The sequence below is a fragment of the Nothobranchius furzeri genome, chromosome 1 (genome assembly GCF_043380555.1).
Source record: "Nothobranchius furzeri strain GRZ-AD chromosome 1, NfurGRZ-RIMD1, whole genome shotgun sequence".
NCBI lineage: Eukaryota > Metazoa > Chordata > Actinopteri > Cyprinodontiformes > Nothobranchiidae > Nothobranchius > Nothobranchius furzeri.
Window position 1 is genome coordinate 99,193,877 of NC_091741.1, and position 62,048 is coordinate 99,255,924.

At 44.3% G+C, this 62,048-nt stretch overlaps 4 protein-coding genes across 4 annotated transcripts; 1 reads left to right on the forward strand and 3 right to left on the reverse strand.

Moving 5' to 3' along the window:
* Window positions 1-239: 239 nt before the first annotated feature.
* LOC139070745 (cis-aconitate decarboxylase-like) lies at window positions 240-1,139 on the reverse strand. The gene has a single exon (XM_070553536.1). The coding sequence runs from the start codon at window positions 1,137-1,139 to the stop codon at window positions 240-242; it is 900 nt and encodes a 299-aa protein (XP_070409637.1).
* A 9,094-nt stretch (window positions 1,140-10,233) lies between these two features.
* On the reverse strand, window positions 10,234-13,910 carry LOC139070370 (uncharacterized). Its single transcript, XM_070552524.1, has 2 exons — window positions 10,581-13,910; window positions 10,234-10,483 (listed from the first exon to the last, which is right to left on the reverse strand). The coding sequence occupies exons 1-2, from the start codon at window positions 12,759-12,761 to the stop codon at window positions 10,454-10,456; spliced, it is 2,211 nt and encodes a 736-aa protein (XP_070408625.1). The 5' UTR covers window positions 12,762-13,910; the 3' UTR covers window positions 10,234-10,453.
* A 13,405-nt stretch (window positions 13,911-27,315) lies between these two features.
* On the reverse strand, window positions 27,316-28,215 carry LOC139070746 (cis-aconitate decarboxylase-like). Its single transcript, XM_070553539.1, has one exon. It carries the CDS (start codon window positions 28,213-28,215, stop codon window positions 27,316-27,318), a length of 900 nt encoding a protein of 299 aa, XP_070409640.1.
* A 1,744-nt stretch (window positions 28,216-29,959) lies between these two features.
* Window positions 29,960-33,585, forward strand: LOC139070748 (uncharacterized). The gene is made up of 5 exons (XM_070553543.1): window positions 29,960-29,989; window positions 30,216-30,289; window positions 30,834-30,997; window positions 31,083-32,582; window positions 32,665-33,585. The coding sequence occupies exons 1-5, from the start codon at window positions 29,960-29,962 to the stop codon at window positions 32,766-32,768; spliced, it is 1,872 nt and encodes a 623-aa protein (XP_070409644.1). The 3' UTR covers window positions 32,769-33,585.
* Window positions 33,586-62,048: the final 28,463 nt, after the last annotated feature.

A 62,048-nucleotide genomic window follows, 5' to 3' on the forward strand; every position in this document is an offset into this window, starting at 1 on the left:
ACACACACGAGTCATGTTTTTATCTGAATTTTGTTACGATAAAAACAGAATTCAATACCAAAAGACAATCTTGAACAATAGAGGAAACATAAGCTTGAGGTAAACTCCAGAGGAAAAACATGACAATGTGTTTATTTCCAGTCTACACTAAGCAGATCATTTCAGAACATTAATATAAAAATAATATTATTCTTATTTCTATGCTGAAGGATTGTTGGGTTATTGTTCAGTGTTATTGATCACTGCAGCTGTGAGAGAAGAGCTCCACAATCATCCAGTCTGTCCAGCTCCTCCACCACCTCCACAAGCCGCTCCACCTTCTCTGATGGCAGCACCACCTCTGCGTTGCTTCTGAACTTCTTGCTCAGGCTCTCGTTTGTCAGCGGGTTGCGCCAGTGGCCGTAGAAGGTGTCACAGTGGCCCTTCAGGATGTCTCCTCCATCTAGAGTCACCTGGACTTCTCCGTACATGCGGTTGAAATTGGCGGGGTTGTCCTCAGGATGCTCAATGCGAACACGGCTCAGCAGGAAGTGCAGCTCTGGGTGGCTCATGGCGGGCGGGCTGAAGGACTGCACGGTCACCGCACCGTCCTGCAGAGCGCTGAAGGCTTTAAACTGGAAGGAGTGGTGTGCCTCGTGCTCTGACTCGGGAAAAGGCCTGTTGATGTATTTAGACTGGGGGACTCTGAGCAGGATGTCCTGGACCTGATGTGGGGACACCTGTCCTAGACCATGTCCCACAAGGAGCTCATGGACCGCAGCTGCAGCATCAGCTACCCAGTGCATCCCCAGATGGGCAGGAAAACGCTTAAAAGCCATGTCCTGCTCCTCTAACAGGAACACATGTCCACCATCATCAGGTGACTCTAAAGGCTGAGGAACATAATCTTCATAAAAGGCGCTGAAGCCCGCCACTCCTGCAACAGCATCCAAGACCAGAGGACTGGCCTCTAGGCCTCTGGAGGCCAGCAGAGCAGCTTCAAGCCCCAAACGAGAGGCGTTGCCGATGTGAAGGGGCTTGGACTGAGTGGCAGCATTAGCCATCGGAGCTCCAGCTAGAGAAGCTGCTATAGCCAAGGCATGACTGCACTGAGACGGATCCAGAGACAGGAGACGAGAACAGGCTGCTGCACTTCCCATAGGACCCACCACAGTGGGAGGATGGAACCTGTTCACACACACACACACACACACACACACACACACACACACACACACACACACACACACGCACAGACACGCACACACACACACACACACACGCACACACACGCACACACACGCACACACACACACACACACACACACACACACACACACACACACACACACACACACACACACACACAGTTCAGTTAGGACATTTATTCTGTTGTAACTGAAACAATCACTGATCTGCATCACCACTTAAGAATGTTTCTATTGGTTGAATCTTTAGAACAAGATGAATTGATTTAACTCGTTTCAGGTCACCTGAGTTTTTAAAACACCCACCAGATGAAGGGTTTGGTTTGTGCTAATTCTGTTAACATTACACCAAGAGCCCCTGCTGTTCCTACAGTAAGCATCATTACACTGCCATCACTAAAACGGCCTCTTACACCTCAGTGCTGAGATCAGCACAGTCAAACAAGGACGTCTTTAAACGAACGTGTTCATGAAGATCGTGCTAAAACCAGACTTTCTGGTTCAAGCTTGACTTGTGCTGTGAGGCACTGACCTCTTGGGATTGCTGCGTGCTTCATTAGAGAACCTCATCAGACGGCCCTGGATCTCAATGCCGACATTGAAGGCCAGTAAGAAGTCCAGACCGCTTGGTTTGCTGTTAGCCGGCATCATGTCACTGAGAGCAAACAAAGCTGGGAGAACAGCTCCTGAGGGATGAGTGGCTGGATGCCACGTGTCGTCAAAGTCCATGGAATGAGTCTGGAAGCAACCAGAGTTTGTGTCTCATCATACTGAAGCTGAAAGGAGTCAGAATAATAACTTTTTCTGTGAGGGTCATAACTAGATCAGAACCCAGCTTTGAACACCTTGCCTGTGCCGTGTCTGAATGATCCACTTCTTTATGTTTTTTTCTGAAGTGAACACTGACATGTTTTCTGTTCCTGGTGTGTTTTCAAAAGAAAAATGACTTTCATTCCTAAATCAGGCCATCGAGGGGGAAGAAAGTAGCTTCTTTGGAAATGTTTGATGGGAAACTTTAAGGCCAGCTCAGCTGATTTAATTTCTATATCCTAACCCTGTTGTCTTTGGGAGCCACGCTGCACCAACAGCTGAGAAAAGCTGTTTATACAAAATGTTTCCACTGATGTTTATGTGGTTATTTATATATGGTTGTTTTCCACTTATGTTTCTCACCGCTACTCCATTAACGAAAGCTGCCAGTGTTGGGGAGAGTCTGATCCCTCTGCGTCCGTACACAGAGCTGATGTGATCCGGAGCATACATGTGCTAAGAACAAACACAGAAACAACCCTACATTCACTCATCTGTTCTGGACACATTTGGGTTGGACCTGACTCAGACTTTCACTTTGCCTCACCTGGCAGAACTGAAGAGCCAGCTCAAACACATCTGTCCTGCTCCCTATCAGTCCGACCCCGATGCTGTCCAGCACCATCCTTTTGCTGCGATGGAGCACAACCGGAGACAAATGCTGAGGCTTTATTTCACTGATGAACTTCCCAAAACTGGCTGTGACCGTATCTTCTGGGGCTGGGTGCTTCTGGACTGCAGGAATGAAAAGATAAAAGTTGTTTAATAAAGGTTATTAATTAAGGTTATTATTATTATTTTTAATCAAAGTCAGCATATCTGTTTACCCTCCACTGCAGTGTTATGCAGTCTTCTGGCAGCCCGCACTGGTCTGATGGTTTTCTTTGAGACAAAACATAAATCAGAACAAAGCATTTCAGTTATTTTTCACATCTCAGGATGACTACAGGCTGATGAGTTCCTGCATTAACTTGTTCACGTCTTTAATCTAATGTTTGTGTTTGAAAGAGCCAGTGTAGAGGTGTAACAGGTGTTTCCCAGCATGAGTGTTCTCCTCAACAATTAGCAAGAGTTATTTTATAGTTCCCTGCCTTGGCCGCACTACAAACCTCTACTTTTAGATATTTTTATGACTTCTTATTTGAAAAGGACTTAAAACCATCACTTTTAGAGTCTGAAAACTGACTAAAAGCATAAATATGTCGGTAATCTTACCTGTAGCGTGGAGAACATGACTTCAAGTTTCTGTCACAATGATCTTGTTTCTTGTTTCTCTTGGATGCAGCAGCTGAGCAGTGAAGGATGCTGATGCTTTTGTGGCTGAAAATCCACCTGCCTTATATAGTCCAGGACTTACAATGACCGGAAACACCAAAGGAGCAGGAAGGGCAGGTTCCTTTTGCAATCCTGCATCACATCAGAATGAGGCTTTTCCACCCGGGTCATTATCTGTGGTGTAACGTTCACCATCATCAATAGCCTTGAGGGGGAGGAAGGAGAAAGAAGGAGGAAACGCCACTTTTGTGTAAAGTGAAAGGCAGTGATGTCACCTGTAAGTATGCTGCTGTGTGACAGAGTGGGGAATTCTCAGTAACTCCTCCTTTACACAAACAGATCATATTTAAGGCAAACCTTCGTCCCTCCTTCAGCACAACTCAGCTTTCCATCAGTCTGAACAACTTCAACAGGTAAAACTTTGTTCTTTCTTTTATTGCCGACAGGAGTAAATATTTTGTTTCTGCATGTCACCCATCAAAGATCCTTAAACATGTAGCTAGATTATTATATACTCTGCTTTGTAGATTGAATCAGACCTAAATCTGCATAAAGGATGCTCCCTGACAAGAGTTTATTTATAAATATTAAAACTATTATTGCAATATCCTGTAGTTTTTCAACAATATGAAAATAACAGTAATGTTAGGGGTATTATTCTATTGATAAAATTGTTTTCATTTAGAATAAATTCTTCCTCTTCAGAGAGCCTGTTAGAGGAGCGTCGTAATAAATGACTTTTACATTAGTTACATGACAAGAGTGGCTCAGCCTACTTATGACAGGCAAGGCCCGTCTTATATTATATTATATTATATTATATTATATTATATTATATTATATTATATTATATTATGCTCAATCTTTCATTGGTTCCTTTTAAAATTAATATATTAATGTTGTTGTTGACGATTACCATTTTAGACTTTTATCATAAGTTTGGATTGTCTACAGAAACACCATGGCAGCAGACGGGTTTCCTGCCAGTTTCTACGGAGAACCAGGAGTATTAGGAATGTTATCACTCCAGGCAGCCTATGGATTCACAGCTGGAAGCGTTGCTTTACTGGTCGATAATGCCTTCCTCATGCTGATTGGTAAGGTCTAGTATCTGCTTTCAGCGCTGGAATTCACAGTTTTTATTCATTCATAATTTTGTACTTTTGTTTCTTCTGTTAGCTGCTTATAGGAACGTGGTTCTGTTGTTTCTAACAACAATCATGGAGGTTGTTCTTGTCTGCTTCCTTCTCTCCACCCTGCACAGACATCCATACCAACTTGAAAGTGAGTTAAAACCGCCTGTTATAAACTTTATGTATTTACGATGCTGACTCTCATCAGAACAAATAAAGTCTAACATCCAGAAATGATGTATTGCAGTTGCCATGCTTGCATTGGTATCCATCATTTGCTTTTATGGCACCTTGGCTTCATTGATGAACTGCATCTTCTCACAAAGAGTGATCCCAATGGGTCCTCCCATAATAAAGGTAATGACCGAAGTTTAGATTGACCTACCTTTAAGAATCAGTGTGAATAATTAATAAAAATGTGTGTGTGTGTTTTGTTTTAGGAAAAAGTGAAACAGGAAGCTTGTGACGAGCCGTCCTGTCCGGTGGCTAGCTCGCGTCTCACCAGCGGTCTGTTGAAGATAGCTCGACTTCTCGAGGACGGGGGTGTGTGTGGTATTCCCACAGATACTGTGTACGCTCTGGCTGCTTCCTGCAAGAATCCTCAGGCGATAGAAAAAATCTACAACATTAAAGTAAGAAGATAGAGGAGGCTTGTTTAACAGCATTATACATTTTCATGAAGTCACCATCTTGTTGAATTGGACCTTTTGCAGGACAGACCTGCAGAGAAGCCTATATGCATTTGCATCTCCAGTGTGGAACAGCTGGTTGCAGCCAGGCCTCCTTTCAGCCCTCTGCTGTGGGAGTTCATGAGGAATGTGTATCCTGGAGGCATCAGCTGCATTGTCAGCAAAGGAGACTGGCTTTACAGACTAGGTCAGCAGTGTAGAGTGTTTGAATGTTGAGTGGCAGAATTCTGTATCAGTTTTCAGTTTTTACGTGAACTTTAACCTCATTTCTGTAGGAGTTGGACCTGCTTATGACCGTGTTGGTACCAGAGACAGCATCATGATCCGTGTCCCAGACCACACCGTGACCTGCCACCTATGTGACATCACTGGACCCCTGGCCATAACATCAGCCAATCCCAGTGGAGAATCAGACAGCACCCACCACAGCATGGTCATTAAGTAAGAGTCTCCTCAAAGAAGTTTCATGCAAACTAACAAACAACACATCTCTAAAACTTTTAGCACCATACACTAATTACTGTTTCAAACTGCTTCTTTTGCTGCAGTCGCCTGGGACACAAGATCCAAGGAGTACTTTGTGATGGTGACTCGAATGAAGTAGTTGCTTCAACTGTGGTCAACTGCCTGAGGATTGATGAAGGTAAGGGGCCATGATTTCTTCCTACTGGGGCTGTTTAAGGTCAAGTTTCTAACTGAAGCTCTTCTAACCTTCGTTCAGGAGTCATCACCATTGTGAGAGAAGGCTGTGTCCCTGCTATCAAAGTCCAACAGATTTTTGACAGACTGAAGAACTCCATGATTTGAGTGTCTCTTAGCGAAGACTGTCTACCTGGCTGATCACGTTCAAGTCAACTTGTCTAACCCAAGCTGTGCTTTGCTTTTCATACTGACAAACAGCAAAAGAGGGAAAAAGAAAACTAAAGATGTGTGTTTATATGGATGTAACTTTTGTGTCTTAGTGGATGCATAGATAGATAACTAATTCAAAAGTCATCTTAAACTGCATGAACTCCACAATGTTTTGGACTATTTATATATTTATTGTTATATTTATTTTCAAAATATATCAACACAAACAATTTGAATCTGTAAATAAATAGTTATGCTTTTTAATTTATAATGTTTGAACTCATTGTAAAACAGAAAGAATGTCTTTGTGTGGTTTCTGCATTGAAACTCTCTCGTGCATTAATTTATTTGTGCAATAAAAACAACTAAAGTTTATTAAGGCTTGCATCTTTAAATAATTACTAAATGTTTTCTAGATGAATGCATTCTCTCCCTCAGTACATCTTTATTCAGATCTTCAGATAAAACAATATCAACAATGGTGTTTAAAAGCTTGACATAAATAGATATATTTTTGAACAATTACTAATTAAGCACTTGACAGCATCTAGTTATTTGTCAGAGGTCATTAGCAGCTCAAGAACTCTGAAACAATTCAACCATCTAATTTTATTATGAGCTCTTTAAATATGGGGATCCCTTGTTTAATCAATACATTTGCAGTGGTCTCTAGTAGTAATGAAGCCTTGTAAGTCGTACTCTGGGGAAACAGAGCTCAGGAACAGTTTCAGGAAGTAGAAATGAGCCACATCAGAGTTGAGGATTGGCCTGAAGTAGCTAATGCTAACGGTTAGCTTAGACTGTTGGACAGATTGTCTGCTGTTTCCTGGACCCTAAACCAACAACAGCCTTCCCTGTCGTGAGTCAAGATAGACGAGTCCATGAATTCTCTCTCTCTCTCTCTCTCTCTCATATATATATATATATATATATATATATATATATATATATATATATATATATATATTGTTACACCCCTCTATGGGCTCAGCTAGGAAGGTGAGGGGAATAAACATAAGATGGACCAGTCTAACAAAAAGTGACCCTCGTTGGGGAGAAAAAGGCTTGTCCAAGCAAGACCAAACTCAAAGTTTCTTTTCAAGGATTTTATTACAAAAAGAAAGTACCAAAAGAAGGGCCAAAAACCCTTACCAAACTGAGTTTAAACGAATAACTAAAAATGTCCAGAGGACCAACCACTCTTAAAATTAATCTCCTTTATTTAAAAAGGGAATGAAACAGCAAAAGGGGAAAATCCCACCCTTAAATTAACCAAGGTTTGTCTAACAGACAAAACCAAATGCTGAATTAACTTAGGTTACCCAAACAACAAAAATAGCTCAGGAAACTGAGACTTCAAAAGGGGAATAATCCCCACCTGGTAATTTAAACCACAAGATGGTCTAGCAGACACACCAAAACCAAAATTACCGCTTAAATGCAACTATCCCAAAACACAAAAGGTTCTAAAGCTGCTTCTTTACAAAAAGCCAACAACAACCTGTTAACTGCCAACGGGGAGAGAACAAACGTTGCCTCTGCAACTCCAAACATTTCTCTCCCCTGATGAGCTCCAGCTGGCCGCTTTTGAAGGGCCGGCTGATGAGATAAAAAGTCCCAGCTGCTTGTGCCTGCCGCTCCGGCGCTCTCCATGGTGCTGGAGTAAGGACAACATCCCAGAGCGTAGCTGTCCGTGGTGCTGCGCTGCTGCACAGGGAACGGCGCGGAGCACACCTCTGGGCTTCAAAACGGCTGCGGCCGTAACATCCCCACCCTTAAAAGAAAAAAGGAGGGGGTGAGATAAAGAATCTAAAACCATACCTAAGACACCACCATCTTTTTTCTTAAAACGCAAGATGCATTTAAAACTCAACAGTATCCTCCATTTACACACAACCAGGGCATCCCGCTAACTACCTATGGGGGAGCTTCTCTAACTCAACCCTTGCTCTTCATGCGGGTTAAGGCGGGCAGATTAAGCACATGTGTGGGTGTACACATACAAACCAGCGACGACGAGGGGTGGCCCATTGGCAAGCCCGTCCCCCATCACCCTGGGGTGCTCCCGAGATGTCTGCAGGACACAGACAACACTAGCCTCTTGCCGCAACCCTAGAGAAAACAACAAACGGCAACACCCTAAAGAGGGTGAAGCCCTTGTGCCTACAAGGGGCCCTGGAAGGAGGAGTTAAAACAAATTGTATGCATCTATGATATGTAGTGGTTATTGGACGCTACAGGTTACCAAAACTTCTGGACAACCCATCAGCAATTATGTTGTTAGTCCCCTTCTTGTGTCGAACCTCGATGGCATATTCCTGTAGGATGAGCGCCCACCGCATGAGCCGCTGGTTCTGGTTATACAGCCTACTGAGGAAAGTCAAAGGGTTATGGTCTGTATACACTATTGTAGGAGAACAACTGGAACCCACGTAAACGTGGAAATGCTGCAATGAAAGGAGTAGAGCCAACGTTTCCTTTTCAATGGTGGAATAGTGCAGTTGGTGTCGGTTGAACTTCTTAGAAAAATAACAGACCGGATGAGCAATACCAGCTGAATCTTCCTGGATCAGCACACTTCCAGCGGCTATAGCGCTGGCATCAACTTCCAGCTTGAACGGCCTGGTCAGATCGGGTGCAGCCAGGACAGGAGCAGAGCACAGCAGCAGCTTGGCAGCCTCAAAAGAGGCTTGGCACTCCGAAGTCCATTCAAACTTCCTTTTGGGACTTAGCTGATCTGTGAGAAGAACAACGGCAGAAAAGTTTCGACAAAACCCCCTATAGTATCCAACCATGCCCAGGAACCGTCTCAGTTCTCGGCGAGTAGAGGGAGGAGGAAACGACATCATAGCCTTCACCTTTTCATGCAGGACCTTTACTTTCCCCTGCCCAACTTCTTTACCTAAGTAAGTGACGGTAGCCTTAACAAAGTCACATTTGGCCAAGTTCAGGGTCAGGTTGGCCTGCACCAGACGATCAAATAACTGAGTGAGAGTGTTGAGGTGTTCTTCCCAGGTGTCTGTATAAACAACAATATCGTCGAGGTAAGCACTACAATGTGAGAGGCCAGAAGTAACAGTGTTAATTAACCTTTGGAAGGTGGCAGGTGCATTTTTCATGCCAAAGGGTAACACAGTGTACTGTAAAAAGGCATCTGGGGTAACAAAAGCTGACATAAGAGAAGCTTCTTCTGTTAAAGGTACCTGCCAATATCCCTTTAACAGGTCCAACTTAGTCACAAACTTGGAAGGTCCCACACTGTCAACGCAATCATCTATATGGGGTAGAGGATATGAGTCTGAGATGGTAACCGCATTTAACTTCCTGTAATCGGTTATAAACCGAGCGGTTCCATCTGGTTTCCTCTCCACCAGACAGGGTGAACTCCAGGGGCTCCTGCTGGGAATAGCAAAGCCATTTTTCAATAAGTACTCCGTTTCTTCTTTCATAATCAGTCTTTTCTCGGGACTAGCACGGTACGGATGCTGTCTAATGGGCTTGGCTTCACTCACCTCAACATGATGTGCTAACACAGTGGTCTGAGTGGGCACATCAACAAACAGACTCTTCCTAGAGTGAATTAACTTCACCAAGTCTCCAGCCATTTCAGGTGACAAATGTGTTATCTGTCCTTCCAGTTCCTTAAGTGCCTCGGAGTTATTTAACCGAGGACTACAACTAGAGGGGAAGTCTTCTCCGACTTCACCAGCTTCCTGTGGTACCATAGGTTTGTTAGCAGCATCTGGTACTAAAACACAAGTTGTTACAGGTTTAGACAGAGGGGAACCATCCTCATAGCGCTTCAACATGTTAACATGACAAACCCTGCTTTTCTGTCTCCTGGCAGGTGTGTGTAGCACATAATTTGTGTCCCCGAGCTTACTCAGGATCTCAAATGGTCCCTCAAATTTGGTGCTGAGAGCCGAATTGGACAAAGGAGTTAGAACCAGTACCTTGTCTCCAACTGCAAAGTTACGTCTGGTTGCCGTCTTATCCTACTGAACCTTCATCTTCAGTTTAGCTTTGTCCAAGTGAGTTTTAGCAATAGAGTTTGCTTCCTTTAATCTTTTCTGGAAGAGTTGGACATACTCCCGCACTTTTCTGTCAGGCGGATCAGAAAAAAGAAATCTCTCTTTTAGAGCTTTCAGGGGACCACGAGGAGTGTGTCCAAACACAAGCTGGGCAGGACTAAAACCAAGAGAATCCTGCACAGCCTCACGAGCAGCAAACAACACAAAAGGCAATCCTTCTTCCCACGTTTTGCTTTTACTTAAGCAATACTTTGTCAGCATTGCCTTTAAAGTTTGGTGCCATCTTTCCAAAGCGCCTTGACTCTGAGGATGATACGCGGATGACATGACATGTGTGATTCCTAAGGTTTTTGTTACCTGTTTGAACAGTTTAGATTTGAAGTTTGTCCCTTGGTCGGTCTGTATTACCTTTGGTAACCCAAAGATGGAGAAGAAATGGGTTAGAGCTCTGATTATAGACCTGGTGGTGATGGAGTTCAGCGGTATGGCCTCCGGAAACCTTGTAGCTGAACACATAAGGGTTAACAAAAATCGCTTTCCTGTTCTAGAAGGAGGTAAAGGTCCCACACAGTCTAAGATGACATGGTCAAAAGGCGTACTCACTACAGGAATGGGCTGTAACGGGGCAGGAGGAATGGGCTGGTTCGGCTTTCCTGTCATCTGACAGACATGACAACGCCGACAGAAGAGAGACACCTCTTTCTTCATCCCTGGCCAAAAGAAATGCTGCAACAACAGTTTATAAGTTTTGTTGACACCCAAATGGCCAGACCAGTCACTCTCGTGTGCCAAGGAGACCACATGTTCTCTGTAAGAGGATGGAACAATTATTTGTTTCACCAACCCCCATTCCATGCCCTCAGCCGCGGGCTGAGGCCAACAACGCACCAGCACATCATTATCTAATAAATAATGTGTTGTAGTTTTGTCTGTTTTATCTGAAGTGGTCACCTGTTCAAAATAAGGTTTCAGAGTAATATCACTCTTCTGTGCAGCAGAAAGGGTTTCTGCCGTAAGTGGAAAAGGTTCTCCTTGCTGAGGATCAGCATCAGCCTTTTCTCTCTGCTCTTCTGCGTCTGATGACGGAACAAATCCAAGTTCATCATGGGCTGTCTGTTCGGAGTCATCACTGAGGAGTCTCATCAGCACCGAGTCACTTAACTGGATGTCCGCATTATTCTGCGTTTGCGAACGGGTGACAGCACAAGCTGGGTAAAAATGTGAATCAGCAGCACAATTTACATGTTCGGCTTGAGGTTGAGGAACTACTTCTAGAAGAGGTAGCACTTTACCTCCAGCAACATCATTCCCCAACAACACATCAACCCCGTTTACCGGTAAATGGTCACAAATGGCAACATCAAAGCAGCCGCTAACGAGCTGGCATTCCAGGTGAACGCGGTGCACCTGGGCAGGCAGGGATTTCATTTCAATTCCCTGTAACAAAACAGCGTACCCGCGTGAACTACTGGCTGAAAATGGGAGTGCGCTGCTCAGTATTAACGTTTGAGACGCACCTGTGTCTCTCAAAATGCGAACGTTTTGCTTGTCTGCATCACCAGGAGTCAACGAGATCTCCCCCGAAAGAATAAAGGGTGCAAAAAAAGCATCAGGCTCCCCGGCGGCGCACAAGGGGTTAACCACAGGCGACTTTTTAAGGAATGCAACTTCCTTAGGAGCTGCAGTGGGCTTCCCGTTCTTTTTCTGCAACATAAAACAATCCTTAAGAACGTGTCCCGTTCTGTGACAATAGTAACAGGTACGGGTTTCAGGATTTCCGTTTTGAGAGCTTCTTTTTATGGATTTCTTCATCAAAACGGGCTGAACGTCTTTTCTCTCATCTCTCCTCACAATCTCTCTGTGAGTGAGTGTGAATTCGTCCGCTAAAAGGGACGCAGCTGATAAAGTGCTGACTTTTTGTTCGTTTAAGTAGGTTACCAGTCTCTCAGGCAGCTTACGTTTAAAATCCTCCAAAAGGATAAGCTCTCGGAGGTCACTCAAAGTTTTAATTTTTGTGGACGCACACCATTTATCAAACAGCATGCTTATTTCACGTGCAAATTCCACATGTGTTTGTCCAGCACTTTTCTTAGCTTGTCTGAATTTTTGACGATAAGCTTCAGGGATTAACTCATACGCTTGTAGTATAACAGTTTTCACTCGGTCATAGTCCAGACTATCTGTGACAGGGAGCGCAGACAGAACTTCTAAAGCTCTGCCGCTCAGCTTGCACTGGAGCAGCAGAGACCACACCCCGCGCGGCCACTGCAACGTCTCCGCAATTCTTTCAAAAGCTACAAAATAGCTGTCAACCTCGGTCTCTCTAAATGTAGGCATTAAGGAAATGCACTTACTAATGTCAAAGGCCGGGGTTGTGGCGGGTTGCGGAGCTTTGGTGGGCGTGATATGAAGTCCAGGGTTGGAAAGCTGGGCTTCCAGTTCCAATTTCCTTATTCTCACAGCTGTGTCAGCTTCAATCTCCATCCTCCGAACCTCCAGTTCCATCTGGAGTCTTTTAGCCTGGGCTCTCTCCTCTCTTTCCATGTCCAGACGTGCCAGCCGCACCTGCAGTCGTGCGTCTCGAGATCCTTCCGTCGGCGAACCTGGGGAGGTCGGAACAGACTTTCGTACGGTTAGAGGAGTTTTTCCTGTCTCCATCGTCTCACCCTCATGATCCTCCGCAGCAGCAGGGACTTCAGGATCGTCACATTCATCAGGATCTGCAGGAGATCCTTCTGGTTCCGTCTTTGCACCAGACTCATTCTCAGTCTTTAAAATCCCCATGTCCTCCAAATGCTCCACAATGAGCAATTTCAAGTCTTTTTTTCAGCACAGGGTTTGGGATGTCAAGAGCAAGGTTGACAGCTATCTGCAGAAGGTCAGCCTTGCGGCAACGCTCCAGCACCTCACGGGATGGAGCCTCCATAAATGTCTCCACACAAAACTGAGCCATGTTTAAGCACAAAACAAAATGACACAACACAAAACAGCGTGGGTTTTGTGTCTTCACAAAACCAACAAAGAGCAAATGTTAAAACTAGTCCAAACGTTTGGCACGGGCTTAACTGATCTAAAACAGGCTATAACCGTGTAATAAAACAGCTATAAATCAGTGAAATCCCAGACGAGCCCCCATTTATGTTACACCCCTCTATGGGCTCAGCTAGGAAGGTGAGGGGAATAAACATAAGATGGACCAGTCTAACAAAAAGTGACCCTCGTTGGGGAGAAAAAGGCTTGTCCAAGCAAGACCAAACTCAAAGTTTCTTTTCAAGGATTTTATTACAAAAAGAAAGTACCAAAAGAAGGGCCAAAAACCCTTACCAAACTGAGTTTAAACGAATAACTAAAAATGTCCAGAGGACCAACCACTCTTAAAATTAATCTCCTTTATTTAAAAAGGGAATGAAACAGCAAAAGGGGAAAATCCCACCCTTAAATTAACCAAGGTTTGTCTAACAGACAAAACCAAATGCTGAATTAACTTAGGTTACCCAAACAACAAAAATAGCTCAGGAAACTGAGACTTCAAAAGGGGAATAATCCCCACCTGGTAATTTAAACCACAAGATGGTCTAGCAGACACACCAAAACCAAAATTACCGCTTAAATGCAACTATCCCAAAACACAAAAGGTTCTAAAGCTGCTTCTTTACAAAAAGCCAACAACAACCTGTTAACTGCCAACGGGGAGAGAACAAACGTTGCCTCTGCAACTCCAAACATTTCTCTCCCCTGATGAGCTCCAGCTGGCCGCTTTTGAAGGGCCGGCTGATGAGATAAAAAGTCCCAGCTGCTTGTGCCTGCCGCTCCGGCGCTCTCCATGGTGCTGGAGTAAGGACAACATCCCAGAGCGTAGCTGTCCGTGGTGCTGCGCTGCTGCACAGGGAACGGCGCGGAGCACACCTCTGGGCTTCAAAACGGCTGCGGCCGTAACATATATATATATATATATTTATATATATTATATATATATATATATATATATATATATATATATATATATATATATATATATATATATAATCTTTTCTTTACTTTCTTTGAATATATATATTCACTTCTTTTCCGGCAGTCACAGAGAACAGACGCTTCTCTTTTTGCTCCCTTATCTTTTTTCCCAAGGCTCTTTGTCTTGTCTACCCACAGAGTGCTTCCCTGCACTTCTTCTGAAAACCCCTATTTTTTAGGAATGAATTTGTTAAATTGGTCACTCAACGCAATTGATAAGATTTTTTCATTAATGAGAACGGAGCAGGGGGCTCCCACTTGCCCGCAAAGGACACACCCGGCAGGATATATGATGGATTCCTGGAAATAGTGGAAGATCGTATGCCTCTCCCAGCCGTCCATTGAGGACGTCGTAGACGTGTGGATGTTTGGCCTGATGATCACTGGATTACTTCTGATTGGAGTGGAAGGATGTCTGGTTCCCTGGAAATTTGGGAAGACGGGAGTGATTGGAGGGCGACCCGCACCCACGGAGAGCACCGTCCTTGTGGAGACCTCACAGACTGGGATGCTACTTGATGTGAATCGCAAGCTGGACAATGTTCTAGCTGCGATACCGAAGTTAGTGCGCAAAATGGATGTCATCTCGGAGAGGGTCACTGGACGGTGTGGAGATGTTTAAAACCTAAATTGGCTTCACTGGAGGACTTGAATGATCAGTTACAGACTGAAGGCAGAGGGGAAAATTATCTCAGCCTGACCCAAACAAAGTCTTGTTATCCGAATCTGACGCCATGGCAGCCTTGTGGTGCCAACAAAAAAAAACCCACGAAGGAATGCAGACAGATGCTGTGAAAACCCGACCTACCCCCCCCACCACCACCATCTACCACCATCTACTCGACTAGAGTTCGCCTGATTACCAAAGCTCGCTTCTCAGGTGACCCAGTTGGAATAGGCTGTTTAATCTCTCTTGTTTCTTAGAAGACTTCTTTCTCTCTTCGATGCCATGACTATTATTGTCCCTAACAGACATCCATCCATCCATTCATCCACTTTAACATTCACATTTACAATATTATGTACAAACAATTAAATATATTTGTAGTATACATTATCAACCGATACAGGAAATTACTCACTTGTAACTGATGTCTATACTTTCCTCAGGTACCATAGTCTAGATAAGGAACAGCTGTTTGAAAAGAGACACAATGGTCTGTGAAAATTCCTTGTGGGGAAAATGTGGAATTTCTAGTTTCAGGTTGTTTGTTCTTCTGGCCTCGTGTTGCTCGGTCGTCTCAACCATATCTCAGACATCTCTTGTGTTGTTGAATGAGTTGAATCGGCTTTCTGAGGGGGTGGTTGACTTGACAAAGATTTCTATGACAGCATTGTCCCTTGTTCTTCTGAGTCACTTCACAGCAGATGTGAAAAACATCCTGTATCCGTAGGACTTTCCAACCACTGGGAGGAATTGGTGAAACGAGACTCCACATTGAAAGATGATAAACATTTTTTAATATGACACTGATTGGGTTAGACTTCATTTTAAAAACTTGCCTATGCAGCAAAACTGTTATGTAAGAATGTATTAGTAATCTGAATAGGCAATGTGTGAACTGATTGTGTTTTTCTATTAATTAGGCATTTCTAGATGTATTCAAAAATTATAAATAAAAGTCCCTGGAAGCTTCTTATAATTTTAAAGTTGAAGGGAACATTTCCACATGTTGCAGAGTTTTGAACAAATACTGAACATTACCGGTTGCTGGAGTCTGTTTGTTTAAAGAAAACTTTCGCTGTCACACGGAAAAGACAAAAGGGTTATTTTAACTATGCTTCTCATGTCAGTTCTCTTGTTCGCTCTTCCTTCTTCCATCTCAGGAACATTGCTAAGCTGAGTCCCATTCTGTCCTGCTCTGAACTTGAGACTGTTATCCACACCTTCATCTCCTCGCGCTTAGACTACGGCAACTCTCTTTTCACGTGTCTGAGCAGAACCTCCCTGAACCGTCTACAGGTGGTTCAGAATGCCTGTGCTCGGCTTCTGACCAAGTCCTCCAAGCACACCCACATCACCCCGCTTCTCCTCCAGCATCACCGGCTACCAGTCAACTTCAGGGTTCATTTCAAGATCCTAGGTCTGGTCTATAGGTCCTTACATGGACACGCACCATCTTACATTGGTGATCTTCTCAGTCCCTACACCCCCAGCAGGTCCCTGAGGTCCAGTGATCAAAGCCTACTGGTTGTGCAGTGGAACAAGCTAAACACCAAAGGTGACAGATAATTTGCTGCTGTGGTCCCCAGACTCTGGAACTCTCTCCCTTTGAGCTTGAGATCAGTGGACTCAGTGGTCTCCTTGAAAAAGCAACTGAAAACTCACCTGTTCAGGGAGGTTTTGGTGTGACCTTCACCACCCTCTCCTTGTTCTGCTCTTTCTACCTATTCCACCTTCATCAGTATCCACTGATTTCCCTCTTTCTTTTTTACTCTCTCTCTCTGTCTTTACACTTTTTAATCAAAATTGTCTATTATTTGCTCATTTTAAATATACCTATAATAATTTTCTAAATTCTTTTTATATTTTACTTTTTTTTTTTTGTTTTTTGAAGCGCCTCGTGATTTTTATCTTGAGAGGCGCTATAGAAAAGATCTTTTCTTCTTCTTTACTCATTCAGTAGAAAGACTGCAGGACAGTTTCACCTAAAACACTTTTAACTACTTAATATTTAATCTGTTATTGCAATTGGTAACTTAACAAGGAGAAGCGTTTCCAGGCTGAGGGATATTTGTTAGCAAATTCCTGTTGGAGGCTGGCGTAAAACAAATCTTGTAAATGGAAATGCTCCTGTAACTATAGATCCTCTCAAAGTTTCAGTCAAAGACCAAACAGAATGAGAAAAGTGTTTCACACGTGTGTTAGCTAATGGTTTCCAAGAGGAGGAAAGTCTTTGTCAGTTCCATAGATCTACTGAAAGGGAACCAGTTTTATTTTTCTGCAGCTTGTTTCCGAATGACACCGGTACTTGTGGGAAAGTGTTTACTGAAAACCGTAGGATTTCTGAAGTAGCAGTAAAAGAGCTGTGTTTGAGAACAGGGCCAGCCAGAAATCTCAGGGAGTCATTAAAACTTTATCATATTTGTGTTAGTGGTGACACATCATACATCAAAGCACAGTAAAAAATGACCATGAAATTTACATAAAAAATGGTGTAAATACACAACAGAAAAGTACTGTAATCTGAAAAACACATTTTCTGTTGTAATCACAGTAGATGTTTGAAAAATCAAAAACAATATGTTTATGTAATATTTACATAAGCAAAATTCTGATTAGCCAAACTTGACCAAAACTCATAACATTGTGGTTTATTAAAACAAGAATTACTTCCCAATTAATTCAGTTTCTAGCTGACTCTTGAACCGGCCAATTCAGGAACAAGCATCTTCCAGACATCGCTTTTGATATACAGTCAAAGCCTCTTTGCACACTGTAGGCTGACACAGCCAGACGGCTCTTTTAAGAGCCAAACATCCGCTACACACAGACACAGGAGGAGGAGAGTGAGCATGCGCTGACGGCCGATCACCGGATACACGGCAGCATTTGAACCTGATGGCAGCTCGTTAACAAACATCCACAAACAATTAAGACACATTTTCGCCTAATTTATTTACTGACAATGCAAAAAATAATCTGGTAAGTATAACTCACTCAATCTGGAGGTAAGTGAAGAAAATTCAGAAAGTTTACTAAATTATATTGACGAAGTTTTTGAGTTATTCGTCATGGGTCCGAAGAAATCAGCAGCTGAGGCTGAAACACCTGCTGGGACCAAGAGGAGCCCTCCTCAGGACTCGTCTGAGGCCTCATATCCCCGGAAGGACGTATTAGAATTATTAGATTCTATAGATAAACGGCTTCTGGGATTTGAGGGGCGACTTCATCTGCTCGAGGTTCTTCACCAGGAGTTTCAGAACCTCCGAACATCTATGGAGTTCAGTCAGGAACAGGTTGAGCGGCTCGCTGCTGAGAACGCGTCTCTGCGGGAGTCCGTTTCTTCCCTGGAAGAGGGAATGACGCGGATCACCCAGGACAACAAAACTCTGAAGGAGACGGTTTTGGACCTTCAGGCCCGTAGCATGAGGGATAATCTGGTGTTCGCAGGTCTGCCGGAGCAGACGGGAGGGGCGGAGAACTGCGAGCATACAATCAAAAACTTTCTCCAGACCGAAATGAAGATACCCGAAGAAACGGTACAAAAGATCACATTTCACCGGGTACATCGCCTTGGATCTAGACGAGTGGACAGCAGAAGACCTCGTCCCATCGTGGCTAAATTTGAACATTTTAAGCAGAAGGAGCTTGTTAAAAGTCACGGAAGAGAGCTCAAAGGGAAAGATTTCAGTGTGAATGATCAGGTCCCGAAGGAAATTCTGGATCGGCGCAGAGTCCTCTTTCCGCTGCGTAAAAAGTTTATCCAGGATGGGAAGAGGGCTGTCATCTCGGTGGATACGCTTTATGTGGACAATAAGCTTTACAAGGAGCGAGGAGTGACTGACTGGCTGTATTAGCCCAACATCAGGTCAGACATTTATTATTCTTATCAGGATTCACTGGGTTTGATCACGTCAGGATTAAACAACTGCTAAATCCGTTTTCTAGATGATAAGATCACCTGTTCATCACCACCATACACCCCATCACCTCCTCTTTTTAGTTCTTTCTTCTTTTTTAACCTGTATCTGTACTTTCCCTTCCTCTTTACCTGCTTCTGTACCTTTACACCTGTATGGCACAACCACACAACTTTCCAACACTGCGTCAGACTCGACACACACACACACACACACACACACACACACACACACACACACACACACACACACACACACACACACACACACACACACACACACACACTCACACACACACACTGACAGGCAACAACATTAACATCCATTACTGTAACAGAACAATGGTTATGATGGGGCAGTGTGATACAAGAAGCTTCTCAAATCTCTGCTGGGAACTTTCCAGTAAACATATTTTTGCATCTATGTTTTTTTTTCAGTTCCCTCCCTGCAATCCCAAAACATGTATTTTAGAGTAATTAGGAGTCTAATTTAATCTATGATCATGTCTCTGTGTCAGCTCTGTGTTATCCTGTTGTTCAGGTGTTATTCGTCTCTCTCCTGGTTAATACTGGTATGAGCTCCGTGACTCTGAACTGGGCAAAGTAAGGACAGAAAATAGCTCTGAACATTTTTCACATTAAACTGGTCAGTGAGTCATTTGTAAGTTTCATAGTTAAACAGCCTGGAAGTGTACGCCACCACATTTAAAACAGCTTTTATTTTCAGTTAAAATTAGATCACATTTACAAAAGTAATAATAAAAAATTATACAATAAATAAAATATATTAATATAATGTATTTTGTAAAATGTATTTAACTTTCTGTAAAGTTTAGATACACCTTCAAATAACAGGTAAGTTCAGTCGATTTCAAATGAAGACTTTTTAAATTTTATTTAGTTTCAGTTGTTGGCTTTTTATGACATAATGAGTACTTTTTTATACATACATGTACATTTATTGAATTAAAGACAGATACATAAACAAATACTATTTTAAGTACATTAAACAGCTTTTAAATGTCACTGAGATCATCTAATATAAAGTATATGTGTTTCACTAGGCTCTGTGTGCTCATGGTAAAACACCAGCAGTCATTAATAAATACAAAGGTTAACAAAGAAATTATAATTTACTTGAACACATGAATGTAATGCCTCTTAATCCCCTGGAAAACGTTACATTTTACTTTCCACATCTAAGCATGTTCACGGCTTATTTACGTTATGAAACAAGATCCACTATAAATGTAAGAAAGTGCTTTTATGTTTGTAACAAAGCTACTTTTTCAACCATATAAAACAGCAGGGTTGTTTATATGTTTCAGAGACAATTCAGTTCATCATCATAGTTAGTAACTTAAATCACTGAGATGGTGATAAACACAGAAAAGATTTTGATGAACGACTGCTGCCAGCCACATGGTTGATCCTTCATGAGCTTTTGTTGGAGAAATGATTGAACTGGTCTTCTCCACAAGCCAACATTGTTGCATGAAACTTCCTGGGTCGATCAGGATCCTAGCAGCAGAACCAATCAGAAACATGATTATATAAAGAAGGTCAGACGTTCTAAAATACCCTGAAGAGATTAGTCTCTTCTCTCTTGTAGCTCTGCTGGAGTTCAGCCATCTTTGTTAGAGCGTCTCACTGCTGAAGCCTCTGAACTGTTTAGATAACTAATCAGACAAAGAAAAGATCAGTTTTGGAAACATTCATTCAGTCTTTATCTCATAAATGTAACAATAAATCCTGCCATGCCCAGTTTTCCCAACTGGTTTTTGAGAAAAGACCAATAAAACACCCACTACCTCCCTGAATTTAATTATAACGGAAAAGCCACTAAATTGTTTTAAAACTTTCCTGTCATTTAATTATAACACATGCACAAAATAAAAACTGTTGTTTCTTTTAAAAAGAAAACATGATAAAACTATAGAAATGAGTATTTTCAGGTGCAAATCTAAACTTTTCTTCTAGGCTACAGTGACAGCAGAAAACAGCTGGTTCTGTCCGTACCTGTCTGCTCAGTCTTTTCTCGTGTTCTGAGTCTGGACTCAAACACACGAGGCTCAGATTTTATACTCGCCGGCATCCTCTGGAAACGCCCGCTCTTATGCCAGCTGGAGTCATGTCACATATTTCCAGTAAGACAGAATCGAAGAGGAGAATCCGTGCAGTGATGTATCTATTGTTACAACATTCTGGTGTGTGGAGCCTATTCAAACATTTTTGTTCTCTCAGGTAACGAGAAATCTTTTGTTTTAATCAGCTGTGTTCTTTCCGAGTGTTGACTTCCCGCCCTTTTTCTGTACAAGGAAGCAAGGGGCTTGTACGTTTGCTTTGGTCAGAAGAACTCAGGATGACATCATCAGAAACTTGTCTGAATGATGACAGCACACAGGGCAGAACAATAATCAGATGAGATTATTATCAGATGTTGCTCAGGAGAAAATAAAGTCTTTTTTATGGAGAAGTGAAAATAAAACAAAACAAATGTGAGAAAGACTAAAGTAACTGGGAAATGACTTTCTTCCTTTCCTGTCCAGAGCTTGGGTGAACGTTCAAACCCTGCAGCTACGTCTTCACATGAGTGCCTTTAAACAGATGACAGACTTTACCAAGAGACCAAATATTAATGTTATGCTTTTCTTTTCAGAAGTGTTGTTAGACTTGAGTTCAACTCAAACCTGAAGGATTAACCAGTAATTTACAGGCAACAACGAACAGTAGAACACCAGTCAGATGGAACAGAACTTACAAACATAAATCTGACACAATTAGTTAGTTTGTTCAGGTAAAGATGTAAAAGAACTTTTAAAGAAGGCCGAAAAAGAGTTAAATGTCCTCAAATCTTGGTTTGATGTAAATAAATTATCACTGAATATAAAAAAATAAAATTTAAAATTCAAATTCAAATTTTATTCGTCACATACACATTCATACACAGTACGAAATGCAGTGAAATGCCTTACACAACTGCTCGTGACCTAAGAGTTGAAAATAAAAAAAACTGTACTGTAGATAAAAAGGACGACACATGATGGACAGTAGTTCCAGATTTGGTGTGCAGGAGCGTGTCAAAGGAACAACGTTCGCACTGTTGCACCAATTGTTGTTCACCATTAAACACATGCCGCCTCCCCTTGACTTCCCTGAGTCCCGTGTCCTGTCCATGCAGTGAACCGAGAAGAACTCGGCCGGCTGGATGGCGTAGTCCGGCACCGCTGGGGTCAGCCATGTCTCAGTGAAGCAGAGGAGATTGCAGTCCCGAATGTCTCTCTGGAACTTTATCCTGGCCCTGAGGTCATCAAGCTTGTTCTCCAGTGACTGGACGTTGGCGAACAGGATGCTAGGCAGAGGTGTGCGGTGTGCACGGGCTCTCAGCCTGTTCCTGGTGCCGGCACGTTTCCCTCGAGGCCACCGCTTCACGTCGCGTCTGTTGTTCTCCCTCAAGATCTCACTCGGCCAGCTCAGATCCGGAGTCAAAAACCCCGAACTGTGAGTATATTGTACACCAATAGAAACAAGAGTGGCACTGTCATACCTAATGTACCCAATGGTGATTAATTTAACGATTTAAGAACGCAAAAACAAACTTTGAAAAAACCAAAACAAACAAAGAGGTGGTCGGAGCAATCGTGACGGCAGCCGACCTCACGGCGCCATCTTGGAGGCGTTGTGATTGACTCTAATCTATTCTGGCAACATCATTTAAATTATATAAAAGGAAAAATTGCAAAATCTTTGGGTCTATTATATAAAGTGAAAGACAGGCTAAACTATAAGGCCTTACGTTTAATATACTGCTCACTAATACAACCTTACATGTCATATTGCATAGAAATATAGGGTTCAACTTTTAAGACATATAAATTAAATTAAAACTATACAAAAGAAAACTATTCGAGTTATAAACTAGTGCAATTATTATGCTCATAGTGATCCGTTGTTTTTAAAATCACAGATTATGAAAATAGAAGATCTAAATTATTATAAAATAATGCAATTCATGTTTAGAGCAAAATTATCGTTTCTGCCAGAAAATATGCAAATGTTTTTTTGAAAAGAGTGAAAGTAAATATGATTTAAGAGGTATATGTATGTTTGTTGTACAAACAGCTAAAAAGGGTATCAGAAGGAGATGTATCTCTGTAATGGGAGTAAAATTTTGGAATGAAGCTAAAATAGAATTTAAATTAGCAACTTCACTTTCAGTTTTTAAAATACTTATCAGTAAAAATATTTTTGAAGAGTACTAATTTGATGTTGGTGGATGGGATTGTGTTTTCTTTTTATCTTTTTGGTTATTGGCACATTGAGGGAAACTGAAAAATTGATTTGTAAGTAGGTTAGGCAATTCTATAAGCTTTTGCTTCTGCCTAAACCTGTTCAGCTATGAGATACTAAAATAGATACTATATACACATATATGAATGTATACGTTGTGGAGGAATGGAAATATATGTATCTATTTGTATGATATGTTACTGTTTACATTAATTATTTTTATGATGACTGAATAAAATATATCATTCATTCATTCATTGGAACAATTACTCACAGAAACATCTACTAAACCATGAAGACACAAATATACGTACTTTAACTGAAGCAAGAAGGTAAAGGTCACAGTTCGCTAAAATGTTCGTTTTACCGCGGGAGTCGAAAAGCAATGCTCTGGCACATCGCGTCTGAAACAAACGCTTGGTCACCCGTAATCAGTTTTAGATGCTTTTGGGTGTGAGAACGTGTTGCAGATAACCTCAAGGCAGCTGTTAAAAGACATCTACACAAAAGAGATGAAGCTGTTTTGTTGAGATTTATGAGGAAAAAATTCCCAACAGGAAGTTGGGACTAACTAACTAACTAACTAACTAACTAACTAACTAACTAACTAACTGATTAAAAACATCTGTAGAACATTTGTAGCGACAGTGGCAGAGGAGTTGAGTGTCCGCCCCATAACCAGAGGGTTGCAGGTTCAACTCCCATCTGTTGCAGCCATTGTGTCTGCTTTCACCTTCAGGAAGCCACAGGAGGGCACTAGGGAGATGCTAATCACAGCTCCCTCTAGGAGCTGCTGTGGCAGGTGTGTTTTCCACACACCTGCACTCCATTTTACCAACTACAACCAGGAGGATAAAAGGAGAGGAGGCCATACCCACCTTCCTAATCTTCATAACTGGCCTCCTCATCTCCTGAGATCCTCCTGTGCTCCAGTTAACCTCCATCATTACCATCATCATCCTCAGCTACTGTGTCTCCTGTCCACCCTCCAGCATTATACCATAAGCTGCATCTCATTCTTCTACCCAGACTCCATTCAGAAGTTCCCTACGGTTCACCACCTGCTCTACAGTTACCCATCTCTGGCCCTCACCTACTCTAGCACCACTGCAGCTCCACCTCTTTTATGCTGATGATCAAAGGGATCTCCTGACCGCAAAGCGTAGTGAGCGTTTCGATGCTGCATCAGTGAGGTGAAATCACCACAGCACACGATGAGTGGAGTGCATCAGGAACGATTAAAAGACAGAATACCAGAGGATTTAAACAGATACGAATGATCATGTGTTAATAATAATGTTTTGTTGAGCCACTTTGTGAATGTATCGTGGGCCGGACGCAGCGCGCGCACCAACGATCAGCACTCTGTGTCCTCTCCGCTCAACAGAATCCCGCTACGCTGAGAGTCCATAAATATTGTAATAAAGGTAGAAACTGGATCTTTCCCTGAAAGATATAGACCCCATAAGTCGATCCCTGCTCCTGGATGAAAAACAGGACACTTTATTCCATGTGGGAAACCCTGCCGGACGTCCCAAACAGAGAGTGAAAAGTGGACATGTCCGGGGAAAAGAGGACGTCTGGTCACCCTATTTAATACGTCATTCTGTGGAGCTTTTCTGATCTGATGGATCACCACAAAAGCCTGAGAGATGGTGGACAGAATCAGCCCAGACTCACAGTTGAAGTTCAGGGGAAGGGCAGAAACATGGAGACACAATATAAATTGTTATCACATTTTTGGCTGTTTCCCTTTGGTTATTCCTTTAACACAGTATATTGTAAATGCAAAGGACTTCACATCTTTTTAGGCCATGTTTAACTGTTATGAATCCTGGGCTCCTGCACCTTGAATGGCCCAGTCCTGCTCCCTCCATGCCATTCAGGACCTTGGACAGGTCCTCATCAGGCTGGCCTCCACCTCTGCCCACCTTCGCTGTCCCAGCTGCATACAATCAACTAATGAAGACCGATGGTTTAAAGGACTGCAGCTTTCAGTTCTCGTGGAGAGACTTGCAGCTTAACACCCTGTTTTCCTCTCCTTGGTGTGGATCTTTGTGGACTTACGGTTTCGATTTGGATGAAAAACTTTTATGATTGTGATAATTAGAATAGATAGTTCTTTTCGTTTAATCCTCAAATAATTATTAGCCGTTTTCGTTTAGTGATCCATTTTTTGTCTGCTCTAGTGCTTGAATGTCAGTTCATTTCAGCCTTAGAGCTCGCTTTAAGTGTTGCTAGTAGGAATAATATTTATCATAGTGTAGCGTTATGAATATGCCATTTCTGCCCTTAACAGCTGCCCTTTGACACAGTGACAGTGTGCATAAATTGCCAAGGTCGTGCGCTTGCTTCTGATGTTTACATTCCAGCAAAGAAGACAGAGGAAGGACGAAGAACGCTTTTCATTAGTTAATCAAAGAACTTTATTTTTAATAAAACTAATCAAAACAACTGTTGGTCAATAATAATCAGGTGACCGATCTGTGAAATCACAATGTTATGATTTATGTGTTTAATGAATAACAGGACATTGTTCACTCATCCAATCAGAACTTCCTTTCTGATACGTGGCAGAGTTCTGTGGTGTTTAGTTAATCTGTCTACTCCGATGCGCTGGGAACCATAAACAACTAAGCTTAATAAAACAGAACAACGCCATTTTAATTTAGTTCAACGGAGTTTCAACGCAGTTCTAACCAAGTACTCAACCAGCTCTCAAATCCGTCTGATGTCCATCATTGCTAAGTGCAGTACAGACTGGCCAGCTGTATTTTCTACTTTTAAGCTGAGAACTGTCAAGCTGGAAAATTCTGTTGTTTTATCAATAAGACGACGGTTCCTTCAGAATAAAAGCTGAACTCTCTGACCCAAAAAGGGGTGGTCTCTACGTGACGCTGAAAACCTGCCATTGTACCGGGAGACGATCCATAGACTGGTTTGTCGTGCTGCCGACGCTGTTTCACCAGTTCCAGCATCAAGGAGGGTCCGAGGACCTGGCATCCGGATATAACACGGAGGTCTCCGCACGGTACGTAGATCGGCATAGATAGGGTCTCATGTCTTCCTCCTGAAGTCCCTCATCGGTCAGTTAGGAGCGAACAACATCTCGCACTCAGACTCGCCTCCACCAGATGGAGATTCTGAACTGACACACACACCGTTTGTCTCAGGTGTTTTGAGTTTTCTCCATCGCCTTCGTTAGTTATATCCGAGTGTAATTGCGTTTTGACATTTTTCCAGTCAAGGACTGAGTAATTGTGTTAGCCCTGTGTTAATAAAAATACATTTTATTTACACTCCCCCTTTCTCCGCACCAGTATGTTACCCCTCTACCACAATGTCTAACAACATCAGGGTTTGTAACATTAACCCTGAAGTTTCCATTGATATTAACTAGGCCCTATAAAAATAAAAATGTTTTAAGTCTAGTCTTAAAAGTAGACAAGGTGTCTGCCTCACGGACAAAAGCTGGGAGCTGGTTCTACAGGAGAGGAGCCTGATGGCTAAAAGATCTGCCTCTCATCCTATTTTTAGATATTCTGGGAACCACCAGTAAACCTGCATACTGAGAGCAACGTGCTCGGTTAGGAACGTATGGAACAATCAGGTCACTGATGTATGATGGAGCTTTATATGTGAGAAGAAGGATCTCAAAATCTATTCTGAATTTAACAGGCAGCCAATGTAGGGAAGCTAACACAGGAGAGATATGATCTCTTTTCAATTCTCATCAGAACTCCTGCTGCAGCATTTTGGACAAGCTGAAGACTTTTAACTACATTCTGTGGACTTCCTGAGAGTAATGAATTACAGTAATCCAGTCTTGATGTAATAAATGCATGAATTAGTTTTTCAGCATCACTCCTGGAAAGGATGCTTCTAATCTTAGCAATATTCCAAAGGTGAAAAAAGAAAATCCTACAAACCAGTTTAACGTGAGATTTGAATGACATGTCCTTGTCGACGACACCACACACACACACACACACACACACACACACACACACACACACACACACACACACACACACACACACACACACACACACACACACACACACACACACACACACAGGTGACTTTATGACCATGTGTTTTACATGTTTAAAACACTTTATTATGTACACATTTTGAGAAAAGGTTGCAGGAAACACATTTTCATAGATTAACAATATTAATATAAAAACAGGCATTAAACAATAAATATGACTCACACACATGAGTCATGTTTTTATCTGAATTTTGTTACGATAAAAACAGAATTCAATACCAAAAGACAATCTTGAACAATAGAGGAAACATCAGCTTGAGGTAAACTCCAGAGGAAAAACATGACAATGTGTTCATTTCCAGTCTACACTAAGCAGATCATTTCAGAACATTAATATAAAAATAATATTATTCTTATTTCTATGCTGAAGGATTGTTGGGTTATTGTTCAGTGTAATTGATCACTGCAGCTGTGAGAGAAGAGCTCCACAATCATCCAGCCTGTCCAGCTCCTCCACCACCTCCACCAGCCGCTCCACCTTCTCTGATGGCAGCACCACCTCTGCGTTGCTTCTGAACTTCTTCCTCAGGCTCTCAATTGTCAGCGGGTTGCGCCAGTGGCCGTAGAAGGTGTCACAGCGGCCCTTCAGGATGTCTCCTCCAACTAGAGTCACCTGGACTTCTCCGTACATGCGGTTGAAATTGGCGGGGTTGTCCTCAGGATGCTCCATGCGAACACGGCTCAGCAGGAAGTGCAGCTCTGGGCGGCTCATGGCGGGCGGGCTGAAGGACTGCACGGTCACCTCACCGTCCAGCAGAGCGCTGCAGGCGTTAAACTGGAAGGAGTGGCGTGCCTCGTGCTCTGACTCGGGAAAAGGCCTGTTGATGTATTTAGACTGGGGGACTCTGAGCAGGATGTCCTGGACGTGATGTGGGGACACCTGTCCTAGACCATGTCCCACAAGGAGCTCATGGACCGCAGCTGCAGCATCAGCTACCCAGTGCATCCCCAGATGGGCAGGAAAACGCTTAAAAGCCATGTCCTGCTCCTCTAACAGGAACACATGTCCACCATCATCAGGTGACTCTAAAGGCTGAGGAACATAATCTTCATAAAAGGCGCTGAAGCCCGCCACTCCTGCAACAGCATCCAAGACCAGAGGACTGGCCTCTAGGCCTCTGGAGGCCAGCAGAGCAGCTTCAAGCCCCAAACGAGAGGCGTTGCCGATGTGAAGGGGCTTGGACTGAGTGGCAGCATTAGCCATCGGAGCTCCAGCTAGAGAAGCTGCTATAGCCAAGGCATGACTGCACTGAGACGGATCCAGAGACAGGAGACGAGAACAGGCTGCTGCACTTCCCATAGGACCCACCACAGTGGGAGGATGGAACCTGTTCACACACACACACACACACACACACACACACACACACACACACACACACACACACACACACACGCACGCACGCACGCACGCACGCACGCACGCACGCACGCACGCACACACACACACACACACACACACACACACACACAGTTCAGTTAGGACATTTATTCTGTTGTAACTGAAACAATCACTGATCTGCATCACCACTTAAGAACGTTTCTATTGGTTGAATCTTTAGAACAAGATGAATTGATTTAACTCGTTTCAGGTCACCTGAGTTTCTAAAACACCCACCAGATGAAGGGTTTGGTTTGTGCTAATTCTGTTAACGTTACACCAAGAGCCCCTGCTGTTCCTACAGTAAGCATCATTACACTGACATCACTAAAACGGCCTCTTACACCTCAGTGCTGAGATCAGCACAGTCAAACAAGGACGTCTTTAAACGAACGTGTTCATGAAGATCGTGCTAAAACCAGACTTTCTGGTTCAAGCTTGACTTGTGCTGTGAGGCACTGACTGAAGCTGAAAGGAGTCAGAATAATAACTTTTTCTGTGAGGGTCATAACTAGATCAGAACCCAGCTATTTCTGTATCCTAACCCTGTGGTCTTTGGGAGCCACGCTGCACCAACAGCTGAGAAAAGCTGTTTATACAAAATGTTTCCACTGATGTTTATGTGGTTATTTATATATGGTTGTTTTCCACTTATGTTTCTCACCGCTACTCCATTAACGAAAGCTGCCAGTGTTGGGGAGAGTCTGATCCCTCTGCGTCCGTACACAGAGCTGATGTGATCCGGAGCATACATGTGCTAAGAACAAACACAGCAACAACCCTACATTCACTCATCTGTTCTGGACATATTTGGGTTGGACCTGACTCAGACTTTCACTTTGCCTCACCTGGCAGAACTGAAGAGCCAGCTCAAACACATCTGTCCTGCTCCCTATCAGTCCGACCCCGATGCTGTCCAGCACCATCATTTTGCTGCGATAGAGCACAACCGGAGACAAATGCTGAGGCTTTATTTCACTGATGAACTTCCCAAAACTGGCTGTGACCGTATCTTCTGGGGCTGGGTGCTTCTGGACTGCAGGAATGAAAAGATAAAAGTTGATTAATAAAGGTTATTAATTAAGGTTATTATTATTATTATTTTTAATCAAAGTCAGCATATCTGTTCACCCTCCACTGCAGTGTTATGCAGTCTTCTGGCAGCCCGCACTGGTCTGATGGTTTTCTTTGGGACAAAACATAAATCAGAACAAAGCATTTCAGTTATTTTTCACATCTCAGGATGACTACAGGCTGATGAGTTCCTGCATTTACTTGTTCACGTCTTTAATCTAATGTTTGTGTTTGAAAGAGCCAGTGTAGAGGTGTAACAGGTGTTTCCCAGCATGAGTGTTCTCCTCAACAATTAGCAGGAGTTATTTTATAGTTCCCTGCCTTGGCCGCACTACAAACCTCTACTTTTAGATATTTTTATGACTTCTTTATTTGAAAAGGACTTAAAACCATCACTTTTAGAGTCTGAAAACTGACTAAAAGCATAAATATGTCTGTAATCTTACCTGTAGCGTGGAGAACATGACTTCAAGTTTCTGTCACAATGATCTTGTTTCTTGTTTCTCTTGGATGCAGCAGCTGAGCAGTGAAGGATGCTGATGCTTTTGTGGCTGAAAATCCACCTGCCTTATATAGTCCAGGACTTACAATGACCGGAAACACCAAAGGAGCAGGAAGGGCAGGTTCCTTTTGCAATCCTGCATCACATCAGAATGAGGCTTTTCCACCCGGGTCATTATCTGTGGTGTAACGTTCACCATCATCAATAGCCTTGAGGGGGAGGAAGGAGAAAGAAGGAGGAAAAGCCACTTTTGTGTAAAGTGAAAGGCAGTGATGTCACCTGTAAGTATGCTGCTGTGTGACAGAGTGGGGAATTCTCAGTAACTCCTCCTTTACACAAACAGATCATATTTAAGGCAAACCTTCGTCCCTCCTTCAGCACAACTCAGCTTTCCATCAGTCTGAACAACTTCAACAGGTAAAACTTTGTTCTTTCTTTTATTGCTGACAGGAGTAAATATTTTGTTTCTGCATGTCACCCATCAAAAATCCTTAAACCTGTAGCTAGATTATTATATACTCTGCTTTGTAGATTGAATCAGACCTAAATCTGCATAAAGGATGCTCCCTGACAAGAGCTTATTTATAAATATTAAAACTATTATTGCAATATCCTGTAGTTTTTCAACAATATGAAAATAACAGTAATGTTAGGGGTATTATTCTATTGATAAAATTGTTTTCATTTAGAATAAATTCTTCCTCTTCAGAGAGCCTGTTAGAGGAGCGTCGTAATAAATGACTTTTACATTAGTTACATGACAAGAGTGGCTCAGCCTACTTATGACAGGCAAGGACCGTTTTATGTTATATTATATTATATTATATTATATTATATTATATTATATTATATTATATTATATTATACAGTCATATTAAAATTCATATATAAATGTTGTTGTTGAGGATTACCGTTTTAGACTTTTATCATATGTTACCTGTACTGACTGGATTGTCTACAGAAACACCATGGCAGCCTCAGACGGTTTTCCTGCCAGTTTCTATGGAGAACCAGGAGTGTTAGGAATGTTATCCAATGGGATCAGCGCATTCCTTGTACTTCTACAGAACTTCAGCACAGCTCACACCGGCATTAAACCAGTTGGAGTGGAGAACATACTTGCAGGTAAAACTCTTGACATAAAAACAAATATCTATTCATATATAAACCTGTGAAGGTGGCTTACAGCAGTTTCTAACACTTCTTCCAGGTGTTCATCTCATCCTGATTGGTGGTTTGTGCCAGCTGGTGGCTGGACTGCTCTCCTTTAGAAAGTACGATCACCTGAGTGGCACTGCCTTCATCGGCTACGCTGCCCTTTGGGGTAGCTATGGGGCGACCAGAATCTACTATGGTGCTTTATTTAACAATCAGACTATACCATCAGTGTCAGAGCACATGTTCAATGGTTCAACCACCAACATCATGGTCAACACTTCTCTTCAAAACTCAACACAGTGCCACTTATGTGTGTCCATAGAAGAGTCAGCCATTGCTGGTCTGATCCCTTATATCCTTCTGTCCTTTATCCTGGCATTTTGCTCTGCCACGGTCAACTACATCATGCCTTTTGTTTTTGGAGCCATCACGGCCACTTTGATCTTTGAAGCAGCAGCTCTGGTGACAGGTCCTTGGGCTCTGGTGGTCTCTGGGGTTCTGGAGCTGCTCATTTTGATCTTTGCCATCTACGGTTCAGCTGCTCTACTCATCAAAGGGCTGACTCAACGTCTAGTTCTTAAAGGCTTTGGGACCCCCCTCTTTAATGTTCTCCTGCTAGGAACCACCAACTCAACAGGTGCTCAGAAACCTGGTCAAGAGAAGAAGAAGAACACAAAATATGCAGAGCCCATGGCCTTGGGTTTCTTCTGTGACTCTATTGCTCCCTTCATCGTTGCCTTCTACAGCTTTGGGTACATGAAATCGTTTGGTTTAGGAGTTGCATGGGTATCAATCATCTCAGTCGCCCAGCTGTTCTCCAGCTACTACGCTCATTTGCGCCAGGATAGCTACCACACTACAAAATTTGGGATTCATGCCATGTATTGGCTGATCAAGGCTTGGGATGAGTTTGTGGCATCTGCCCTGATTGTGGAGCACAGTCAAGTTGTTGCTGGTAGGGAAGCCATGGTGGGAGACTGGTTCTTTGTGGTGGCCGGCTTGGTGCTCTGTGTGGGAAGCCTGAACATGGACACTCTGGAGCTGATCCACAACTTGCTCTTTGTTCTGCTCACAGTCTCAACAATCCCCCAGATCCCCCTGCAGGGTTACTACATCTTCTTTGGTGTAGCCTGCTCTCTCTTCACTGCAGTCTCAGTCTACGGTACCTTCTCACGCCTCATAAACACCATCGCAGAGAAGTCTCTAATCCCTGTGGGACCACAGCCGGTCTCCTCCGAGCAGCTGAAGAGAGCTCTGATGTGTAGAAGATCTCAACAGGGAGAACAAAAAGAGCTGCCCAACAGTGACCAGGCCTCAGATGCTCTGTTTTATCTCACCAACGGGGTTGCAGCACTTTCAGCTCTTCAATCAGAAGTGTCAAGTGGGAACCCTTCATTCCTTCATCTGACTGTCCCCTGGGTCCTCATCTCTGGAGGCATCATTCAGACCTATGTCAGCAGGCTACAAGTCACCGGAGAGGGCCGGTTTGGATCAGTCATCTCATCCATCTACGTGGTTGTATGGGCAACATGGACGTGGTTTCGATTTGCAGGTATGTCAGCATAAAGTATGAGCAAAATACATTTTTCTGACTGATTTGAACAATATTCTCATCAGGAGTTATTGTTCTACAGGTTTTCAGCTTCAGCTCCCCGTCCTGGCAGCCTATGGATTCACAGCTGGAGGCGTTGCTTTACTGGTCATTAATGCCTTCCTCATGCTGATTGGTAAGGTCTAGTATCTGCTTTCAGCGCTGGAAATCACAGTTTTTATTCATTCATAATTTTGTACTTTTGTTTCTTCTATTAGCTGCTTATAGGAACGTGGTTCTGATGTTTCTAACAACAATCATGGAGGTTGTTCTTGTCTGCTTCCTTCTCTCCACCCTGCACAGACTTCCATACCAACTTGAAAGTGAGTTAAAACCGCCTGTTATAAACTTTATGTATTTACGATACTGACTCTCATCAGAACAAATAAAGTCTAACATCCAGAAACGATGTATTGCAGTTGCCATGCTTGCATTGGTATCCATCATTTGCTTTTATGGCACCTTGGCTTCACTGATGAACTGCATCTTCTCACAAAGAGTGATCCCAATGGGTCCTCCCATAATAAAGGTAATGACTGAAGTTTAGATTGACCTACCTTTAAGAATCAGCATGAATAATTAATAAAAATGTGTGTGTGTGTTGTTTTAGGAAAAAGTGAAACAGGAAGCTTGTGACGAGCCGTCCTGTCCGGTGGCTAGCTCGCGTCTCACCAGCGGTCTGTTGAAGATAGCTCGACTTCTCGAGGACGGGGGTGTGTGTGGTATTCCCACAGATACTGTGTACGCTCTGGCTGCTTCCTGCAAGAATCCTCAGGCGATAGAAAAAATCTACAACATTAAAGTAAGAAGATAGAGGAGGCTTGTTTAACAGCAATATACATTTTCATGAAGTCACCATCTTGTTGAATTGGACCTTTTGCAGGACAGACCTGCAGAGAAGCCTATATGCATTTGCATCTCCAGTGTGGAACAGCTGGTTGCAGCCAGGCCTCCTTTCAGCCCTCTGCTGTAGGAGTTCATGAGGAATGTGTATCCTGGAGGCATCAGCTGCATTGTCAGCAAAGGAGACTGGCTTTACAGACTAGGTCAGCAGTGTAGAGTGTTTGAATGTTGAGTGGCAGAATTCTGTATCAGTATTCAGTTTTTACGTGAACTTTAACCTCATTTCTGTAGGAGTTGGACCTGCTTATGACCGTGTTGGTACCAGAGACAGCATCATGATCCGTGTCCCAGACCACACCGTGACCTGCCACCTATGTGACATCACTGGACCCCTGGCCATAACATCAGCCAATCCCAGTGGAGAATCAGACAGCACCCACCACAGCATGGTCATTAAGTAAGAGTCTCCTCAAAGAAGTTTAATGCAAACTAACAAACAACACATCTCTAAAACTTTTAGCACCATACACTAATTACTGTTTCAAACTGCTTCTTTTGCTGCAGTCGACTGGGACACAAGATCCAAGGAGTACTTTGTGATGGTGACTCGAATGAAGTAGTTGCTTCAACTGTGGTCAACTGCCTGAGGATTGATGAAGGTAAGGGGCCATGATTTCTTCCTACTGGGGCTGTTTAAGGTCAAGTTTCTAACTGAAGCTCTTCTAACCTTCGTTCAGGAGTCATCACCATTGTGAGAGAAGGCTGTGTCCCTGCTATCAAAGTCCAACAGATCTTTGACAGACTGAAGAACTCCATGATTTGAGTGTCTCTTAGCGAAGACTGTCTACCTGGCTGATCACGTTCAAGTTAACTTGTCTAACCCAAGCTGTGCTTTGCTTTTCATACTGACAAACAGCAAAAGAGGGAAAAGAAAACTAAAGATGTGTGTTTATATGGATGTAACTTTTGTGTCTTAGTGGATGCATAGATAGATGGCTAATTCAAAAGTCATCTTAAACTGCATGAAGTCCACAATGTTTTGCATTATTTATATATTTATTGTTATATTTATTTTCAAAATATATCAACACAAACACTTTGAATGTGTAAATAAGTATTTATGTTTTTTTAATTTATAATGTTTGAACTCACTGTAAAACAGAATGTCTTTGTGTGGTTTCTGCATTGAAGCGCTCTCATGCATTAATTTATTTGTGCAATAAAAATAACTAAAGTTTATTAAGGCTTGCATCTTTAAATAATTACTAAATGTTTTCTAGATGAATGCATTCTCTCCCTCAGTACATCTTTATTCAGATCTTCAGATAAAACAATAACAACAATGGTGTTTAAAAGCTTGACATAAATAGATATATTTTGAACAATTACTAATTAAACACTTGACAGCATCTAGTTATTTGTCAGAGGTCATTAGCAGCTCAAGAACTCTGAAACAATTCAACCATCTAACTTTGTTATGAGCTCTTTAAATATGGGGATCCCTTGTTTAATCAATACATTTGCAGTGGTCTCTAGTAGTAATGAAGCCTTGTAAGTCGTACTCTGGGGAAACAGAGCTCAGGAACAGTTTCAGGAAGTAGAAATGAGCCACATCAGAGTTGAGGATTGGCCTGAAGTAGCTAATGCTAACGGTTAGCTTAGACTGTTGGATACCCTAAACCAACAACAGCCTTCCCTGTCGTGAGTCAAGATAGACGAGTCCATGAATGCTACGTGACATTATCTCTCTCTCTGTCTCTCTCTCTGTCTCTCTCTCTCTCTGTCTCTCTCTCTCTGTCTCTCTCTCGCTCTCTCTCTCTCTCTCTCTCTCTCTCTCTCTCTCTCTCTCTCTCTCTCTCTCTCTCTCTCTCTCTCTCTCTCTATATATATATATATATATATATATATATTTATTCATATACATGTATATATATATATATATATATATATATATATATATATATATATATATATGTATATATATATATACACTGTATATGGATGTGTGTGTATATATATATATATATATATATATATATATATATATATATATATATATATATATACATATATATATAATCTTTTCTTTTCTTTCTTTGAATATATATATTCACTTCTTTTCCGGCACTCGCAGAGAACAGACGCTTCTCTTTTTGCTCCCTTATCTTTTTTCCCAAGGCTCTTTGTCCTGTCTACCCAAAGACAGTTTCTGAAAAAACCTTTTATTTATTTTTTTTTATTTTTTTATTTTTTTATCGTGTCCTGTCTGGCTGTGAAGCAAGCAGAATTGATGTCTGAATGCTGGTGACAAGCCTTACAGTTTATTCTCAGGTGGAGCATCAAAGCATTTGCTTTTAATGTCACGCCTGATACTTAAAACTTTATTGTTATTGTTGTTGAATGCTTTGTGATTCCGACCAGACACGGAGACAGAGGTGAAAGAGAGAGGAAAAGAAAAGGTGGGGAGAGAGAGAGAGGGGGGAGGGGGGTGGGGGGTGGGGGAGGGGTAGGGGGGGTTCCACAAAAACAAACCATAATGAACAAGAGTCTGCTTCCAGACCTGCAGAAAAAAGATAAAAAAAAAAACAAAGGGACACAAAAAAAGGGACACAACAACAATACAACAAGATCTACCTATCACTGCGTCAACTTGATTAAAAGAAAAAATATATATTTATATATAATCAACATTGCTTAACTGAAGAATCACGATAATAAATCACAACACATTAAGTGCCCACCATAGTCTTAAGACCTGTGTTTAACGTGCCCAAGCCCATACTTTTGAGAGCACCATGTGAGCACCTGTGTGTGTACACGCGCTGATTTATTTAAGGTTTTTCTATAGGAGCGCCCAACAGAGAGTGTGAGGGACCACAAATCTGCCCCCCAAAGATGCGCTGGAGATGGGGGGGGGGGGGGGGGGGGGGGGGGGCTCCAAGTCCCAGAGATCCAGGCGCTGCACTAGAACACAGGAACCCCAAGGAGACTGGGAAGGCCCCCGCCCCCCTCGAGAGGCTAAGAGGATCGCCCCAGGGGGCCACAACCAGCAGCCGGCAGAGTTCCCGGAGATATCAGCGGCAAGCCCACAGGCCCGCCCGCAGCCTCCCACCCCCTAGTCGGCCGAGCCCGGGACCCAGCGACCTGGGACCCAGGGGCGACCACCCCCGCCGGGGACCCAGCAGAGCCCAGGGACCCAGACCCCACCAGGCAGCCACCGGGATCTAACAGGCAGATGCCAAAATCTTAAACCCCCAGACCCGGTTGCCCCGAACACTCAGGCAGACCAAGGCACAAGCCCCCACACCAGGTGTGGCAGGGGGAGGGGGGACAGAGATCTATATCATCAAGAGAAGTTCCAGGAGAGGGGAGGACCCAAAGGCCCCACCTGACATATACAGTCATACACAAACACAGTCACACGCTCCCTCCCTCATGCTCACACATGCACATACAACCCAAGACTTACAAAAATGCACGCCGGACACCCACTCATGGTCCCCATACACACCCTATTCACTCTGGTCCCGGTACTGCTGCACATTGGGTACAACCATCACCGGTAACCAGAGTTTGACCCTTTCTGCTGGGGTGCTGATGAGCAGGCTCCCCCGCCCAACACTGAGCACAGCAACCCACCACCCCAGACCCCAACCAGATGGCCAGATCTCCCTCCTAGCCTCCAACCCCAGGAAGCCTAGCAACAACAGAGGTGGCTAAGACCCCTAGTCTCCCTCCGCCTGCTCCAATATAGTGTTTGTGTGATCATGAGGTGTATTCCATGGCTGTGGTGAGTGGGCAGTGTGGGCATCATCCAGCATATGCCAGCTGATGCCACCGCACCACCCCACTTACACCCTCAGCCATCAGTGTCTAAGTGCAGTTTAAAATTGGAAGTGGGCACCGGCACTCGGGAGGAGGCTGAAATATCCCCCTATCAAATGCTGTTGAATGTGCTCACTCCCAAGGCCCTAAGTGTGTGTTTGTGTGGAATGTCGTCAGTGGAAGTGTATAAGGTGCAAATAAAATTGGGGGGCAGGTTTCCACAGGAATGCGGAAATGGGGTCCATACCCGCACTCCCTGACTTGCCCACCCCCCAAGGTCCTATGTGTATGTTTGTGTGATGATGTGAGGGAGCAGGAGGAGAGAAATATGCGGGGATGGGGAGGAATGGCTGGTTGGGCTTAGCCCTCCAGGGAGCCAGCTCCCCTACTGGCCCCAATAGGCACCTCTGTTGTCAAACTGCCACCCAGGGCATGGAGAACGCAGCCCATCCTGCCAGGGCCCAAAGCAGCAGCATTACAGAGCCTCACGGAGTCCGAGGGCACCAACCCAGCCCCACCCCAGCAGAATATCTATGCCCACCCCTGCATTTGCACAACTTCCAGAATATATAAGACATGGGACATCCAGGTAAGGTTGGGTCCTCCCCCTCCTGGACCTCCCCCTCCCCTGTGATGGAACGACAGAGGAGCCAAGGCCTACCTGAGGCCCCCGAACCCGGGCCAGGCACTGCTTGGTGTCCCTGCCTTCTTCCCGGCAGCATACATGTCAGGACCCGACACCCAAGGCCCCGCCCAGATCCCCACACGGGGCCGGCCACCCCCAAACCCCGAGCCCCCAGGCCCCCACCTAGACCTGCCCAGGGGCATTGCAGCCGCCAGGCAGTGACCCATGGCCGCCGCCAAGATCCCCAAGAGGCCCTACTCACAACCGCCAGCAGTCCACCCCCCGAGGCAACCCAAGCACCTCCAGAGGGGGGCAACGGCCCCCCAGTCCCAGACACCCCCAGTGAACCCACCTCCAGGGAACATCCGGATACTCCAAACTCAGACCCCACACCCCCCCACCCACACCATCCTGCAGGACAACATCAACGGCCCCCCACCATTGCTATGTGATGGAACCGATCAAAGGAGCCCAGAGAGATTCATCTGAAGTGGAAGCAGAGGCTATATCAAGTGCAATATGATCTAACAAAATATTTCTATACTGGTTAATGCAGAGACTTTCTCTATTTTTCCAATTCAAGAGGATAGTTTTCTTAGCGATGCATATGGCAGTCAGAACCACGTGAACCAAAGATGTTGCAATTGGGACATCGTCCAGCTTCCCCAGTAAACAAAGAGAGGGGGAAGTTGGGATATGACATTTCAGACATTTTGACAGATCCTCACATACTCTATGTATGTGAGGAAAACCCTATTTTTTAGGAATGAATTTGATAAATTGGTCATTCAACGCAATTGATAAGATTTTTTCATCAATGAGAACGGAGCAGGGGGCTCCCACTTGCCCGCAAAGGACACACCCGGCAGGATATATGATGGATTCCTGGAAATAGTGGAAGATCGTATGCCTCTCCCAGCCGTCCATTGAGGACGTCGTAGACGTGTGGATGTTTGGCCTGATGATCACTGGATTTCTTCTGATTGGAGTGGAACGATGTCTGGTTTTCTGGAAATTTGGGAAGACGGGAGCGATTGGAGGGCGACCCGCACCCACGGAGAGCACCGTCCTTGTGGAGACCTCACAGACTGGGATGCTACTTGAGGTGAATCGCAAGCTGGACAATGTTCTAGCTGCGATACCGAAGTTAGTGTGCAAAATGGATGTCATCTCGGAGAGGGTCACTGGACGGTGTGGAGATGTTTAAAACCTAAAGTGGCTTCACTGGAGGACTTGAATGATCAGTTACAGACTGAAGGCAGAGGGGAAAATTATCTCAGCCTGACCAAACAAAGTCTTGTTATCAGAATTTGACGCCATGGCAGCCTTGAGATGCCAACAAAAAAACCCCCACGAAGGAATGCAGACAGATGCTGTGAAAACCCGACCTACCCCCCACCACCACCATCTACCACCATCTACTCGACTAGAGTTCGTCTGATTACCAAAGCTCGCTTCTCAGGTGACTCAGTTGGAATAGGCTGTTTAATCTCTCTTGTTTCTTAGAAGACTTCTCTCTCTCTTCGATGCCATGACTATTATTGTCCCTAACAGACATCCATCCATCCATTCATCCACTTTAACGTTCACATTTACAATATTATGTACAAACAATTAAATATATTTGTAGTATACATTATCAGCCGATACAGGAAATTACTCACTTGTAACTGATGCCTGTACTTTCTTCAGGTACCATAGTCTAGATAAGGAACAGCTGTTTGAAAAGAGACATAATGGTCTGTGAAGCTTTTTTGCGGGGAAAATGTGGAATTTCTAGTTTCAGGTTGTTTGTTCTTCTGGCCTCGTGTTGCTGGGTCGTCTCAACCATATCTCAGACATCTCTTGTATTGTTGAATGAGTTGAATCGGCTTTCTGAGGGGGTGGTTGACTTGACAAAGATTTCTATGACAGCATTGTCCCTTGTTCTTCTGAGTCACTTCACAGCAGATGTGAAAAACATCCTCATCTGTAGAACTTTCCAACCACTGGGAGGAATTGGTGAAACGAGACTCCACCTTCATCAGTATCCATTGATTTCCCTTTTTCTTTTTTACTCTCTCTCTCTGTCTTTACACTTTTTAATCAAAATTGTCTATTATTTGCTCATTTTAAATATACCTATAATAATTTTCTAAATTCTTTTTATATTTTACTTTTTTTTTGTTTTTTGAAGCGCCTCATGATTTTTATCTTGAGAGGTGCTATAGAAAAGATCTTTTCTTCTTCTTTACTCATTCGGTAGAAAGACTGCAGGACAGTTTCACCTAAAACACTTTTAACTACTTAATATTTAATCTGTTATTGCAACTGGTAATTTAACAAGGAGAAGCGTTTCCAGGCTGAGGGATATTTGTTAGCAACTTTCTGTTGGAGGCTGGCGTAAAACAAATCTTGTAAATGGAAATGCTCCTGTTATTATAGATCCTCTCAAAGTTTCAGTCAAAGACCAAACAGAATGAGAAAAGTGTTTCACACGTGTGTTAGCTAATGGTTTCCAAGAGGAGGAAAGTCTTTGTCAGTTCCATAGATCTACTGAAAGGGAACCAGTTTTATTTTTCTGCAGCTTGTTTCCGAATGACACCGGTACTTGTGGGAAAGTGTTTACTGAAAACCGTAGGATTTCTGAAGTAGCAGTAAAAGAGCTGTGATTGAGAACAGGGCCAGCCAGAAATCTCAGGGAGTCATTAAAACTTTATCATATTTGTATAAGTGGTGGCACATCATACATCACTGCACAGTAAAAAATGACCATGAAATTTACATAAAAATGGTGTAAATACACAACAGAAAAGTACTGTAATCTGAAAAACACATTTTCTGTTGTAATCACAGTAGATGTTTGAAAAATCAAAAACAATATGTTTATGTAATATTTACATTAGCAAAATTTTGATTTGCCAAACTTGACCAAAACTCATAACATTGTGATTTATTAAAACAAGAATTACTTCCCAATTAATTCAGTTTCTAGCTGACTCTCGTACCGGCCAATTCAGGAACAAGCATCTTCCAGACATCGCTTTTGACATACAGTCAAAGCCTCTTTGCACACTGTAGGCTGACACAGCCAGACGGCTCTTTTAAGAGCCAAACATCCGCTACACACAGACACAGGAGGAGGAGAGTGAGCATGCGCTGACGGACGGTCACCGGATACACGGCAGCGTTTGAAGCTGATGGCAGCTCGTTAACAAACATCCACAAACAATTAAGACACATTTTCGCCTAATTTATTTACTGACAATGCAAAAAATAATCTGGTAAGTATAACTCACTCAATCTGGAGGTAAGTGAAGAAAATTCAGAAAGTTTACTAAATTATATTGACAAAGTTTTTGAGTTAGTCGTCATGGGTCCGAAGAAATCAGCAGCTGAGGCTGAAACACCTGCTGGGACCAAGAGGAGCCGTCCTGAGGACTCGCCTGAGGCCTCATCTCCCCGGAAGGACGTATTAGAATTATTAGATTCTATAGATGAACGGCTTCTGGGATTTGAGGGGCAACTTCATCTGCTCGAGGTTCTTCACCAGGAGTTTCAGAACCTCCGAACATCTCTGGAGTTCAGTCAGGAACAGGTTGAGCGGCTCGCTGCTGAGAACGCGTCTCTGCGGGAGTCCGTTTCTTCCCTGGAAGAGGGAATGACGCGGATCATCCAGGACAACAAAACTCTGAAGGAGACGGTTTTGGACCTTCAGGCCCGTAGCATGAGGGATAATCTGGTGTTCGCAGGTCTGCCGGAGCAGACGGGTGGGGCGGAGAACTGCGAGCATACAATCAAGAACTTTCTCCAGACCGAAATGAAGATACCCGAAGAAACGGTACAAAAGATCACATTTCACCGGGTACATCGTGTCAGGTTCGTTGGCAGATCTGAGCGTGACTGAGAGTTCTGTTGCCCAGACGCGGAGAGACGGAGATAACCGGCGTGGTTATTTCCTGTAGGTGTAGCTTGAGGGTTTAGAGGGCTGGTAAGCCTGGAGACTCGATACAAAGTCTGGTGAGAACGATGACTGAGCAATGAATGAAACGCCGGCACTTCCTTAAGTAGTGTCGGCGTGATGACGTCAGTCGCCACGTTAGTGGCAGGAATGAATGGAATGCAGTCAGCTGGAGGAGTTCGTGACAGGACCCCCCCCCTCTAGGGACGGCACCCGAAGTCCCAGGACGGCGGGCCCAAAAGTCTGTTAGCAGGGCAGGGTCGACAAACGAGCTCGTGGGCTCCCAAGAGCGTTCCTCAGGCCCGTACCCCTCCCAGTCCACGAGGTACTGCCAACCTCGTCCCCGGCGGCGGGCGTCCAGAATCCTGCGGACCGTGTAGGTGCGATCCGCCTCAACACCGCGGGGCGGAGGCACCCGGACCGGTGGAGGGTGGAGAGGAGAGGAGATCACCGGCTTAAGCTGGGAGACGTGAAAGACCGGGTGGATCCGGAGAGTAGCCGGGAGGCGTAGACGGCAGGTGACTGGATTGTTGACCTTGAGGACAGGGAACGGACCCAGGAAGCGAGGAGTGAGCTTCCGGGAGCCAGCCGGCATCCTCAGGTTAGCGGAGGAGCGCCACACCTGGTCGCCAGACCGGAAGACGGGGCCAGACCGGTGGCGGCGGCGATGCTGACGGGCATACTCCGTGTTGGCCCGGGTGATGGCCGCACGGGCCCGGATCCAGGCGAGCCGACAGCGGCGGACCAGCGTCTGGGCAGCAGGGACCTCCACCTCGGGCACCTGATGATCAAACAGAGGAGGCTGATAACCATAACAGGTCTCGAAGGGAGACAGACTCATGGCAGAGGAGGTCTGGAGGTTGTGTGACAGCTCCGCCCACAGGAGGAAGCGGGGCCAGGTGCTCGGCTGGGACGAAGCGAAGCAGCACAGGTAGCGTCCAAGCTGCTGGTTAGCTCTCTCTGTCTGACCGTTTGTCTGCGGGTGGTGTCCAGAGGACAGACTGGTGGAAGCACCGACCAGGCGACAGAACGCCTTCCAGAAGCGTGAGACGAACTGGGGTCCTCGGTCGGAAACCACGTCCTGAGGGAAACCATGGAGGCGCACCACCTGTTCCAGGAGCAGTTCGGCCGTTCTCCTGGCAGTGGGGAGGCCGGCCAGGGCCACTAAGTGCACGGCCTTCGAGAAACGGTCCGTGATAGTCATTATAGTGTCCAGGTGGTCGACCGCCGGCAGTCCCGTGACAAAGTCCAGCCCGATGTGTGACCACGGCCGCTTGGGCACAGGGAGAGGCTGCAACTCTCCAGCGCCGGGTCGGTTGGAGGACTTGGAGCGAGCACACACATCACAAGCAGCCATGAACTCGCGGACGTCCTTCCTCATGGACGGCCACCAGAGAGCCCGACGGAGGAACTGGAGGGTACGGGCTTGTCCTTGATGTCCCGCGAGCCGCGAACAATGCCCCCACGTGAGCGCCTCTTGCCGGCAGGAGGCGGGAACGTAGAGACGGTTCGGTGGGGTCTCCGGCGGCGCTGGATCGCCAGGAAGTGCCGCCTGTATGGACTGCTCCAACGGCCACTGGAGGGAGGCCAGGAAGCGTTGAGTCGGCAGAATGGTCCGAGGCTCCGGGGGGGCGGCATCTGGTGCGAAACGCCGAGAGAGAGCGTCCGCCTTGAGGTTCTTGGAGCCGGGCCGGTAGGCGATATGGAAGTGGTACGGCTCGAAAAAGAGGGCCCACCGAGCCTGACGTGGGTTGAGCTGGCGGGCAGTCTGTAGATGAATGAGATTCTGGTGGTCGGTCCAGATCAGAAAGGGATCGGTGGTCCCCAGGAGCCAATGCCTCCATTCCTCCAGCGCCCATTTTATTGCCAGCAGCTCTCTGTCGCCGATTCCGTAGTTCTGCTGTGTGGGGGAAAACTTCCGGGAGAAGTAGGCACATGGGTGGAGCTTAGAGTCTGGACCCCGTTGCGAGAGAACGGCCCCCGCTCCCACATCTGAGGCGTCCACCTCCACGACGAAGGGCCGGGTCTGGTCCGGGTGGAGGAGGATGGGTTCCTTAGTGAAACGTCCGACCAGCTCATGGAAAGCACGGACAGCCTCTGGAGTAAGGCGAAAAGGGCGAGGCTGATTGGTGGTTTTGGTGAGTGAGGTCAGTGGTGCTGCGAGGGAGCTGAAGTTGCGTATAAACCTCCGGTAAAAGTTCAAGAAACCCAGGAAGCTTTGCAGCTGCTTCAGGGTCGTGGGTAGAGGCCAATGAGCTACGGCCTGAACCTTCTGGGGGTCCATCTTCAGGCCCTGGGAGGAGATGGTAAAACCCAGGAAGGAGGTGGACTCCTGGTGAAACGCACACTTCTCCAGGTTGCAGTAAAGTCCATGGTCCAGGAGGCGGGACAGAACCGCTCGAACATGACGGATGTGCTCTTCGGCCGTGCCTGAGTAGATGAGGATGTCATCTAGATAGACAAAGACCCAGCGGCCCAACATGTCTCTCAGCACATCTGTAATGAACCGCTGGAAGACGGCGGGGCTGTTGCAGAGTCCAAAAGGCATCATCAAATATTCATAGTGGCCAGTGGGCGTGATAAAAGCGGTCTACCACTCCTCACCTTCCTTAATACGGATGAGGTTATAGGCGCTGCGCAGATCCAGTTTAGTAAACACTGTGGCTTGTGTGATGGCGTCCAGAGCGGTGCCCATGAGAGGGAGAGGGTGACGGTCCCTGATCGTTATTTTGTTTAACCCTCGATAGTCTATGCAGGGCCGGAGATCCCCCTCCTTCTTCTTTGCAAAGAAAAACCCCGCAGCCCCGGGGGATGTTGAGGGTCGGATGAATCCCTTCTGCAGGGCATCAGTTATATAATTGTCCATAGCCCGGGTTTCCGCCGGAGAGAGGGAGAACAGGCGACCCCGAGGGGGGGGGGTGCCGGGCTGGAGCCTGATCTCCAGGTCGTAGGGTCGGTGAGGAGGTAACCTGGTAGTGGGTTCTTTAGCGAATACCTGAGCGAGGTCGTGGTATTGAGGAGGGATGAGCGTCAGGTCTACGTCTGTGGGAGTGGCTGCTCCAGTCCGAGGTGCAGGGGAGTCCCGGTGGTTATGGCAACCCGTGCCCCAGGCCAGGACTTTACTGGTGGACCAGGAGATGTGAGGCTCATGGCGGCAGAACCAGGAATGACCCAGGATGAGTGGCGTAGCCAGAGCCTGGATAACCAGGAAGTGGAGGGTCTCCCGGTGTTGGTCAATAGTCATGTGGAGACCCTGAGTTCGGTGGGTGAGAGGGTACGGCATGATGGGCCGGCCGTCCACAGAGGTCACGGGAATGGGTCGGTCGAGGGCGGTGAGGGGTATCTTGAGCCGAGTAACCAGTCCGTGATCGATAAAACACTCCGCAGCCCCAGTGTCTAAAAGTGCCTCCAGTCTGGTCGGGCCTTGGTCCAGGTGGAGGGAGACCGGGAGAGTGGTTCGGTGTGGAGCTGGAAAGGTGGAGACTCCGGGCGCGACAGCTCCTACTCCGACCCGGAGGGACCTTTTCCCGGTCGTTTTGGGCACATGCCACGGTGGTGACCCAAATCCCCACAGTAAGCGCATCTTCCCTCCTGGTAGCGCCGTGCCCGTTCCTCAGGGGGAAGATGTCCCAGCTGCATCGGCTCCTCCGTCAGTTTGTGAGCCGGCCGGCGGGGTGACGTCCTGGTGTGTACGGGGGCTGACACGGTGCTCGGCCGGTTCAGGATGGAGCGGTCCAGTTGGAGAGCCAGATCCACTGCCAGGTCCAGGGAGGTTGGGACCTCGTGCCCGATCATGCCCTCCCGGATTCTCAGTGACAGTCCCTCCAGGTAAACGGCCTTTAGGGCGGCGTCATCCCACTTCAACCGAGCTGCTGTCGTCCGGAAGCGAGAGGTGTACTGAGCCGCCGTCTGGGAGCCCTGGCGAAGCTGAAGCAGCCGCGTCTCGTCCGAGACCTCGCTGCTGGGGTGCACAAAAGTCTTTTTCATCTCCTTTACAAAAGTCTCTTAGTCATTGCAGGCAGGAGATTTCTGATTGTAAAGAGCCGCCGCCCATTCACCGGCTCGACCTGTCAGCAGTGAGGTCAGCAGGAAGACATGAGAGCAGGATGTGGGGTAACGTGCTGGTTGGCACTCGAAAGTCATGGCCAGGGTCGCCAACATGCCCTCCGGGGATCCCCTGGTTCCGTCCCACTTCTCTGGAAGGCTGAGGCGTGGTTCCATCCTGTCAGGAACAGCTGCGGTCTGACGTTGCAGAGCAGTGGTCAGCTGGAGTACTAGCTCGGTGAGTGACTCGATCTTAGTTGCTTGGCGATCAGCTATGGCACGAAGCTGGTTCATTTCTGCCGTATGCTGATCCAAGGTTGCGCGCTGTTGAGCCACTTCGGCACGCAGACGCGCGAACTCCGCTGGGTCAACTTTAGGCTCAGTCATCCTTTCAGGTTCGTTGGCAGATCTGAGCGTGACTGAGAGTTCTGTTGCCCAGACGCGGAGAGACGGAAATAACCGGCGTGGTTATTTCCTGTAGGTGTAGCTTGAGGGTTTAGAGGGCTGGTAAGCCTGGAGACTCGATACAAAGTCTGGTGAGAATGATGACTGAGCAATGAATGAAACGCCGGCACTTCCTTAAGTAGTGTCGGCGTGATGACGTCAGTCGCCACGTTAGTGGCAGGAATGAATGGAATGCAGTCAGCTGGAGGAGTTCGTGACACATCGCTTTGGAGCTAGACGAGTGGACAGCAGAAGACCTCGTCCCATCGTGGCTAAATTTGAACATTTTAAGCAGAAGGATCTTGTTAAAAGTCACGGAAGAGAGCTCAAAGGGAAAGATTTCACCGTGAATGATCAGGTCCCGAAGGAAATTCTGGATCGGCGCAGAGTCCTCTTTCCGCTGCGTAAAAAGTTTATCCAGGATGGGAAGAGGGCTGTCATCTCGGTGCATAAGCATTATGTGGACAATAAACTTTACAAGGAGCGAGGAGTGACAGACTGGCTGTATTAGCCCAACATCAGGTCAGACATTTATTATTCTTATCAGGATTCACTGGGTTTGATCACGTCAGGATTTAACAGCTGCTAAATCCGTTTTCTAGATGATAAGATCACCTGTTCATCACCACCTTACACCCCATCACCTCCTCTTTTTAGTTCTTTCTTCTTTTTTAACCTGTATCTGTACTTTCCCTTCCTCTTTATCTGCTTCTGTACCTTTACACCTGTATGGCACAACCACACAACTTTCCAACACTGCGTCAGACTCGACACACACACACACACACACACGCACACACGCACACACGCACACACACACACGCACGCGCACGCACACACACACACACACACACACACACACACACACACACACACACGGATATATTAAATTCACAGCAAAATATCATAATTTATGCGTCAAATAATACAACCACAAAAACTGTTGGATCTTTATTATTATTATTATTTACTTTTCTGTTATTTATTAACATACTATTTATACATTTATATACTTATTCCATCTTATTCACATGAAGGCGTCATATTTTAGCTACTCACACACACATCTATGGGTGCACTAAGGTCTGTCTCATGGAACTTACATGGGGCTGGCTCTAGAGAGAAGAGATTAAAATTTTTTGATCAGTTAAAGAGAGTGCAAGCAGACGTAATATTGTTACAAGAGACTCATAGATCTGCCACATCCACAGATGAACTTAAGACACCTGAGTTTCCCAGCATGTTCTCTGCCTGCTATAACACTAGGCAAAGAGGTGTAGCTATTTTAATACACAAAAACATCAATTTCACAGTATTGGACACAGTTTCTGATCCAGAGGGTAGATTTATAATGTTAAAAATATCCATACAGAACCAACGCTTATGTTTCGTTAGCATATACTGCCCAAATATTGATGACCCTCCATTCTTTCATAATTTTTTCTCTGTACTCTCCGAACACTTGGACTGTCCACTTATACTTGGAGGTGATTTTAATTTTTGGATGAATTCCTTAACAGACATGCTCAGTACAGCTGGGACTCAGCGCAATTGGCAATCCACTAACATAGTTAAACAGTACATGAGTGATTATGGGCTTTGTGATGCATGGCGATCTCTTCATCCTAACCGTAGAGAGTATACTTTTTTTCGCACGTCCATCACTCTCACTCACGTTTGGATTATTTTCTAGTCAGCAGCTCATTGTTGGCTGACATTTCAGACACTGAGATACACCCCATAGTTGTCAGCGACCATGCTCCGGTTTCTTTAACTCTGGTAAATAAGAAGACAATCCCACCAAGCAAAAACTGGAGGTTTAATACATCACTGCTTAAAGACGAAGGTTTTATTGATTTTTTTAAAAAGGAGTGGGCTTTATATTTAGAACATAATGACCTGCCTGGAACATCAGCACCTATTCTTTGGGAGGCAGGAAAGGCAGTGATGAGAGGTAAAATAATCTCTTTCTCATCACATAGGAAAAAAACTTATTCAGGAGTTAGAGGAAATCATCAAGTCTTTAGAGGCATCCACAGAAGAAGAGTCAATGAGCAAATTACGTGAAGCTAAATCAGAACTTCATGAAATTATTGACAAAAAGACACAATTTTTAGCACAAAGACTACGAATAGAAAACTTTGAACATAGTAATTAATCAGGTAAATTCTTAGCTAGCCAATTAAAAATAAATAAAGAGAAAACTACCATATCTGCTGTTAAAGACTCAACCGGGAATATAGTTAATGACCCTGAAAGAATAAACAAAACTTTCAGAGACTTTTACCAAACTTTGTACTCACCACAGATAAACCCATCAGATAATGAGATCAATGAGTTCCTTGACAGGATAACACTTCCTAAATTATCAGACAGCCAAGTTACAGTCCTGGACTCGCCACTGACATCAGCGGAGCTCCAGGAAGCCCTTGAATCCATGACTAATAGGAAAGCTCCAGGTCCAGACGGGTTCCCAATAGAATTCTACAAAGAATTCTGGATCATTCTGGCTCCAACATTTTTCAGAATGGTGAGGGAAATCGAAGAGAGCGGCAGATTACAGCCAAACATGAATTCAGCCAATATTAGTCTCTTGTTAAAACCAGGCAAAGACCCAACATTTCCAACCAGCTATCGCCCAATTTCTCTTATTAATGTTGATCTCAAAATAATTTGTAAAGCCCTGGCCAAAAGATTAGAGAAGGTAACCCCCTTCATAATACACCCTGACCAAACTGGTTTCATTAAGGGTAGACAGTCATCCACAAACTCACGTAGATTACTTAATTTGATAGATTTCTCTTACAGTAGAAACATAGAAACTAGTATATTATCTCTAGATGCAGAAAAAGCTTTTGATAGAGTTAACTGGAAGTTCTTATTTGCAACTTTACATAAATTTGGCTTTGGGAACTTCTTCATAAACTGGCTACAAACATTATACAGTTCACCAACAGCACGTGTCAGGACGAACGACCAAATATCGGCTAGCTTCTCTCTTCAGAGGGGGACCAGGCAGGGATGCCCACTCTCCCCCTCACTATTTTCTATCTTTATCGAACCACTAGCAGCAGCAATTAGGCAAACAACAGATATTAAAGGGATAAAGTGTAAGAAAATAGAACATAAGATCAGTCTTTATGCAGATGATGTTTTACTCTTTCTCGAGAATTCTCAATCCTCTCTCTCCCAAGCAATAGAACTGATAAACTCTTTTTCAAGAATTTCAGATTACTCTATAAACTGGTTAAAATCCACAGTTCTACCAATTAATTTCTCTTTTGTCAATTTGCTTAATACACAATTGGAGTCAGGGAATATCACATACCTGGGAATTAATATCTCTCCCAAGTTAGCAGATCTAACCAAACTAAACTACATCCCAATTTTAAGGAAAGTGGAAGATGATCTTGCAAGATGGAAATCCTTACCAATATCACTCATGGGGAGAGTTGCTACAATTAAAATGATGGTCTTACCCAGATTAAATTACTTATTCTCGATGATCCCAAACAAACCACCAGCTGACTGGTTTAAATCTCTGGACTCCTCAATTACCAAATTCCTTTGGCAGGATAAACCTCCACGAATTAGCTTAAAAACGCTTCAGAAGACCAAAGACAGAGGAGGACTGGATTTACCCAACTTTTATTATTATTTCTTAGCCAACAGGCTGCAATATATACCAAGATGGTTGCAAGATAACCCACTAGATGAGTCCTGGTTAGATATAGAACAGACACTTTGCAATACGATAGAGCTTTCAGACTTACTATTTATTAGCTCAAGCATAAGAAAACATGAAAGCTTCAAAAGTATTAGTATCAGCACCTCTCTGACAGCATGGTGGAAGTATCTTAAAATGACCGAGTCTTCACTAGTACCATGCAGACGCACACTAATCTGGAATAATCCTGACATTTTGCAAAACAACAAAATGATGAACTTTCCGGACTGGAAAAATAAAGGAATCCTATACCTGGAACACATATATGAAGGATTGGACTTCATCCCATTTAATCAAATAGTCTCACAATTTGGAAGAATAGCTTTTTAGAATATCACCAAATTAAATCTGTAGTCAAACGATAAAATTGCAATCCCTATTGAAAAATGGGAGGTGGATCTATCAGTTAGCTTTGACCAGGACTTCTGGTCCCAAACTTGTTTAAAAATTTTTGAAATGATCAGACACCCTAATTTACAATTAATTCAGTACAAAATTCTACACAGAGTACACTATACAGGTCACCGGATGTTCAAGATGGGGTTTGTGTCGTCTGACACCTGTACACACTGCACAAACAACATTCCTGACAATTACATTCATGCACTGTGGTCCTGCCCACCTGTCCAGGAATTTTGGGGTAGAGTATGTGAGGATCTGTCAAAATGTCTGAAATGTCATATCCCAACTTCCCCCTCTCTTTGTTTACTGGGAAACCTGGACGATGTCCCGATTGAAACATCTTTGGTTCACGTGGTTCTGACTGTCATATGCATCGCTAAGAAAACTATCCTCTTGAATTGGAAAAATAGAGAAACTCTCTGCTTTAACCAGAATAAAAATCTTTTGTTAGATCATATTGCACTTGATATAGCCTCTGCTTCCACTTCAGATGAATCTCTCTGGGCTCCTTTGATCGGTTCCATCACATAGCGAGGGTGGGGGGCCGTTGATGTTGTCCTGCCATATGGTGTGGGTGGGTGGGTGGGGGGGGGGTGGGGGGGTCTGAGTTTGGAGTATCCGGATGTTCCGTGGGGGTGGGTTCACTGGGAGTGTCTGGGACTGGGCGGCCGTTGCCCCCCTCTGGAGGTGCTTGGGTTGCCTCGGGGGGGTGGACTACTGGCGGTTGTGAGTGGGGCCCCTTGGGGATCTTGGCGGCGGCCATGGGTCACTGCCTGGCGGCTGCAATGCCCCTGGGCGGGTCTGGGTGGGGGCCTGGGGGCTCGGGGTTTGGGGGTGGCCGGCCCCGTGTGGGGATCTGGGCGGGGCCTTGGGGGTCGGGTCCTGACATGTATGCTGCCGGGAAGAAGGCAGGAACACGCAGCAGTGCCTGGCCCGGGTTCGGGGGCCTCAGGTAGACCTTGGCTCCTCTGCCGTTCCATCACAGGGGAGCGGGAGGTCCAGGAGGGGGAGGACCCAACCTTACCTGGATGTCCCATGTCTTATATATTCTGGAAGTTGTGCAAATGCAGGGACGGGCATAGATATTCTGCTGGGGTGGGGCTGGGTTGGTGCCCTCGGACACCGTGAGGCTCTGTAATGCTGCTGCTTTGGGCCCTGGCAGGATGGGCTGGGGTCTCCATGCCCTGGGTGGCAGTTTGACAACAGAGGTGCCTATTGGGGCCAGTAGGGGAGCTGGATCCCTGGAGGGCTAAGCCCAACCAGCCATTCCCCCCAATCACTGCATATTTCTCTCCTCCTGCTCCCTCACATCATCACACAAACATACACATAGGATCTAGGGGGGTGGGCAAGTCAGGGAGTGCGGGTATGGACCCCATTTCCGCATTCCTGTGGCAACCTGCCCCCCAATTTTATTTGCACCTTATACGCTTCCACTGACGACATTCCACACAAACACACACTTAGGGCCTTGGGAGTGAGCACATTCAACGGCATTTGGCAGGGGGATATTTCAGCCTCCTCCCGGGTGCCAGTGCCCACTTCCAATTTTAAACCGCACTTAGACACTGATGACTGAAGGTGTGAGTGGGGTGGTGCGGTGGCATCAGCGGGCATAGCCCGGATGATGCCCGCACTGCCCACTCACCACAGCCATGGAATACGCCTCATGTTTACACAACACTATATTGGAGCAGGCGGAGGGAGACTAGGGGTCTTTGCCACCTCTGTTGTTGCTAGGCTTCCTGGGGCTGGAGGCTAGGAGGGGGATCTGGCCGTCTGGTTGGAGTCTGGGGTGGTGGGTTGCTGTGCTAAGTGTTGGGCGGGGGAGCCTGCTCATCAGCACCCCAGCAGAAAGGGTCAAACTCTGGTTACCGGTGATGGTTGTACCCAATGTGCAGCAGTACTGGGACCAGAGTGAATAGGGTGTGTATGGGGAGCCTGAGTGGGTGTCCGGCGTGCATTTTTGTAAGTCTTGGGTTGTATGTGCATGTGTGAGCATGAGGGAGGGAGTGTGTGACTGTTTTTGTGTATGACTGTATATGTCAGGTGGGGCCTTTGACTCCTCTCCTCTCCTGGAACTTCTCTTTATGATATAGATCTTTGTCCCCCCTCCCCCTGCCACACCTGGTGTGAGGGGTTGTGCCATGGTCTGCCTGAGTGTTCGTGGCAACCGGGTCTGGGGGTTTAAGATTTTGGCATCTGCCTGATAGATCCCGCTGGCTGCCTGGTGGGGTCTGGGTCCCTGGGCTCTGCTGGGTCCCCGGCGGGGGTGGTCTTCCCTGGGTCCCGGGTCGCTGGGTCCCGGGCTCGGCCGGCTAGGGGATGGGAGGCTGCGGGCGGGCCTATGGGCTTGCCGCTGATATCTCCCGGGACTCTGCCGGCTGCTGGTTGTGGTCCCCCGGGGCGATCCTCTGTGCCTCTCGAGGGGGGCGGGGGCCTTTCTGGTTGCAGTCTCCTTGGGGTTCCTGTGTTCTGGTGCAGCGCCTGGATCTCTGGAACTTGGAGCTCTCCCCGTCTCCTGCGCATCTTTGGGGGGCGGATCTGGGGTCCCTCACACTCTGTTGGACGCTCCTATAGAGAAACCTTAGATAAACAAGCGCGTGTACACAGACAGGTGCTCACATGGTGCTCTCAAAAGTATGGGCTTGGGCACGTTCAACACAGGTCTTAAGACTATGGTGGGAACTTAATGCACTGTGATTTATTATCGTGATTCTTCAGATAAGCAATGTTGATTATATATTTCTTCATCAAGTTGACGCAGGGATAGCTTGATCCTGTTGTATTGTTGTTATGTCCCTTTTTTTTTTTTGTCCTTTTGCTTTTTTTTTGTCTTTTTCTGCAGGTCTAGAAGCAGACTCTTGTTCATTGTTTATTTTTGTGGAACCACCCCCCACCCCCCCCCCACCACCACCACCACCTTTTCTTTTCCTTTCTCTTTCACCTCTGTCTCCGTGTCTGGTCGGAATTACCAAGCATTCAACAACAGTAACAATAAAGTTTTAAGTATCAGGCATGACATTAAAAGCAAACGCTTTGATGCACCACCTGAGAGTAAATCTGTAAGGCTTGGCACCAGCCTTCAGACATCAATTCTGCTTGCTTCACAGCCAGACAGGACACGGTAAAAAAAAATAAAATAAAATAAAAAAAAAAAAGACCTCTGGGCTTGAGTTTCCCCAACCTGGTTACTAAAGCCTTAAACACACCCTGCCCTGCAGGAATCTTGGTACAGGAAACCATGTTGAATGCAGTGATTAACGGCATTCCAACCGTAGCTACAAATATAGCACCCTGCACTCCCTGAGTACCTCCTTGGAATAAGCCTTTGGGCTGTGCTGCAATGGAAATACAATAGGCTACAAGAATAACTGGTAGAGGCCCACCAGCAGGCTCTTTTGACAGCTGAACAGGGCCAGAGTGGAGAAAAGCACCGCAAAGACAACAGGAAAGGGAACCGGAGAGAAAGGCTGGATGGAGTACCAGGACAACAAAGTACTGTGAGCCCTCTGCAAACCTCAGCAGGGCTGTAAAACCATAGAAAGTAGCAGCCAGTATGTCCAAAGATCGATAAAAGAGGACTCACAGGCTTAGCTGGAAGACTCCAGCTGTCCACAGCATGGGGACAAGTCCAACAGAGTGTAGGGACAACACGTAACAGGGGACAGGCCAACACAGAGGCAGACAACAAGTTCATCACCAAACCTACACGTGCTACATCACTGCACCTCTGGTTCTGGTCTCTTTTCAGCTCAGCTTTCAGCTTCAGGGCAACTCCTGGGGGTCTCACTGTACCCTGAGTGATTGTTGACAGAAGACGTCCAAATCCAAAGTGAACACACACCAGACAGACAAGAAGGTAGTTTGCAGCAGTGGCAGACTTTCCAAACCCTGCAGCACACAGGTCAGCGATTTGATGGGCAGAAGCTAAAGAAATGCAGACGGCTATGAGGAACAGAACCTGTTTCTTCACAAAGAGTGTAACACTGCCTATGATGAACAAGGCTAGAGTAAACGCTGCCAGACCAGGAACCAGTGAGGCTTTCAGGTCTGTGAGCTGCAGCACCCCCTGTCCTACCAGAATGTAGATCAGACCTGAGGCACACCACAGAGCAGAGACAGTGAGACACAGAGTGGAAAACAGCTGGGCGTGGGACAGGCTGTGACGGACACCTAGGAGGGAGAGACGGTCCAGTTAGCAGGCTGGAAACAGGAATTAAATCACATTGGTCAGCAGAAACCTTCAAAACAAACCTGCATAAGCTACAAGGACTGTGATGATGAGGAGCAAAACCCCCAGGGAAGTGTGGGGGATGAAGTCTTTTAGAGGAGAGCTGGCAGAGCCGTTCACCAACAGCAGGAGAGAGCCTAACAACACAGACAATATTGTGTGGGTTAGGGTTGGTTCAGCTGTTGAAAAACAATCAGAAAATAGGCTAAAAAAAGGCATCAGATGCTTCTAGACTTAATCATGCAGTACACTAAAGACACGTTTGCTGTGATTTATTGGTAACAGAACAAAATATTGGTGGAAGACTGGAGAAAGCCAGAGGAAGAGTCGCCTGGCTGCTTGTGTTTGTCTGATCTGATTTGCACATATCTGTGCCATGTCTAATTTTTGACTTCATTAGTGTTTTACGGGTTTTAGTTTGAACTATTTTAGATGGGAGAAAGCCATAATGCTTTTTGGCTTTTAAAACAGACGAGGGACCAGAGTGCTGGCTCCCTCTCAGCTCCAAACATTTGTGAGTATGGTCAGTAGACCTCTGAGACGTGTGTGGGAGCTTTTTAGATGTCTGTTTTAATTGAAAATCTCCATTTTAATCATGTATAACCACCTGTCTTTTTAACACTGTTATTTAGCTTTTAGACACTCCACGGTCAGAGATCAGCGGTACTTAGCTACATGCTAACCCAAAGCTAACAGAGTTTTCCCGGGCATTTTTAGCAAGAAAAACTCCAACGTGAAAGCACCTCTGGCCTGCTTAGTAATGAAATCATAACTAGGTAAGCTGACCGAGGATATCGGGCTAACACTCACAGTTCAGTGCAAACTAGATCTATGAAGCCTAAAACCAGGCTATAAACACATTTATTTCTGCTGTGAAACTGGCATTATTAACATGGGATTTGCTCACTTCTGGTGCACACACACACACACACACACACACACACACACACACACACACACACTGACAGGCAACAACATTAACATCCATTACTGTAACAGAACAATGGTTATGATGGGGCAGTGTGATACAAGAAGCTGCTCAAATCTCTGCTGGGAACTTTCCAGTAAACATATTTTTGCATCTATGTTTTTTTTTTCAGTTCCCTCCCTGCAATCCCAAAACATCTATTTTAGAGTAATTAGGAGTCTAATTTAATCTATGATCATGTCTCTGTGTCAGCTCTGTTATCCTGTTGTTCAGGTGTTATTCGTCTCTCTCCTGGTTAATACTGGTATGAGCTCCGTGACTCTGAACTGGGCAAAGTAAGGACAGAAAATAGCTCTGAACATTTTTCACATTAAACTGGTCAGTGAGTCATTTGTAAGTTTCATAGTTAAACAGCCTGGAAGTGTACGCCACCACATTTAAAACAGCTTCTATTTTCAGTTAAAATTAGATCACATTTAGAAAAGTAATAATAAAAAAATATACAATAAATAAAAAAATAATAATAAAATGTATTTTGTGAAATTGATTTAACTTTCTGTAAAGTTTAGATACACCTTCAAATAACAGGTAAGTTCAGTCGATTTCAAATGAAGACTTAAAATTTTATTTAGTTTAAGTTGTTGGCTTTTCATGACATGAGTACTTTTTTATACATACATGTATTTTTTATTGAATTAAAGACAGATACAGAAACAAATACTATTTTAAGTACATTAAACAGCTTTTAAATGTCACTGAGATCATCTAATATAAAGTATATGTGTTTCACTAGGCTCTGTGTGCTCATGGTAAAACACCAGCAGTCATGAATAAATACAGAGGTTAACAAAGAAATTATAATTTACTTGAACACATGAATGTAATGCCTCTTAATCCCCTGGAAAACGTTACATTTTACTTTCCACATCTACGCATGTTCACGGCTTATTTACGTTATGAAACAAGATCCACTATAAATGTAAGAAAGTGCTTTTATGTTTGTAACAAAGCTACTTTTTCAACCATATAAAACAGCAGGGTTGTTTATATGTTTCAGAGACAATTCAGTTCATCATCATAGTTAGTAACTTAAATCAATGAGATGGTGATAAACACAGAAAAGACTTTGATGAACGACTGCTGCCAGCCACATGGTTGATCCTTCATGAGCTTTTGTTGGAGAAATGATTGAACTGGTCTTCTCCACAAGCCAACATTGTTGCATGAAACTTCCTGGGTCGATCAGGATCCTAGCAGCAGAACCAATCAGAAACATGATTATATAAAGAAGGTCAGACGTTCTAAAATACCCTGAAGAGATTAGTCTCACCTGAATGGGGCTTGCACAGGTGGGAACATAACGGATCACAAAGCCACAGCGCCTCCTCCGGGACGTGTTGGGATCACTTGCATGGACAAGAAATCCATCATGAATCTGTGGGGAAAAAAAGTCATTACGAATCAAGTTGTAATTGTCTTTAGAACTATTTTAGATTACAGCAAAAACAACTCACAGACATCTGTCCAGCTTTCAGAGGATGACATCATCAGAAACTTGTCTGAATGATGACAGCACACAGGGCAGAACAATAATCAGATGAGATTATTATCAGATGTTGCTCAGGAGAAAATAAAGTGGTTTTTATGGAGAAGTGAAAATAAGACAAAACAAATGTGAGAAAGACTAAAGTAACTGGGAAATGACTTTCTTCCTTTCCTGTCCAGAGCTTGGGTGAACGTTCAAACCCTGCAGCTACGTCTTCACATGAGTGCCTTTAAACAGATGACTCAGACTTTACCAAGAGACCAAATATTAATGTTATGCTTTTCTTTTCAGAAGTGTTGTTAGACTTGAGTTCAACTCAAACCTGAAGGATTAAGCAGTAATTTACAGGCAACAACAATCATTAGAACACCAGTCAGATGGAACAGAACTTACAACCATAAATCTGACACAATTAGTTAGTTTGTTCAGGTAAAGATGTAAAAGAACTTTTAAAGAAGGCCGAAAAAGAGTTAAATGTCCTCAAATCTTGGTTTGATGTAAATAAATTATCATTGAATAAAAAAAAATGATATTTGGAAATAAGAAGGTAAAAAATGGGGACTTTAAATTAACATTTTCAAATACTGAAATTGAAAGAGTGTCTGAAATAAAATTTCTAGGCGTTGTGATTGACTTTAATTTATCCTGACAACATCATTTAATATATATAAAAGGAAAAATTGCAAAATATTTGGGTCTATTATATAAAGTGAAAGACAGGCTAAACTATAAGGCCTCACGTTTAATATACTGCTCACTAATACAACCTTACATGTCATATTGTATAGAAATATGGGGTTCAACTTTTAAAACACATATAAATGAAATAAAAACTATACAAAAGAAAACTATTCGAGTTATAAACAAGAGCAATTATTATGCTCATACTGATCCGTTGTTTTTAAAATCACGGATTATGAAAATAGAAGATCTAAATTATTATAAAATAATGCAATTTATGTTTAGAGAAAAATTAATGTTTCTGCCAGAAAATATACAAATGTTTTTTGAAAAGAGTGAAAGTAAATTTGATTTAAGAGGTATATGTATGTTTGTTGTACAAACAGCTAATACATTTATTATTGAAATGTTTGAATCAGGACTGACACAGGTAGCATAGAAACAGTTCTCTCTGTACTAAAACAATAAAACATGAAACTATGTCTCTAAAACAGACCAGCTGCATGGATTTCCTTTTTCTTTTTGAGAAAAGAACCCAGATCCACCACTTGGTGGTGCACTTCACTGATTTAATCTCTTCACTTGGCAGCACTGAAACATCATCCTGAACCAGGGTGCAGCACACGATAAATATATAAACACACCAAAGTCAACCCTTCAAAGTGTGTCAGCACACAGAGGGTCTGTCTGGTTCAGTGAACTCAGCTCAGCTGAAAACCAGGACTTTATACCTGCTTAGAGTCTGCTCCAGCTTTAATATAGGGTGACCACATTTCCACTTCCAAAAAAGAGGACAGATCTGTGCCTACTGATGACATCACACTATGGCAACGCCACACAAACCACGTTGGGACCCTTTTTTCCCAGGTGAAGAGCTAAAATTAATATCAGATTCTGCCAACAAAATGGCTGTAAAACAATTCATGTGTAAATATTTGCATATTTACTGCAAAATCTCATTTTTCTGCTGCTTAAGTGCTGCAACAACATTTTGTTAATAAGAAATTATTATACCTTTTGTTTTACTACAGCATCTGTATGCTTCATGTGCACAGATTATTAAGGATGCTTGTTTCAGCTGTGAGATTAGACGATAGGATCAATGATAAAAAAGTTTGTCATGGAGTCCATGGAAACTTTCAGAGAATCCACAAATAGAGGCTTTCAGATGCTTTTGTTACTGACAGATGTTTGTGAGCAGGGCCGTTGCTAGCTATTTTGGTGCCCTAAGCATAAAGTCTTCGCGGTGCCCCCCCCCCCCCCCCACCGCAGAAAAAACAACACAATAACACAGTATGTGCAAGCGCTTCTCCTTAAATTCTCTTTAATTCTCTTGTATGCACAAACTGCTTATTATTTCCAAAAAGTAGGATTGATATTTACATAATATAACATACACACAGGAACTCCATATTGTTATTATTTAGAACTATGTAACAGGTCCACACACCACAAGCACCGGTTGTGGCACATGTGTTTCTCCAATGTATTTTTCAGATCCAGGACTCACTCTGCCTTCCGAGGTGCTGGCTGTGGGCTGTGCTCGGTCTGTAGGTGTGCTTTACTTCGTAATTCCTGGTCAGGGCTGGGTGATGTTGTAGAAGGTTCAGACGTGATGGCTGACAACTGATCTTGAGCTCTTGAACTGCTGGTGGGTGGCTGATCTGAACTTTTGGCGTGAGCTCCTCCTTGAATGTACTTGTTCACTGAGCCTGCATTCAAACACAAAAATATAATTTGTCATATTCATTTTATAATAAGATAAAAGTTTTAAACCATGGTAAAAAAAATACTGCAATAGATAATTTATAGGTTTATATTGGCTTATAAATCACTGGCATGTGACATGACTAAATTCAAAACTAACCTTTTTTAAGAACTAGAGAGGCACAATATACACGTTTATACACAACTAGAAAATTCTGAATATGAAGGGAGGAGGTTAGCATAATGGACTTTTTTCTTCAAATTATACCATCAGCAGCTGGTGTTCCCCTTGGCCTGTAAATGTTTATGAGATATATATTAAGAGAGCAAATACCTAATTTGAAAATAGGTTTGTCTAATTTTTCATATTAAATCTCAGTTACATAGCCTATGGGCCACATGGGCTATTTAATAATGATATAAATCATGTCCATAGTTAACTCATGATTAATCACAAACAGCCGCTTATTTAAAAATAAAATGTCTTACTCTACCTTGACAGTGTTTTTGTCCTTCCTGTTTTTGTGATATTTAAGTATTTGGGTGGACAAATATGAATCATTTGTTTATCTCTGTTGCAAAACAGCACAGATGGGCCTCTCTGACCTCACAGAGGAAACTTTATTTTACTTGAGAAAGATGTTTTAAGATGAATTTATTAAAACAAATTTTCTAACTCTTCAAGGTCTATTTTTTAGATGAATAACCTTTAACACTGTTCAGACTTATTTGTTGATACAAGTCACATGAACAGGCTGAATAAAAGGATATTTCCCTTTGTTGCATTTAACTATTTCTTCTTCTTTAAAGAAGTGCTGATTCAGAAGAGAATAACTGCATTTAGGAAGATGATGACTTGCTACGTTATTTTCTCCAGCAGTAAAAAAGCTCTAAAGCTTCTCTGAGTTTCTCTCCCTCTCAGCCTCTCTCACTCAGCTACTAATGAACGCCCGGTAGGCAGACGGGAGGCTGCGGGACAGAGTGGCGCATTATACTTTTAACAGACTGGAGAAGCAGAGTACGAAATCTGCCCAAACCATGCAGATAGAGTCAAAATGTTAAATGTGCGGAAGCAGAGTGCAAAAAACACCGAATAAAAGTCCTGAAAAGCAGCATGCTTACCAAACTAGGCAAAATTTGACCAAAAACAGATTAATTAACAGCAGTAACAAGTCCGAATTTAAGCTAGGTCAAACGACCCTCTGAACTTGATCACACGTGTTTAGAATTAGAAATGGATAAAAAAGCAAGAATTTCCATTAAAATACTTGTCTTACCTGCAATCAAAGGAACAGCATTATCCCGCTGTTTTTCTTTTGTCTCTTTACTGCCCCGGACTCCTGCAGCCTTTTCGGAGCCATGACTGTGCCAGCTGCATCCTCCGCAGGTGTACTGCTGGGGTGTGGGGTGGGGTGGGGGGACGGTGTGACACGGTCCATCTCCTTTACTTTTTGTATTGTTTTCTCTCTGTAAACATGCTGTTAACTTGCTTTGCACATCTTCTAATTGAAATCTGTCTTTATCATATATATTAGTTTTTCATAAGCTTGCGTTTGGTGCGCCTCCCCCCGCGTGGTGCCCTAAGCGCTGTGCGTGGTGTGCGTTGTGGAGCGCCGGCGCTGTTTGTGAGTTTAGAAAAGAAACAGATGACAGCGTGTCCGACAATTTTGTTTTTCGTCTGACAATATTAGAAGCTGTCAGTGATGTCTGAGATGCTTTTACAAACACTGTATAACTTCTGGGGAGCCCAGTTATAGGGGTGAGGGGTGTTCTGTTTTGCCTTGGCCCTCCAAAATGCCTTGAAACGGCCCTGGGTTTGTCTGAGTTTTGAAGGTGATCTGAATTGTATCAGATGTATAAATATTACATGTGTGTAACTTATAGTTTTGTACAGTTAAAAACGTGTAGTGGGGATAAACCTACCTACATTTTACTTTTCAGCACTTTGCTTTGTTTGCTTGTTTTTATTGAACTATTTCCTGTCCTGTCTGTTTCTCATCTTCCTGCATCTCCTCTAAACTCTCCAGAAAAACTGCTGCCTGGATTCTTACTTTTTCACCTCATCAGTTACTTTTGAACTAAGCAGATCAAAGGGATCTCCTGACCGCAAAGCGTAGTGCGTGTTTCGATGCTGCCTCAGTGAGGTGAAATCACCGCAGCACACGATGAGTGGAGTGCGTCAGGAATGATTAAAAGACAGAATACCAGAGGATTTAAACAGATACGAATGATCATGTGTTAATAATAATGTTTTGTTGTGCCACTTTGTGAATGCATCGTGGGCCGGACGCAGCGCGCGCACCAACGATCAGCACTCTGCGTCCTCTCCGCTCAACAGAATCCCGCTACGCTGAGAGTCCATAAATATTGTAATAATGGTAGAAACTGGATCTTTCCCTGAAAGATATAGACCCCATAAGTCGATCCCTGCTCCTGGATGAAAAACAGGACACTTTATTCCATGTAGGAAACCCTACCGGA

Coding starts and splice junctions, on each gene's coding strand:
- LOC139070745 (XM_070553536.1), bottom strand. CDS start 1,139: ATGGGAAGTGCAGCAGCCTGTTCTCGTCTCCTGTCTCTGGATCCGTCT.
- LOC139070370 (XM_070552524.1), bottom strand. CDS start 12,761: ATGGGGATTTTAAAGACTGAGAATGAGTCTGGTGCAAAGACGGAACCA. Junction 10,484..10,580: donor CGTTACAGCCCATTCCTGTA/GTGAGTACGCCT, acceptor TTATGTGTTCAG/CTACAAGGTTTCCGGAGGCC.
- LOC139070746 (XM_070553539.1), bottom strand. CDS start 28,215: ATGGGAAGTGCAGCAGCCTGTTCTCGTCTCCTGTCTCTGGATCCGTCT.
- LOC139070748 (XM_070553543.1), top strand. CDS start 29,960: ATGACCGGAAACACCAAAGGAGCAGGAAGG. Junction 29,990..30,215: donor ACACCAAAGGAGCAGGAAGG/GCAGGTTCCTTT, acceptor TTACACAAACAG/ATCATATTTAAGGCAAACCT. Junction 32,583..32,664: donor GACGTGGTTTCGATTTGCAG/GTATGTCAGCAT, acceptor ATTGTTCTACAG/GTTTTCAGCTTCAGCTCCCC.